Source organism: Canis aureus, chromosome 18 (genome assembly GCF_053574225.1).
Source record: "Canis aureus isolate CA01 chromosome 18, VMU_Caureus_v.1.0, whole genome shotgun sequence".
In the NCBI taxonomy this organism is placed as follows: domain Eukaryota; kingdom Metazoa; phylum Chordata; class Mammalia; order Carnivora; family Canidae; genus Canis; species Canis aureus.
This window is the reverse complement of record NC_135628.1, coordinates 51084557-51156645: the sequence shown is the minus strand read 5'-3', so window position 1 is coordinate 51156645 and position 72089 is coordinate 51084557. Positions and strand designations below refer to the sequence as shown.

The 72089-nt window shown below is 34.2% G+C and overlaps 1 long non-coding RNA gene across 1 annotated transcript; it reads left to right on the top strand.

The window, feature by feature from the left end:
- Positions 1–23927: 23927 nt before the first annotated feature.
- Positions 23928–71868, top strand: LOC144288368 (uncharacterized). The gene is made up of 8 exons (XR_013356310.1): positions 23928–24099; positions 24627–24827; positions 25273–25381; positions 29123–29193; positions 50518–50741; positions 52027–52060; positions 70320–70404; positions 71396–71868. It is a non-coding gene; the product is annotated as an uncharacterized LOC144288368 (long non-coding RNA).
- Positions 71869–72089: the final 221 nt, after the last annotated feature.

Here is a 72089-nt window from a genome sequence, read left to right as displayed (position 1 = left end):
TTTTTTTTTTTTTTTTGTGCTCTATGTCTCTCATGAGTAAGTAGGTAAAATCTTAAAAAAAAAAAAAAACCTTAAAAAAATATTAAACTGACTTAAACTAGGGAGATCATAAAGCTCAAATGCATGGTTATAAATGCATGTTTTCCCTTTTCCAAAAATGGTATCAGTTTTTGAGAATTTTATCATGTGGTATCCTTTCTAATCCTTTTAAAATCCTCAGAGCATGGAGTAATATTTCTTTATAATCCTATTTTTGATATTAATGAAAAAAACTGAGAAAAATTAATTTTGTATATTTAGATAATGGCATATGATATTTATGTTTAAATAAAATTAACATAAAGGATAAAAGTCTTTGCTAGTCATTCCCAGTTGCCCAGTGTATCAACAAAAAAGTACAAGGTTAGGTGGCTGCTGTGCTTTTTTTTCTTTTTTGAATTTTGGGAAGTATAGATAATTGTGTGTGTGTGTGTGTGTGTGTGATAATTTACACTTCAAAATATCACCATAAGTTGTAAATATCAATTATATGTTGTGTTACTGTGATAGGCATTCTATAGGCATTGGTTTATTAACTATTATTGATACTAAAATTTATTCTTTTATCATTTAATCATTATTTATCTTTTATTACAATCTTAGTACTTACAGTGTACTGAGGATAATGTCCTTTAATTTTAAACACATGTATAATTATTAAATGCAAATTTCATAAATCCTCTAATTTTTACTGCTATTATTTATGCTAAAGGTAGAGAGCAATATGAAAACATGCATTTTGAGAGACTCCTACTCAGTGAAAATAAATGGGAAGAACATCAGCATCATACATTTGAAATGAAAAAAGGCTTTATGTTGAATCAAAACATATCCTTTAAAGGAGGATGAAACTAATAAGCTTTGTAGAACACTAAGTCATCATCAACAAGCACGAAGGAGAAAAATTAATTATATGCTGGGATCTAGAGTCAGACAACAGAAGTTCAAATTCCGACTCCACTATTTACTCGTTCTGTAATTTTAGCAAGTTTCTAGATCCTTCTTGTGGGTGCCTGGGTGGTTCAGTCAGTCAGCTAAGCGTCTGACCCTCGGTTTCAGCTCTGGTTGAGATCTCAGCTAGGGATGTCTTGGGATCAAGTCCCACATCAGGACCCACGTTCAGAACGGAGTCTTTCTTTCCCTCTCCCACTGCCCCTCCTACCACTCACACAGGCGCTCTCTTTCTCAAACAAACACATAAATAAAATCTTAAAAATAAATAAATAATAAATAAATCTTTCTGGAATTGAGATTCCTCATGTATAAAATGAGAACCTTCCTTTTAAGGTCATGATGAATATTAAGTGAATTCATATCGGTAAATCTCTTAGAAGAGTGCTGGTGAATAGTAAAACTCTTCTTTTTAGCTATTATCACTTTCCTTTGAGAGTCTATTTTAATATCTTTCTTTCCTTCCTGCGTCCCTTCTTTCTCTCTCTTCATTTTTTATGTGTAATGACATTTTGTGGTTTTGATTTTTTAGGCTATTTACAAGTTATGTATATTCTTTAATATATTCTCTTGCCAATAAATAATTTTTACATGACTTTTAGTAAGTGAATTGTATTTGAATTATAGATTAGCTTAATTAATTCAACCCATCCTCCTCCTCTTTCCATATTAGCTTTACCCCCTTTTTAAGATTATTTTAAACAGTACTGCAATAAGTATCCCTACATGCACATCATCAATAATTTCTTTAGCATAATTTTGATATGGAATTACCATGTCAAAATGTATGCATGTATTGTAAGGTTCACCATATGAAATAACAAATTGTCTTCCTGAAATGTTATTGATTCGCACACTTGCTGATGGTGTATGAGTGTCCTATTTCTAGTAATATATTGTGACACTAGTGAGGAACTAAATATACAAGCAGACCATGGTCAGACAGTATAGAAAAATAGAATTCTGATCCACAATCTGCAGCAACCATGATGGGAAGCCAACCTACTATCAACAAGTCAGACATGTAGAAAGTCAGACCACTACGTCTAAGAACCTTGTTTAGGAAGCCAAATAACAAGCCCTGTAATAATCAGCCCCCAATAATAATTGAATAATAACTGATGGCTTCTGTAATTTGTGTTTCTGCTTTCAACTTAGGACTAGAGAAAGCCAAATATGTATCTCTATGAAAGGATATGGGAAGACCTACTTCTAGTTAGTTTGCCTCCAACTTCTCCATGCCGATAGCCTCCAGACAGGGCATACATGAAGCCTTCTCTTTTCCACCATAAAGTTTTCCCACCTCCTCTCCCAAATCAAAGTGATGGTGGCTGACTCTCTTGCTACCCAAATCTGAATAGATAGACTGCTTATTTTCATTTGGGTGGTCTTTGTTTATTTCTGCATGGGTATAATAACTTTTATTTTTACCCTCTAGACAAAACAGTGGTATTTCTTTGATTAAACTGATGTTTTGTTACTTGAGTGAATGGGTATCTTCATATTGCAGCTGTTTCTACTGGAGCCTTTACTGTTTCTTTATTGATTTTTACTTCATTTGCATTAAATTATTATCATATTATGATTTTAACCTATATTTTGTAACTTTTTTCACTAATGCAAAAGAGAGCTGCTACATTTTGCTTGTTTATTTTTAACATATAGTTTATTTTTATTAATATTTTTGGTATTCTTAGGAAAAATTCTATCACCTGCAAATAATTATGTTAATCATCTCCTTAAAGATACAATAAATTCTTATTTTTATGCTTTTTATTGTCTATTCTTCAAAAAAATGTTTTCAAGAGTTGTGCTGGCAGCATTCTTATCTTGTCCCTCACTTAACAGAAATAGCTTCAAAAAAATCAATGATTTTATTATCTACAGTTACTTTGGGATAAATACTGATGAAGTACCCTTTTTCCTAATTTATTAAGAGGTATTATCAGATATTATAAGTTTATCAACTATTTTCATATCTTTGGGTATAACTATCCTTTGATCTGTTGAAGTAGTAAAATACAAAAATGGATTCCTTAATTTAAAATCATTTGATTCTTAAACCATAGTTGGTCATTATTTGATTAATGTGCTAAATTAAAAGTTTAGAACCTTGGAAATTTTACTGTCTTTCTTTTGCTTTAAAATTAAAAAAAAATAATATATAAGTCCAAACTCTACTCTTAAGTATCCCCCACTTTTAATAATTCTTTTCCAAATCTAGCATCTACTTGTCTCCACTGAGACAGGACTTCACAGAATTTCAAGGAAGAGTGGCAAAACTTGGGTAAAGTTTCATAGAAGTTGTAAGAGATGTATTGACCATTCAATGAAATGATGGATTTTCACAGAGAAAGAGGAGGAGATGGCAGAAATCCAAAAGGGTAATTTAGGGATAGGAAATAGGAAAGGATATAAGCGGAGACAGAACTATGTTTTACATGCTCCATAGGCAATGATTAGACCTTTACAAGAGGTCTAATCTAAGAGAAAAATGATGAGAGATTTAACTGGAGGAATAGATTGATATGCTGAATAGGATGTTAAATATTAAGGACTCTTTTATTCAGTAAGTGGCTCTTGGGCCCAGGATTGATATACAAAACGGTATTTGAGGAATAGAATTTGTGTGATGTGTCTGGGCTCAATTATAGGAATGTTATCTAGGAGCAGAGATATCAGTAAGAGAGACACTGCAATCCTCTAAAGTGTTTTTTGCACCCTTGCTCTGTGTGAAAAATTTGGTTAAAAAATTATCTCCCCAATAATACAGTTGTTAATAATGGCAGTATGTGCAATTTGGCCAGTGATTTCCTAATTTTACCCTTGAGTTCTTTCAAAACTCTTGGGTAGATGTCAATTGGCCTGTTAATTTATCTACATAAACAGATGTTCCTAACAGAAACCTTTATTTTTTTTGTTGGAATGTATATTACCACAGAAATAATTCAACAACTTATTTGCTATAGAGGACATATTTGTTGCCTGTGTATTGTATTTAATGACATATTTCACATGATGATACTATCAGCCAGAATTTATACTTTATGGTCAAATTTTACAACTGAGATTTTTTGATAAAGCTTTTTTCATGCTAAATATCTAAATACAGAAGAATCAAACATGATTTCAGTTAACATCCTGTGAATGCTTCTATTGTATGGTTTTTGTTAGCCAGTGTGAAGCTATTCCTCAGAGAAGAATCTTATCTTATCAGGGACATAGTTTTTCTTTGTGACTTTCCTCCTATCAGAGATAGTTTCTTAGTTTGAGGATAAAATTTATCAAATTAAAATTTTCTATACACAGCCTGTGATAACAGCTATAGGCAAAATAGATCAGAAACTCTCTCTATACTTAACAGTAAACAATCAAAACAGATGAGAGCACTTATGATATACTCAAGGAAAGCATGTGTGAGCCAAGCATTTCATATCAAGTCAAGTAGTGCTTACCACATGAAAGCTACAACCAAAGAGTTTTGAACATGTAAGACATCATGAATATTGTTAGCAAGAGCTCTTTTAGGAAACTAGATGATAAACTTCAAATAAGAAGTCACTGAGGGAAATCTCAGCAAAAGGCCCAAATATATTTTAACAGCAAATCTAAGATAAAACAAAGGTACACACAAGGGCAAATGAATATAATATAGATGGTATATATCCAGCAAGTATAGATATGTATAAATAATATCAGTGAGGGTTGGGCATGGAGTCAGGGCAAGATGGTGGTCAGGAAAATAATCTCACGGATTGCCTCATATGTGACAGCTCACAAATCTAGTTGAGTGGGGACAGAGGAAAAGGACAGGTTAAATAACTAACAATGTGTGTCATTGGCAAGAAATAGATATATCTGAAAGGAAAGGACTCAAATATTATAATAGAGCAACAACTGAAACAAAAATATAAAATTTCTTGTCTATAGGAATATTTATGCAAAACAAAAACAAACAGAAAACACAACATCAAATAACATCAGTGACGAGAAAATTGCCAGTAATATTAATAAATGTATGTATTACATTTTCCTATTAAAATGAAAATGATTTTCAAGGTTGACTACAAAGCAAAAGCAAATCTTTGTGGCTGGCATATATATCTAAGTCAAAGTGATTCCCAAAGATTGAAAACAGAGAGATGGCAGCAACCAACTACTAAAACAACAAAGGCAATCTAAGATTTGGAATTTTACATGAAGTATTTAAATGGGAAGAACAGCATAGATAATCTCACTTATGATGTTTCAGCTCTTGGAACAGGCCAAAAATGTGACAGATTCAGGGTGGCATTACACTTTGCAAGTGTCATGGAGTTTAATAAATTTCCAGATTGATGCTATAACAGGTGATTCTTCAGCTTATTAAGAACTGAAGGTCTTGGGACGCCTGGGTGGCTCAGCCGTTTAGTGCCTGCCTTTGGCCCAGGGAGTGATCCTGGGGTGCCAGTAGCTAATCCAGCATTGGGCTCCCTGTGTGGAGCCTGCTTCTCCCTCTCCCTGTGTCTCTCCTCTTTCTCAGTCTGTGCCTCTCATGAATAAATGAATAAATAAGTAAAATCTTAAAAAAAAGGAACTGAAGATCTTAAAGAATGCTGTCCAAAATATACGTATATTGAAGAAAATTTAGAAAATAAAGAGTTTTAGAAAGAAGACTACAGAAACTTTGGTAGGCACTTCAATTAATGATAAACACTATTAATTTTTAGAGTAATATTATTTGTGATAGTTTCCTTTTTTAGGTTATATATGAAACATATACATATATGTAACATATATATATATCCCATATAATTTTTAAAAATTGAATGTTAAAAAAATTAGATGTTAAATATACAGTTTTATATTTTGCTTTCCAGTATGATAAAATGGACTTTTCCCATTAATCCCTAAAATTCATAATGCATAGATGTACCATATTGCCTTATTCTGAAGTGCATATTTAAGTTATAATTTTTTACTTTTATAAATATCGCTGAAATAAAGAGGAGCCTATATAAATCTGCATCTTTGATTACATCTTCAGAAATAATTACTAGAAGTAGGATATGCATATCAAGGTGCATAAAGATTTTAAGGCCATTTTTTTTAATGGAATGATTTTACGATTCTCACTGTCCTATACAGTGTATGTTTACATATCTTATCTACCTTTTTTTCATTCAAGTTTTATGAAGAGATAAGCTCATCCATTTTGACATATAAACATATATTTTACTTGTATTAATTACATTTTTCTTTGCTAGCAAGAGTGAATATTTTTCATAGTATTAGAGTTGATTCTCATTATTTATGGTAGTTAATTATAAAGTTGTTGTTCACACTGAAATGTATATATTTGATTCTCTAACACTGATCTCAAAATGGCCAATAGCACTACAACTCATACCTCAATGAAGCTTATTTAACACACATATTTTTTCTGTATAAGGTACATAAAGTCTTCAAACATTTAGAAACACCAGGCAGGTTTCAGTACTTGGGGGCCATTTTATGCTTGGGGGCCATTTTATGCTTGGGAGGACATTTTAAACAGCAAAGTCGCCAACAAAAAGCACAAAAATATATATAAAAAAAATGTGGCACTGAATAGACCACAAAATGGATACTCATCTATAGTATTAAAGCTGCAATAAGGAGGCAGAGCATTATCTTGTTTGACTTCAGCTGGGAATGTGTGTATTCAGTGACTAAAAATTTCCCTGCTCTTCACATGTCCGTGAATGACTTTGAAAGTGCCACAAATATCGACTTTTAGGGTTACAAATAAATTTTAGCAAGTAGATGAATTCAGAAATATGAATTTGACAAGCAATGAAGATTAACTGTTTTTCATAATATTTTTCTTCTTTTCCAATTTCATTATTTATGGCTCTAACCATGTCACATTGGGAATATTGACGTTATTCATTTATATATTTCTGGATTCTCTAGGGACTAATCTATTTCCTTGCCTTTTCCAGCTTTAGAGGGTGCCCACATTTTTTGTTTCCTGGCTTCTTTCCTTCATCTTCAAAGCTGACAACTGTGAGTCAAGGCCTTGTCATTTTGATATGATCCTTCTATCATTGATTCTCTTTATCTCCATAGCCAGGATATGTTCTCTACTTCTAAGAACTCATGCGATTAGATTGAGTCCTCTTGGATAATTCAGGATAATTTTTCCCCTCTCGAATTTCATGTTTCTTATTACATCTGCAAAGTGTCTTTTGCAAAGTAACATGTTTACATAGACATCATAGACATCTTTGGGAATAGGGAATGGGGATACTTTTCAGTCTACTACATTCTGTTAATCTTTTTTGCATTCCATGAACTATCACTGAGGCTTTCATTTTATTCTGCTGATCTGTTATGTCTACTCCTGCTATAATCTCATGCTGAATTTTGCTGATTAATATTATATTTTCATCTCTGGTATCCCTAATATTTCCTCATAACTTTTGTTTTTAATAATGTTCTTGGTATTTATTTATTTATTTATTTTAGAAAATACTTTGGAACTAATCAAGTTCAAGAAACAGTCTTTAGAATTGTCTAGATCCAATAGTCCAAGGGGAACTAGCAACACTTCCACACACATATGTCCATTCAATTTTTATAAATATGTGGATATAAAATTTTTAAATTTCCATCAAATATATTCCAGATATTTCCTGCTGAGCTCATTCCTACTTATTTGTAGTTATATATGGAACTATTTTTCCATTATCTTGGATACATAGGAGAATGTTGATTTTTAAATGTGTGCTCTTTCTCTATTATTTTGAATTATCTCATTAATTCTAATAGATCCCAGTGATTCTATTGAAATTTCTAAATTACCAAACATTTGTTCATAATGCTAATTATTTAGGTAGATGTGCCATATATAAGTAATAATCATTTAGTTTTTTCTAACTCCAGTTACATAGTGTGTGGTTTTATATATTTATATCCTAAAACTGTTTGCATCCAGCTTAACAAATCTAAATGAATAAGTATGATGCAACCACTTTTCAACCAAAAACAGTAGGTTGTATTATGAGTACTTTCATATTTTTAGCACCCTAAAATACATTATGAAAAACAAATAGCAGAAGACTTAATAAATGATAGACTTGATATCAGGTATAATCAATGATAAATGAAAATGTCTATTTGGTGATTTTCCTCTATCAATGCCCTCTAGCCAAAGATTGCCTGTTGAAAAAGTTGTGCTTATTAATCACTGTATTGATAGAGAACACATTCGATGGGGAATCATTAAAAGTTTTAGTAAAGAGAGTGCAGAAACAGGATTATTATAAAATTGGAGCCTGTGTTAGTGATTTAGGGGAGGGATTAAATGAATTGGATGATGTCAGGAAGCAGGAATTATTCTATGACTGATTATCTTAATAAATCTGTTCTAGAAGGAGAAAAAAATAGGGAAAGGCTATGTACTGATAAAGAAAAGCATTCACTTATATTTGCCAAGATAGAATGTGTTATTTTATGTGGTAGCATTGATCATGTTTTTTTTTTTTTTTTTTTTTTCTTCTTTCTATGTTTACTTGTGATTTCTGAGGGGTCTTGTTTTTGTCTTAACCCACCATGGTCATGCTTGTGGAGTAGCTTTGTCTGATGTTGATGTTTCATAAAGTTGTTTATGTTTATCAGAAGACCATCATGGCTGTGAGTGCCACATTAGCTTCCAGATGTTAGAGGCTCCAGTTACATAGTGTGTAACTTTTCTCTCTCATGACTATATATGGACTAAGATACAACTGCATTGCTATCCCAAAGGTTTGATGTTAATTATATCTGAGTCAATTTCACTGTCATTTGTTTGTGTATGAGTTTATCCATGTTAATTTCTATTGTTCTGTACTGTATCTAAGTATGGTAAATATAGCCCTGAGTTTTTTTCAATAATCACAGATTTAGAATGTCACACATTTGGAAATTTCTTTCTCTTATACTCTCCTAGGCACAATCATTTGTAAATTCACCCTTAAAGTTCTTCTTTTTTCTTTTTTTTTTAAAGATTTTATTTATTTATTTATGAGAGACACAGAGAGAGGCAGAGACATAGGCAGAGGGAGAAGCAGGCTCCCTATGAGCCCGATGTGGGACTTGATTCTGGGACTCCAGAATCACACTCTGAGCCAAAGGCAGACGCTCAACCACTGAGCCACATAGGCATCCCTGCACTTGAAGTTCTAACATTCTGGATTCGAAAAGATATTCTGAATTTTGTACCAGTGTATATGTATATGCAAATGTATATATTACCAAATAAACAAGATAATTTAGATTGCTGGTAGATAAGATTCTTGACATATGTAAGTAGTTATTTTGCAATTCAATTACATGTGAACTTCTATAAAATGGAACATGCACACATATTTTTTAACTTATCTGGCAGATTTAACATGGCTAATGTGATATATTTTTTGAATTAAGAGTACTCTGAGATACAAAAAAGCCAGTTTCCTCTTCTTTCAATTTTTACAAGTTTTTTTCCATGATGAGTTATTTAATGTTTTAATAATTCCCTCTTAATTGCAACAGAGACAAGTCACAAGAATTTTCCTATATAATTAAAATAACCACTTGGTTTTCTGAGTTCTTTAAATAAATTTATTTATTTATTTATTTTTAAAGAGAGAGAGAGAGAGAGAGAAAGAGAGAGGGGCAGAGGCACAGGCAGAGGGAGAAGCAGGCTCCATGCAGGGAGCCTGATGTGGGACTGGATCCCAGGTCTCTAGGATCAGGCCCCGGGATGAAGGTGGCACTAAACCGCTGAGCCACCTGGGCTCCCTATATAAATTTATTTTAAATGGAAAACTGATCCAGCTAAAATACAATATTTACAAAATTATTAGATTAAATAAGTCTAGCATTTTTTCTATCAAGTGGGATTAAGCAATCACTTAAAAATTTCCTAAGGCCAGAAAAAAAATAGCTACATGTTTTTAGATTTTGACATTCAGAAATATTAAAGATAGGATGACATATGTGTTCTAAGAGAGTTGGTGTTTGCATTGAAAGAAAAATAGAAAAATAGAAAATAAAAATTTTTGCTATTGCTCTGGTGAAGCATTAAGGTCACATATAAGACATTGAATCTAGATATATTTTTAAATTTAATGATCAACTCAGCGGTGGATTTATTTCAAATAATACACTTAAAATTCCACATCCAAAAATTACTTGCAAAGATTATCTATCCACTGGTAATTCATTGTAATTGTATTGTATTTTTTTCTTTTTCCTATTTTTTTTGGGGGGGTGGGGATAGGATGGGAGAGACAGAGGGAGAAGGAAAGAGAGAATCTCAAGTAGGTTCTACACCCAGCACAGACTCTGACATGGGGCTCGAACTCATAACCCTGAAATCATGACCTGAGCTGATATCAAGAGTCATCACTTAAGCAACTGAGCCACCCAGGGGCACCCATAGGGGTTGACTGAGTAAATTTACTGAGCAAATTTAACCTCATAACAATTCTTTGTGTCTCTGCTTTTGTTTGGTAGGTGCATATTTCTTGACAAAGTGAAGAGATTTTAATAATAGAATTAGTAGTATTTTATACTAAGAAAATGTATTTAAAAAATCAGTATCAAATATATAAGATACTTAGAAAAAAACAAATTCAACCACATTTACTGCCTTATGTGGTTGAACTTTTTCAAGGGTTTTGAGTGACGTTTTTCAAAATTAGAAAGAATATGATTGGGTTTCACTTTTCAGAATGCAAGTTGAGCAAAATTCTTGCGACAGTTCTCTACTCTTTTCTGTATGTGTTTATTTACCACTGGTCATTTGCTACAGATTTGGCAAATTAGGCTAGACTTACTTTCTTTGGTATTCTTTCCTGTTAGTTTTCTCTTTCTAACTGACTTCTCTTCTCATCACATGATGATGCACATTTATTTTGGAGTCATGATACATGTGCTTAACTCCCATACTTCAGATATAAAGAAAAAGCAAATCTGTATAGTTTAGGGTTACTTATTATTATTTGGATACGACTAAACTGATCCTAAGCACACAAAATTCTTTTTACTTTTTTTTAAAATAAATATATAGCTAAAGTTTGAACACATGTCTATATGTTATTTCTTCACTTAATTGGTCAAAATCAGAAACTGGTGCATTCCTTAAAGGTTTTTCCTTAATGTTACCTAGGAAATGCATCATATAAAGAATTATAAACAATCTATTAAATAAAACCTTAGCAGAAATTTATGTTGCTAATTAGAATTGGACTGGCTCCATCCCAATCACTTCAAGTTTGTAAACTTGCTCAAGGGAAATGTTATCTTTAGAACAAGGGTGCAAAATATGGAATATTTTTATCTTCTTTGAGTTTTTTTTTAAATATTTTTTTAAATTTTATTTATTTATGATAGTCACAGAGAGAGACAGAGAGAGAGAGGCAGAGACATAGGCAGAGGGAGAAGCAGGCTCCATGCAGGGAGCCTGACATGGGATTCTATCCCGGGTCTCCAGGATCACACCCTGGGCCAAAGGCAGGCTCTAAACTGCTGCGCCACCCAGGGATCCCTTCTTTGAGTTTTCAATGTGTTCTTGTTCAGAACATATGGGCCTCTTATGCATAATGGGATAACTAGAAAACTGAGGTCTCCCAGAGTGTGTATGACAACAAGTTCTATTAGCAGCTAGATCTTTTTTTCTTCCTTTTAAACAAAGGACAACTCAGTGTGCTAATCTGTGATTTAGAGGGGGAGCCACGGGTAGCAGTATAAACAGACAGAGTTAAGAGATCTTTTGAAAATAACCATTGAAATTTTAGTTCTAACTAGCTCCATGCAGGTTTACCGTCTCTTCAGTTTTGAGATCAACAATGCATGCACAATCATTAACACTAACAAGAATGCACTTCGTTACCTTGCCTTCTCAGAATCTCTACTCTATCCTGCCAGAAATCTCCCATCTCTCAGCTGTGGGGATTTTGGCAGATATAAATGTATGCAATCTAAATTCTCTCAGAAAAAGTGTTTTTTAGAGGAGAAAAGGCAAGGGCAAGAGAGAGTGAGATACAGCTTTCTCATAAAATCCAGAAATAATAATTTTAGAATTAAACCTATATTCCATTAAATTTATTTTAAGAGAATAACTAAGTTGCTCATGACATTCTTTTTTTAAAGATTTTATTTATTTATTCATGAGAGGCACACAGAGAGGTAGAGATTTGGGAGAGGGAGAAGAAGCAGGCTCCCCATGAGGAGCCCCATCCAGGACTTGATCCAGTATTACGCCCTGAGCCACCCAGGAGTCCTGTGCTCAGACATTATTGAAACTGGAGAGAAGATATTAAGTTCTGTTGCCTTTGGTTATAGACAAGAGTGGGCATTTTATGGTAACAGCTGGGATTTGGCAGAGAAAATTAAATATGATTTTATGATCAGCATGCATATTTTCAGAGAAAAAATAAAGATTTAATGTTTCAATATTAAAATGTTCTCAAATATCTTGAAATTTATTCTTTGGCTACTTTTTCAAGCATCTTAAAGGATGCTTAATATGCAATATTAGACTAAATGATTATTCAACTATAATTATCTCTTGACTTATTTGTATATTTATATATTTACAGAGTTCATTTGCATTAGTTCATTATTCTTCAGATAATTTCCTTTCTCTTTACATAGTATGAGGTATTTGACTGGAAGTTTTCAGTCTCAGGTTTTTCTCTCTGTCATGATTGTCTAGCAACTGTTCTAGCACCATAACATTATCTTTATTATTATTATTAGCAGTAACAGTAATATTAAAAAATAGAGTACTCTGTTTTACAAAGAAGTTTACAGTTGCCCTGTGACAAATGTGGAACCCAATATTTGTAAGTTTTTTTTTTTTTTAATTATTATTTACTTATTTTTAAGATATTTATTTATTTATTTGGGAGAGAGAGCAAGTGAAAGAGAGAGCAAGTGAGAGAGACAGAGAGGGAGAGAGCATGCTAGAGGGATAGAGGGAAAGAATCTTCAAGCCAACTCTGCACTGAGCACAGAGCCCAAAGTGTGGGGCTCTCTCATGACCCATGAGATCCTGGCCTGAACTGAAACCCAGAGTCAAACACTCAACCAACTGAGCCTCCCAGGCATCCCTGTTAATATTTATTTATTTATTTATTTATTTATTTATTTATTTATTTATTTATTTTTAAGGATTTAATTATTTATTCATGAGAGACATAGAGAGAAGCAGAGACATAGGCAGAGGGAGAGACAGCCTCTCTGCAGGGAGCTTGATGTGGGACTGGATCCTGGGACTCACTATTTTCATAGTTTTGCCATGTGCTCTCCTGTTGATTGCTTTTCTTCCAGATAACAGGAAGCAATTTTCAGCCTTACACTTACATCACACTTGAGTATGGGATACCAATATACACAGCCAAGGGCTAGTGATTATTGTGCAGGTGATTTTATTATACAGGGGTCCCATATTCTTCAGTCTCCCTGCAGACCATACACAATTCCCCAGATCCATTATTTTCACATACTTTACAATTTCATTTATATTTTATATTTGATAATTTTTCCTACATTGTTAAAATCTAGAAAATGCCTTAATTTAAAAACAGACACAGATTATTTATTCAAGAAGTTTGTTAAAAGAAATCACACTTTGAATCCTTGCTGCTCACACCAGTGAGGAAATAACATAAGCCATAGAATTTACAGTTAAAATTGGCTCAAAATTCCAATGACTATAACTGTGAGGAGATTAATTAATTCTACTCAGTAAGCATCAGTAAAATGTTGATAATGATACCAGTTTTGTTAGGTTGCTAATAAAATTAAAAAATGGGTCCACTGGGGCATCTGGGTGGATCAGGTGTTGGGCATCGCCTTTGGCCCGGGTTGTGGTCCCAGGGTCCTGGGGTTGAGCCCCATGTCAGGCTTTTTGCTTGGTGGGGAATCTGCTTCTCCCCTCTGTCTCTGCCTCTCCCCTGCTTGTGTACTTTGTCTCTCTCTCTCTGTCAAATAAATAAGTGAAATATTTAAAGAAAAAAATGTATTCATTTAAATGTTTAAGGAGTGAACTGATTTTGGTGTTTTTTTTTTGTTTGTTTGTTTAAATAAATTAAATTTTAAGAATAAAATGGTTCTAGGTATTGCAACTTATTTTGGAAAATCTTGTTCCCCTATGTCCACAAGGAAAATTCCTCTCCAATCCTATGAGGAACTATATGGAGTAAAATTTCCTAGTCTCCCTCTACATCTTCATTAAAGAAAAAGAAAGAAAGAAAAAAAATTAATACATTTCATTTTATTTTTATAATGTTTTTCTTTACTTAAGACAGCTACGTGACAATTACACCCCTATATTACATCAGTTTTCTTCTAAAACTACAGTATTTGTGTTGTCAGCATCCGTTATACTCTGTCCCTGCTACACAGCAGCCCATGTAAGGTATTGATCAGTCATGTGCTCCTGGGATTCCAACCCCAGCCCTCTTGACACAGTAGACTGGTTCAGGAAGAAATAAATGGAGTTGTTCTAATTAAAGTCCTAGACTTTTTATCAATTAGAGGAAGATTGTCTACTTCTGGATGTTGTTAAAATGAACCATGCACAGGATAAAGCAAAAACATGGAGGAAAACCTATGCAAGAAGAGAAATAATTTTTAATATATTCTTGATCAATATTTTAAATCAGTGTATAACATTGAATTGAGGCAACAGACTTCAAGTTATTTAATCATATTTATATTATGCAATGTTATTTATTAATTTTTAGGTTTAAAAAATATTCTGAAACAAATACTTTGCCTCTACTTTTTTTTGTTGTTTCTTTGAGACTATTTCATAAAAGTAGAATTATTGGACCAAACAATATAAAGGTGTTTAGAATCTTGTAACATATTACACAATGCTTCCATAGTACTTTCAAAAACTATTGTGACCACTTATTCTCCTCCTCTTTATTGATGTGTAAGAAAGCTTATTATTCTGCATTTTGTCCATGATTAGGAGTTTTTGTTAAAATTTGTTTTCCAAAATTGATAGGCAAGATGTTCCCAAATCGAATATTGGTTTATGATTCTTTTAGTGTTGATTATTTGAAATTATTTTCAATATGCTTAATAATTGTAGTATTCTTCCTTTCTTATGAAGGGTCTTTTCTAGATTTTAAAACAGGCTTTTAATATAATGAAAAAATTAAGAAAAAAAGAAAGAGTGTTTATATCATATAATTACAACTATGTAAAAAACAGTAAATCATAGGAAAAATATATTAGAAGCCAACAGAATTGAGTTCTGTTAAATTAAACTTCCTTAAACTATCTCCCATTCATATAAGCTTTTCAATTACATGAAGTTAGAAGAAACTTTAAAAATAAATATTAACAGGGACCCCTGGGTGGCTCAGCGTTTGAGCTCTGCCTTCAGCTCAGAGCGTGATCCCAGGGTCTGGGGATCGAGTCCCACATCGAGTTTCCCGCAGGGATCCTGCTTCTCCCTCTCTGTGTCTCTGCTTCTCTCTCTGTGTCTCTCATGAATAAATAAAAATCTTTAAAAAATTTAATGAAGCTAAACCAAATATGAGACATATGATTATGCATGTATATATTTCAATATACTGCACAGATGTGAAGTATCTAGATTTATATATTCTCCATTAAAATGTCATTATGTTCAATATACAAATATGAGCTTGTTAAAAATAACATTTTCTTATAGAGTATATCACCAACTCCAGCTCTATAGCCATGTTAGGGCTATGATCCTGGGTCTGGTGGGCTTTGTTCCAACTCTGCTGTGGGGAATGTTTGTGACTTTGGCAAGCTGATCTATTTCATGATGACTCTTTCTTGTAGGTAAACTGATACAGCTGTCCTGGATTATGTCTAAAATTTTCTCTGGTTCTGAATGACTATCATTCAATAATTCTGCCCAAACAAACAGTTCTTCCAGTAGGATGTGTGCATTTTATTCTGGAGTGTGCTCATAAATACACGATAATTGATTTAACAAGTATTGAATTTCTACTCAGCTAGGGCACTAGGGATGCAGTGGTCAATGAGAAATATGGATTCTACTTCTTTATTAATGTACTTTTTGAAATGTAAGAAGGTAATAAATTTATTTTTTTCTACAGTCTCTATCTTTAACCCCAGAAGAAAAACTCCTGCTTTCTACCCTGGCATGTATGTGTATATGCATCTTTCTCTTCCAGGGATTTTGTTCTTGTCACTTTTATGCTTACACATTTAAAGGAAAGTTTAGTATGACCCAGGCTTCTCTTTTTAAAAAGGCCTAGTGTTACATAAATCAAAATTACAGTTTCTCTTCCAGTAATGATGGTTATCCTACACACCCTTTCCCCATAGCCCTGTGTCTGATTCTTCATTCTCCTAGTCACACAACCCTGTTCACTGCTTGCTGCCAATACATGGGGTGATGGTCAGAAATTACTGCTTAAAGGAGTTATTTCAGCTTACTATCCCGGAGAAAGGGAGCAAGCATGAGAAATCATTTAAGTTCATAAATTGAAAGCCCACAGGCCCCATCCAGAATATAGATACATTTTCTCTGATCCCACCACACTTCAAAACATTTTTATTAATTGCCAATATTTATAAAGCCAGAAGATTGTAAGTAATAAAATAGATTTCTAGCTTCTTCCATAAATTACAAGATCTAGTACCCCTGAGCCAGCATATTAGTTTGGTCTAATAGCTAGAGCTGGGTACAGCTGTCCCCTCTAAGACCCCATCATTAAGTTCCCTGCCACTCACTAATGGATTATACTCTGCTTGCTTTGCTTAAAAGATCGGTCTCATTGGCATTTGAGATTTGAATGCTAGCCTACGGGCATGAGAAACTGCAAGTTCCTTAATATGTATTTCAGTTAAGGTTCTTATTTATAAACATCGGAACCAGGTCTAACAAATTTAGCAAAGGCAATTTGATAAAGGATAGTAGATAGCTCACATAAACCATCAGACGAGAAAAAAAAAAAGAGAGAGAATCTAGCTGGGAAGCTCTGCAGCCCAGAACAACAGCCAAAATCACAGCCACAGATGCTGTTCTGCTGCGCTCCACAGGATCCACAGCAGATACGGGGTCACTAGGTCTGCAATGGTATCGCTGGGCTTCTGGCACTGCTGGGGAGAGCTTTTCCTTTTTCTACACCACACCACCTCCCTCTCCAGTAGTATCAAATCCACTCAATGTCACCATCCTCCTGTCACTTTCTTCCAAATGATTCTTTAGAGGAAACTAAGTCACATATCTACATTGTAACTCTAAGCAAGTCCAAGGAGACAAATTTGAGCTTCTACTTAGTTGAAGTGGGAAAGTGTTCATAAGGTTAGTGGTGATTTTTAAAGTGGCTTGCTGTAAGGCATATAGTGAGCTGTCCTGGTAAAGATGAAATCTGAGGTCATGTCTCCTATGCCTCCATCCATTATTTTATCCATGCCCCTAGCTCTATATTTACAGAAAGCTGCAATCCTAAGGAAAGGATCTGAAAGGCTATAACTTTCAGGAACCGTAGGAAGCTTTTTACTTTTAATTTTAAAAATTTCTAGTTAAAAATCATTATTTCTCAAAACATGCATTCAATGCTTGGTGCATATAAACTTGGATACAACAGGAAGACATCTGACACTGATGAAAAATATGTCCCTGATGTGCTACTATTAGGTCCTGGAGAACACATAAAATTAAGAAAGAATGCTGTCAACTTCTGGCTCTGTAGCATAGATACCTTATTCTAGGATTTATACTTCAGGAAATCCCCAAATCTGTCCCATGAGCACTACCTGGCATCATTTAATCTCACACTGAGATCTGAGTCTTTCCATCAAAAACTGGATTATTCTGATAAGTAATAGTTACAATGCACTTTAACTTTCTGTACATATGATGGCCCAGTAAATGAGACAGGATAGAAAATTCTTGAAAGCATAAATACATGTGTGCATTCTGAATGAGTGAATGCTTTTAATAACATGCTTTCAGGTCATCAGAATAGTTACAGAAAGCTGAGCTGAGACAGTTTCCACATCCTCAATCATATTATAGTCTTTTTTCACATGGTAATAAGATCAATAAAATGTCCTCCTTTTGCCAAAATAAGTAGAGGTATCAATGATCTGAAATGTAATTTAATTTCTTTTGTGTGTCAGGCCAATAGAAAAGGACGGATACAGATAGGAAAAGAGCAGTCATAATCAAAAAATCATAAATAACTACATTCAGAGGTCTAGCCTAAGTAGCTTGTTCAGACTTTTGTTTGTCTTCATCCAATTACATGGCTTACCAAAATAGCAGTTAAATGAATGAATAAATGACCCATTCACAAGCCAGAAGAAAGGTAGCTTATTATTTGATTACTATTTGATCACCGATCACTGCTCAGTGAAAACCAGGAAACAGGAGGAGACAGAGCAGTGATGCCGAGCAGTGGTCTAGAATCAAATGGAGACAGGAGAAAGCACCCAGGGGGGCAAACCAAGTGTCAGAGACTAGCCTCTCCCTTCGTCTAATTTCAGTACAAAATGTGTTGAAGGAAAGAAACAACAAAATGAAGAGTTTCTCTACTGTGGGTATTGGGACAACCAGACCCTGTAAGGAGTGAGTTTTCTTTTTCATTTAATACAAAGAAAATTTGTAAAGATGAGGATACTTTAAGATATTATCATTCTTCTAATTATTAGAATTATATTATTTTGAAATAAGGACATTAGTATAAAGCCAAGCACCTCCTTCTCTCTTTTTTCTTTCTCTTATTCCTTCTTGGTTTCTCTATACCTCTGGCTCTCCGTCTGTTCTGCACACAGGTGGGCTCTGTCTCTGTTTCTGTCTCTCCCTCGCTCTCTTTCTCTCTCTGTCTCTCTGTCTCTCTCTCTCTCTCTCTCTCACATGCACACATGCACGCACACATCCTCTCAGGCATGCACCTCGATACAGTTAGCACTGCTTACTGATAGTAGTTAACCCTGGGACTTAAAGGAAAAAAAGAGCATATCTAAATACTTAAAAATGCCAGAGTACTTTATAATACCTACAATTACTCATTGTAAAACTGATTATAATTATCTTGTAAGATTACCTCTTGCAAAAAACAAACAAAAAAACAAGATCCCTCAGTTCACCATCTATTAAGAAATCTTTTTTCTTACCCTGACAAGCTCGCATTGAATGACCAGAGTGGCCCTTTCTTGTGTGTTCCATTATTTGGTGGACAAGTCTGTGTTGATCTTACAGTATCATAGAAGCACTAGGCTAAGAAAGCCCACACCAGGCCACTTGAATATGGATAAGGAAACAATTCCTTTTATGTATTGGGAATAATGTGATAATATTTCCACACCAAGTGATGAAAAAGAAATGAATGCCTATTCTTGCCTGGTTTAAAACTTGGTGTTATAATCTCTAACTAAACTTTATGTACCTGGTTAATTAATGTTCTGGATTAATCCCTGACTTGTGATTCCTATCGTGACACCCAGTTTGGTGTTACATTGTCCCTTGGCTTCTGTCCATTCACTGATTAGCCAAACTTCAGGAAATTGTTGTAATAATCCTTCTGAGCCTGGGTTTGGGAGAGGGCACAGGGGAATTGCTGACACCAGCAGACAGTGCATAGTCTCAGCGTGGAGGGAATGAAGCAGTCCTGGAATCAAAGTAGAGTGCACACAGGCACATGCAGGTTGGTGAACTGATGCCCCTTGCTCAAGCTGTACCTTTATCTCCACATACCTCTGGCTAGGTATTAAAAAAATATATATTTTATTTATTTATTTGACAGAGAGAGAGAGAGAGAGAGAGAGAGAAAACACAAGCAGAGGGAAGGGCTAAAGGAGAAGGAGAAACAGGCTCCCCACTGAGGATCCCAGGACCCTGGGACCATTACCCCAGCGTAAGGCAGATTCCTTACCTGACTGAGCCACCCAGGCACCTCTCCACAGTATTTCATATTATTTACTGGGTCACCCTTAAGAGGAGTCTTCTGACTTGATACAATGCTTAGTTAGGTCCTCTCTGTACCTCTCTGATTTCTCTATCTCTATTCTCCCAAAATACTGTACTTACCTCCATTTAGGCCATTTTCCCATTCTGTGGGCATTTTGTTGCTTGTTTATTTATTTATTGTTGTTGTCATTGGGTTGATTCTAGTTACTAACTCTCTTTAAATTCCTAAATCAGTACTTTCATTCCTAACATCCCTCCCAAGTCATAGTCACACACTGCAGATTGCCTATTAGATCTCAAATACTGTTTAGATTTTAGTTGTAAAGTAACTCCTTCTGTGGTTTCTACATTTTATCATTATCAGTTTTCTTGAAAACTCACATGATTCATTGACAACTCCTTCACCCTTTGCATAAACCCCTCAATCTAGTGAATTCCAAGTCTTCTTTTATTTCTAATTTTTAATATGTATGCTAGATTGACCTGTGCTCTGCATTAACCCTTGACTTGTGATTACTATTGTGACACCCAGATTGGTGTTACATTGTCCCTTGTCTTTTTTTTTTTTAATTTTTATTTATGATAGTCACAGAGAGAGAGAGAGAGAGAGAGAGAAAGAGAGAGAGAGAGGCAGAGACACAGGCAGAGGGAGAAGCAGGCTCCATGCACCGGGAGCCCGACGTGGGCTGCGATCCCGGATCTCCAAGATCGCGCCCTGGGCCAAAGGCAGGCGCCAAACCGCTGCGCCACCCAGGGATCCCATTGTCCCTCGTCTTATGTCTATTCACTGATTAGCCAAACTTCCAGGAAATTTAATAAGCCTTCTGAAATTAACATTCTGATTATATACCCAATCCCCTTTTATAGATCTTTGGCAATTCTCTGTTTTATAACAAATGTCATCAAGACACATTCAAAGCTCTTGAAAAATCTGATGCTATATCATCCCATCTTTTAAGGCCACATTTCATGTGTCCTATACCAAAATTACATTCCTTGGTTTTCACTGAACATGCTTAATGCTTGATTTGTATTGTGTCCTCTGGTTGACATGACTTTCATCTTTGTATGTTAAAATAACACATGTTGTTCAAAGATATGTGAAAATGCAATGCAGCATCCAGGAATATCTCTTTAATTATGCTTATCTCTTTTACTTGTTTTGTATCCTTGTATCTCTCTCTTTATCAATGTATTTGTGCCATTTCACCAACTAGATTCTAATAAGTATTTTTTTAAGTGAATGACTATGTTATCATGTCCAATCCTTTTCCTAGTAACTTTCAGTAAGTATTTAATGAGTAGATTAATGAAATATAACATCAAAATCACATAACATAACAAACTACCACATTAAAAATGGGGTTGCAACAGATTATCCCTTCAAAACTCCTCAAGTGTACTAAGATTCAATAAAATCAAGAGGCTTAAAGATATCTTAGATAGCCTGATATAAATAATGAAGTATATATCCTTTATCTCTCTTAATAATAATTTCATTATAAAATAAAATTCTAATAATTTTTTGAAATAATGTGAATCTTACATCAGTTGGTAATATCACAGAGGTGTCCACAACTATACTGGATTGGCAAAAGTTCTACCTTTTATTAGTGCATTCCTCCCCCCCCCCACTCTACTTGATCCCTGATACTGTTAGAATCTCATTAGTATTTTCAAATTAAGTCACAAAATGAACCAATCTTAATTTTATCTTGTCATTTTCAGTATTATTAATTGCATACACTATATCCATTTACTTTACTGTCGGCCTTGTTTGTATTGGCAACATATACCTCTGAGCTTCATTGAAAATGTTTCATTGATGGCTCAGTGGTTTAGTGCTTGCCTTTGGCCTAGGGCATCATCATGGGGTCCCGGGATCGAGTCCCACGTCGGGCTCCCTGCATGGAGCCTGCTTCTACCTCTGCCTGTGTCTCTGCCTCTCTCTCTTTGTGTCTCTCATGAATAAATAAATAAAATATTTATTAAAAAAAAGAAAATGTTTCATTGTTCAGGAAATTCTCTAAGATCATGAATCTAGTCATTATCTGATATTCATTAAGGATGCTATGTAGAGATTAGTTGAGGCCAAGGAAATACACTGCAATCTGACAATTTAAGCACCAATGCAGTGACGTTGTTGGATTTATTGATGGTTTCAAATGAAAACTAGCAAATACTACATGGAAGAAAGTGTATGGGCTGTTCACATGATAACATTACTACTTAGTGGCTTGACCTTGAATGCACTGCCAACACCGTGAGGCTCAGTTGTTTTATTTATTTATTATTTTAATGTGAGAAATGAGTAGGCTAATAAAGCTAAACTTACAATACTGTTAAAATGAATAACAGAGATAATATAAGTCAAGTATCCAAAAGCTAGTAAAGGTTCAATCATTATGGCTAAACTTCTTTAATATATGAAATCACATGAATTGATGTTTTCAGTATTCATTTTAAAATATAACACTGTAACAGATATTTATAATTTTTTTAAACAAATATGTTTTGAGTAACTAATTTGTCCATTGTCAGGGATCAATAATACTATTACATATTTGAAGCTGCTGGACTACCATTCATTAATCTATTTCCTGTGCAGTGTACTTGAGATCTGGATACTGCTTAGGAAAAGTTCATTCACTGAAAGTAAGCATGACTATGGAGAGGCACAAGCTCAAAATTATTTCCAATGATTTTATTAAAACAGAGTATAAAAAAAAAACAAAAAAACAACAACAACAAAAAAAAACAGAGTATCATTAAAGTGGAGAAAGCATTCTCTAAAATTTCACAAGGGCAAAAAAGTTTAAGGGTCTATGAGAAATAGCTTTATTTAATATTAAATTTGATTAGAAATATAAGTAAGAGGTGAATCAGAAAAAGAGATCTAGGTAAAGCTTGATAATAATTTGGGAAGTGATAAAAATCTAAATACTTTGTTGCTTTTGCATCTCTTAGAATTAAAATAAACTTATACTAAAATACATATCCTTTCTTTTCCTAATTAAGACTAGTTTCTATAATTTGAAACTGTAGTTTCCATGGTTAGAGTGTTTCTTGACAGTTTCTAGGGAATTTGGCTAAAGAACTAATATTGGAAACTATTCTTTATCCACACAATTATCATCCTGGTCTCTTTAATTTCTGCCTCCATCCTAGACTTGGTGGTTTCTCCTCTTCCTCTTATACTAATGAATGGCACAATTTCATCTCTTGATTCTGGCTTATAATTTCCAATTAAATGATAATGATCCATGTATGTTTTGGATACTGTTAAGTATTATTTAATTTGCACCTTCTCAATTACAAATGTAATCTTTTCTTTGGACTCTAAAGGGAAGAGCACTGTTTGTTTGCACTTATAATTTGTCAAGCATTTCACATACTACTTGATTTTAAATTTCCAATGTTTGTTATTTTTCTAAGAGAACAATAAAAAGATGCATCTGATCAATTTTTCTTCTAAAATCTTTAAATGTTGTGCTTTCCCAAGACTGCTTACCATAAATATTGTTTCTCAAGATGTTCATTTTTGAATGACTAAGAAAGATACAGTTAACTAGGATATTATCAAATAAGGTTGGTTGTGTTAAATTATTTTAAATCAATACTAAGTTAATGTGTTCTAGTAAATCTGACCAATGTGTTCAATTTAGCTAGAAGATGATATAAAGAATCTAAACACAGATATAAGGCTGTATTTGTTTTCTTAAAAATTTTATGTATCCTGAAAAATCCTTTTAGTATATCTAGGAGGATATCCTTGAATATCCTTGAGGCAATAATTCAGGAATAGCTATGAGTGGATGACTTTGAAGTGCACAATTCATAAACAAGGTATCTGCTTTAGAGAGGTGTCCTGTAGCCTCTAAATCCATAAGGGAAAGCTACCAATAGCAAGGTCTTTATAAATAGTTTGAATTGGTTAGATTTGTACTCAGTGTAGAAAGAACTTGGGTCACTAATTCTTACTTTTGACTATTCTTATTATATTCAGAAGTCAATAATTCTATCTTCAGCAGCATCTTTAAGTGAAAAAATATGATTTCTCCACAACATTCATCACCAGCCTTATCCTCTTCTCAATCTCATTTGGCCAGATTATTTCTCTGTTTCAACATTCTGTGAACATTACAGGAATAATTTCATGTCAAATTGGAGGGATTCTCAGTCTTGTAAGTTGATTCTGATTACCATTTCTCTTAAAAATTCAGTGTTTTTCTGTATAATTCAATTCCATTATTAAAAAGTCTGTTTATCTGGCTTTACACTTATTTATCTCTCTCTAGTTTTGACTTAGGATGTTACTTTATTTATAGAGTAATATTACACTCAATAAATAAGTCACACAAGTAGTTTCATAATTTTTGTAAATCATAGTCCTTATCTTTATGCTATATGAATTACCCAACACGTGATTTTTCTGACTTTTTTTCTGTCTTAGTTTGATAAATTACATTTCAAAATATGGCCACATACAGATAAATTTAAAAACAACATTGTTGAACTCTGGGGAAAATGAGAACAGAAAAATGCAATTACTTTTGCTGGAGTTGAACTTTAGTCTTGATATAATCACTCACGATCCAGATAAATATCAGATTGACTACACTATGGCAGCATGACAGCATTGACATGAGTGTCCACAAAGCATACACTTCCTACATGTGTTTCTGAGTCTGGTATGGATATATTGTTTTAGATGTTCAGAATTAAATATGCACAACTGGGAGAGAAGCATGATCACAGCCCATCTAGGAGGAAAGTCATAACCTGGAATCATGAATGAAGAAAATCATTATGGATATCAGAATTTTAAAATTATCAGATACTGAGAAATCTAAAGTTGTTTCTGCACTTCCCTGATCCCAGCACACTCACCTTTTAAAGATCACAAAGACAGGTAAGTGCATTAAATTGTTAACATGCTGTGGAAATCAGATACCAGATAACAATGTCAAGGAGAAGGAAATAAATAATGTGGCAGAATAGAAAACAGGAAGATAAACATGATAAGAAAGGAAGAATTCTATCTCAGTGATCAATTACACTGGATTATTCTTGTGGTTGTTTTGTGTGCATTGTCAACTGTTATATAACTTAAGAGGAGGAAATTCCTAATTCTTAGGCAATTAAAATATGGAAAAAGTTGTTGTGAACTAGCTGCTTGTGAATTTTTTTTTTTTAAGAAATCAAGATGAATTCTCTCTGGCGTCATGTTCTTTCTGATGGAATACAGACTATTCTTCTCCAAGAAAGCAGGCCCATTAAGAATGCAAAAAATTTCAGTTCAACCCATAGGTAGGTTATGCTACTGCCATTTTTCCAATTTTGATTTTGTATTACAGATGTTGACCTTCTCCTGATAACTGAGCCTTGGCAAGATTCAACCTATATAGACAGATAAGCAAGAAAGACATGTGATTGAAACTGAAGGAGTAATCTGTAAGAATACAGGTGAGTTGGAAAAGGCATTCTAAATGGTAGAAATTCAATCTGCCTAATGTAGTAGGTAGATTTTCCATATTATGTATAAAGTATGACTGGATGGGGTAGGGCATGAATTGAGTGCATATTTAGTGCAAAGAAGAGTTGGAATGCTGTGCAAACTCTGTATAATACAAATTGTAATATGCTGTATTGTAACTAAACTGAGATTTCAATGGATGCAGAAGAGACCATCTTCCCATTCATGAAGTTATTAAAGAAATTTATTAAGCATCTTCATGCCAAGTTCTGTTAGACATTATAGAGTTGACATAAAAGAGACATATGCTTATTCTCAGAGAAGACACGTTGTGATAGGTAGAGAGGAATAATCATAGTTACCAATTTAGTATCTAGCTTCTTATGGCAGAAGTCTAATATTTTATAATATGGAGAAACATGGAAAGAATAATTCAGTTTTCCTGGAGAGGTTGTGAAAGATCTTAAAGAGAAGGGAATATCTGAGTTTAAACATATGAGGGCAATAGAAATGTATTTAGGTAGTTTGGAAGACAATTCATTTTCTGAGAGAGTGTTGCAAGTTGAGCTATCTGTAAAATCAGCTCTAAAACAGGGATTAGCTTGCAGAATGTTTATTAAAGGGTAGTATTCAGACCAAGCCTTATGGAAGCAAAGGAAGGGAACAGACTGGAGTAGAAGGTGAAGTCCTAGTGTGTTGGAGGTCCTATTATAGCCTTGGCCTATCCCATAGGGAGCTCTGGAAATAGAGTGGACTTTTAGGTTTGTTCTGAGTAGACTGATACAACTAAACCTTTATACCCCTCATATCAATCAGGCATTTGACGGGCCATCTCAAGAAGGGACAATCCTCATAGGAGAGATCCCATATCAGGGATTGACAGCTACATAGTTTATGCTGACCATGTTCCCGTCAGCTGGGCTAAAAGTCCTACCTTAAAGAAGAATCGGGGTATATTACAATGACCATGACAGAGGTGACATAAATAGAGGCTTGAGCTTGATGGAAAAGGATGGGAATAACCACTTGATAATGGGAAAACTTATTGGATAAAATACATATTATAGAACCGAGGAATAGGGACGCTGAAGGTTCAGTGGAGATTGGTTACCATGCTGGAAATGACATATCCTGTTACCCCTTTGGGGCAGCACTACTGATTTAAGCATTCTAAGTAGCAGACTTTGGGCCAGTTCAGGGTGGTAGAAAAGGAAGACAGAAGAGAGCATAGTTAGGAGAATATGTCTCTAGGTGAGGGGAAATGAACCCTATCATCTCTTGGGAAAGGCAAAGCAAGACACAGTTTCCACACCAAATTGCTAGCAACTACAATGGAGCTGTCCTAGGCAGAATAATGGCCCCATGGGTAAAAGATCCATGTTGTAATTCCCAGAACCTTTGAATATGTTACCCCAGATGGCAAAAGGGACTTTGCAGACATGATTAAAGGTATGGACTTTGAGATACGGAGTTGATGATTCATTATGTGGATGAGCCCAGTATAATTACAATGGTCCTTAAAAGTAGAAAAGGGATATAGGAGAGAAGGTCAGAATGATGTAATCTGAGAAAGACTTGTACTGTCATGGCTAGCTTTGAAGATACAAAGAGCCTGTGAGTCAAAGAAGGTGGGTACCCTCTAGAATCTGGACAGGGCAAAGAAATGGACCCCACCCAGAACATACTGATAGGAATACTACCCTACAGGCACTTTTATATTAGCCTGATGAGGCCCTTGTCATACTCTTTTTTTTTTTTTAAAGATTTATTTATTTATTTATGATAGACATAGAGAGAGAGAGAGAGAGCGAGAGGCAGAGACACAGGAGGAGGGAGAAGCAGGCTCCATGCCAGAAGCCTGACGTGGGACTCGATCCCAGGACTCCAGGATCGCGCCCTGGGCCAAAGGCAGGCGCCAAACCGCTGAGCCACCCAGGGATCCCCCCTTGTCATACTCTTGACCTACAGAATTGTAAGATAGAAAATTCATGGTGTTTTAGGCCATTAACTTTCTTAATTCATTACAGCAACAATAGAAACTTAAAACAGAAGTTGCATGTTAGATGTTAGATTCTAAATTCAGCATACAAAGTGAATTCAATTAGTAAACATTGAGTTTGACAATAGTTCATATGTCCATAAAATATAATGAACATGATCTGGCTTATATGACCCTGTATATTCATTTTTATCTACAAATACATAATATGTTAAATAATGCAACAGCATATACACTGTACATAGTATATACATAAAAAGTACATATCCAAAAAACTTAGGCTCCTTTTTAATATCACACACATAATCAAGCTTACATGAACTAATAGCATATATATGATGTTCTATTCTACTAGATAAAAGGAGATAAGGAAGACAAGAATATTATTGGAAATGAGGTTTAAATAACTCTTTGATAAAATGAATGAGGCAGGATATCGGCTACAAGAAAAAAGTTAAAATATCAGAATAGGAAAAGCATATAACTAATTCTGATTTCATGGGGTACCGATGAAAGGGTTTTACTATTCTTCCCATCTAGGAATAGAATTACTTCTAGCATTTGGGGCAGGACCAAAATTCTGGGAGATGAAATATTTCACAGTATTCAGAGGCATGGAACTAAGTAGATTAATACAGAGCCTGCTGATTCACTAGTAATTTCCTTTATTCAAAATCCCAGGAAACACTTAAGCTGTTTTTGGTCCTTTAGAAAATAATATAACGATAAAACTGTCATGATATAATGATAAAACTAGCATATAATGATAAAACAGTAGTGTTTTTTAACTGAAAACAATACATTTTAATTTGTAATTAATGCTATTAAAAACCTATATTCTTATGAAATGTATCACATAAATTTGAAAAAAGACTTAATTTCAATGTATGAGAATAATTATTATAGTAGTTAAAAATGAATCAATCATATAAGTTTAGTTAACAGACAGCATATTTCTCTTCCTGTTCTGTATCCCAAGAAGCTGTAATAAACCCAGAATCTCTTTTAAGGTGATAGACGCACAGTCAATTAGAGCTTCACCCTTGAACAGCTTCCCATGCGCAGGAAAACTAAGTGTTCTGATTTCCTCCTTTTGGGAAACAGATCCATTTCATCTCATGGACTTTTCAGTGATGTAGAAAGTGCACGATAAAAAAAAGGCCTCATCTGCTAATCCTTGAAAATCCAAAGCCAGGCTAAGGAGATGGGTTCGCAGAGAGAAGGAGGAAAAAGAATGCAACACTAGTATATTTGATTTGTTTTGGGGTTTGATGTCACTATGGAAGAAAGTCACATATCCCTAGAGCTTAGTTTATAATCCTACTTGTAGTATATAAGAACAAAAACTTGGATTTTTGCATCATTATTGAGTAGTAGGTTGGTTTTGTATCATAAAGCACCAGAAGTGGGCATCATAAACATGCGATTTAATAGCTAAGAAGATATAAACAGCAAAACAAAAGTCTCTGGAATAAAGGAAGTGATTATAGGTCATTACTAAAAGTTGTGAATCCATGAGTCTAAGTTGCATTTTAGATTCTAACAGAACACATGGCTGCAGGAAATACCCATTCCATCTCTTGGCTTCCCTGATTCTTCCCCTCATGCCTGCTTCACACATTAAAACTGCAGACAAATTTTTAATCTGTATTAGACCCTCAATAAATATTTACATAGTGAATAAAGCAAGGAGTAAATTAATCAATGGTTTAACAAATATTTTGTGCTTAAGGATGCTGAACTGCTTGCTCCAATGGCCATTCGACTGTAAAAATACTCCACTTTTGGCATTTCTCTCTGGTGGTAAGTCTGTGTCTGGGGTTTGTGTCCAGTACTAATTAAGTGCACTCTCCTTTTAAACACTAATTTCTCAAAAGTGATTCTTTCTTGGCTTATAGAACAGCTCACTTAAATCTTCTAAATTGGTTTGCTGGGGAGATGCCCCTGACCTTCTTCCTCTTTAGATACAGGCTCATGTTCTACATCTCTTAAACTGAGGCTATGTTCACACCAGAGTAATTAACAGAATAATTGCCCTAATGGGATTTAACCTTACTCTCAGACTTAATTGGATGTTTGCTCCAGTGTGAACATACTCTAATAAGCTCCCTAAGAACTTAGCCTTTACCTTATAAAACCAAAGTCTGCTGTGCTTTCCTTTCATTGAAGTTACTTCATTAGAGATGTAATGAATGTTAAAAACAAAATACTCAAAATAGAAATATGTGTCCTGGAAATAAAAGTTTCACTGATGACACCCCACAGGGATATTTACCATTAAAAATTTACAAAGCTTTCCAGAATTTATTTTCTCTCTCTCTCTCCCTTTCTCTCTCTCTCTCTCTCCTCTCCTACTGTCTGTTGCTATATATATGTGTGTGTGTGTATATATATATATATATATATATATATATATATATGATGTGTTTGTGTATATATATGTATTATATATATAATGCATACATACATATGTGTACACACAAACACAGGCCATACACAAAGATACACATACATATATCCATATATTTATTTTTATATGGATATATGTATGCACATACATACACAGATATAGACTCGTGAAAGAGGTCGAAGAATTATTTGTTCCAGTGTGAGATGGTCAAGTACTAGCATAAATATTTATCTAAAACCTAGGTCAGGGCAGCCCTGGTGGCGCAGCGGTTTAGCGTCGCCTGCAGCCCGGGGTGTGATCCTGGAGACCCAGGATCATGTCCCACATCTGGCTTCCTGCATGGAGCCTGCTTCTCCCTCTGCCTGTGTCTCTGCCTCTCTCTCGCTCTCTCTGAATGAATAAATAAATAAATCTTAAAAAAAAAAAAAAAACCTAGGTCAAAGTCAAATATAGTTCACTATAGAGTGAACTTCTATAAACTATAATACAAATAAACAAATAAATATAAATAAAAATAAATAAAACTTCTATAATACAGGGGTAAATCTGATACTTTGCTTAAAATAATTACTTTAAGTTTATTTCTAAAATTTTTAGTTATACACATTTAAAATTTAATATTATACTGCTGGAACAATAAAGTCTTGGCACTCTTCAAGAGTGATCTTGTGGCTCTTACATATTAGTCTTAGCACTCACTAACATTATAAAGCTAAATAAAGACTCAGTTTTACCAGATGTTAGTAGAAGTGAAAGATTTTAGTAGGTGTGGGGATAATCCCATTTTTTCTAAGACTTGGGTTTTTTTTTTCTTTAAATTCTTCATGTTATTATTGCTCTTACCATGATTATGATGCATTCATTCATTATTTTGTAGATTTCTTTCCTTATAATTAAAATCCTCTATTGAATTAAACAACTAGACATTAAATGCATTTATAAGAGTTATATGTTAAGTAATATAACACTTATGGAAGCATGTGACATTTCAACAAAATAGAATTATGATACAGAATACCTATTTTTTGAGATTGTATAACCATTAAATAATTTAAATAGGCTTATTGACTTGAAAGGGATATTGTATTTTCTCTAAAGCTATGTAGTAAAGGTGCTTTCATGACATTCATATTAGCAATCTATTTCTCTATTTAGTTATTTTAGTTATTAATTGTTTATAATTAAATTACTGCAACGTTTTACTTTTTCTATATTAAATGTATAACTAAGTTTAATTATTTAATATATATTTAACATATAAATTACCTAGGAGATTTTTTTCACTTGAAGGTATGTCCACAATACTTATATTTAAAAAGTATCATTTATTGAGTCTCTAAATAGCAGTATATCTCTGTATATGTGTGTGTGCAGATATGACACACATGTATTTTGATATATGTTTAGACATACATTATATAAAAACTTAAAAACAATGTTGTTTTTTATTTAGCATCTAGTAGCCATTTTTCATGTTATTATAAACAGTTATATACATATGGTTGTAAGATCTTTGATGCTTCTCATGGGCATATAAGCTGTTTGCAATTTTTAACTAATACAAACCCTGGTACCATTATCATTCCTGATCGTGGACATTGTTTTTTGCCCACCCAACATCCATTCTCTCCCATCTGCCTTTCTAAAAAAATCATGATTATGTTCAGGAATTCATTCCTTTTCTACAAGACCCTTCTGTTTCAGGTAAATGTGACAATATTCATGGCTTGAGGTCCATATAATTGGTTTAAATCCTGCCCACTTCCTTAGTAAGTGGCTAAGGAATAGAACTGACTGGGTACACCAAGATGTGAAAAGATATTTTCTGAGAAAGTTTAACATCAGTATTTTCCTTTAGAAACTCACAGAGAAAGAAACTCCTTCGTAGTTATTTTGGGTTTATATTCACTATTCCTGTACCCATTTTTTCAATGCTAGGAAAAGTTTTAATTAGATTATTTACTCTGGCTGTAACCTCCAAAGTCAACATTACAATTGTTATCAGTTGTCGACCTCACCATTTTTCTATGTTTAATATCGTGATATTAGGAGTACATCATAAAATTTATGAAGAGTGGTAATTTAATTGACAGTATTTTTTCACTCTTGAAACAGGCATAAAATAATTTTTAAAGCTCGCCAATGATTCCAAAATGCAGCCATATTTGAGGATGTTTAGAGTGCCTCTGCCCATTGTCAAGTCTTTTCTTACTCAAATTTACACATTCAAATCTTTACTATCAAAACCAATCTCATAGAAGAAACTAGCCTCCAAATTAGCTAAAACTCTTTTTAAAAAATATTTTATTTATTTATTCATGAAAGACACACAGAGAGAGGCAGAGACATAGGCAGAGGGGGAAGCAGGCTCCCCACCAGGATCCCGAGATCATGACATGAGCAGAAGGCAGATGCTCAACCACTGAGCCACCCAGGCATCCTAGCTAAAAACTTTTATAACCAAGACTGTAGTTAAACCCACAAAATACATTTTCATCTTTTCCTTGTTATTTACATAAATTCTTATCATACTTTAATTCATTATACATGTATTGGGCACAATCTTCGCTATTGCCTGAAATGATAAAAAGATATATGTTTAAAATTGTAACAAAAACTCACTGAATTGTAGATATTAATGGAATTTTTACTTGTAATATTTTCCCAAATTAAAAAGAAAAAATAATCAAAAACACCTGCTTCTCTGGTGCCTTGTGTTCCCTTCCAGCCATCATCCTAATTGGTCCTTCCTGCCTGAATGTTACTTTTGATCAGTCCTGACCTGTCCTATCCTCCTTAGTTCAGCTCTTTTTCTGAGTTTGGAAGGGCAGTTGGCCCTATCCTATGAGCCTCAGGAAAACTTCAAATAATTGGTCGTATGTATTTAAGTTTCTGTCTCTAGGTGATAAAATGGGGGGCAGAGGCTTTTTCTCTGAGTTGACCTGTCTTCGCCAGAGCCCTAGATAACTGAGAATGACAGCAGCCGTGTCACTGCTCTAATGGTGTGGATTCAAGCATAGCACTAACAAGATGCACAGACAACAGGGAAACATCATAGCAGGGGAATGGAGAGGTTTACAAATGCTGTGCCAGTTGTGTTCAGATCTCGTCATTTCAAAGTGGGGACCCCACAGTGCAAATGTGTCCCCAGAAGGGTACAGAGTTAGAATGTCTGGAAACTCAGGGAATGCTAGTGGTTGGTGATGGTGGTGAAGCTGGCAATCCTTAACAGTTCACTGCCTGAGTGACAGGACTCAGAAATGAATGACAAAGCAAATTTGGCACATTAAAATTAAATATATATATATAGCAAAATAATACTTGTACAACTAAAGAGCCAAAAGTGGAGTTTGTTGCAGCAATGTGACTTCACGAGACATTCCTATGCTAAGAGGTGCTTACATGGGGCACATTTGACCCTGCAATGCAGTTAATAATTTCAAATTGCAACTTGTAGTTTCTGTCAGTTTTTGCTCTTCCCATCCTCTTCATCATTTATATTTAATTATGAAGAATGTTCTAAAAATTATCGAGAAAATCAACCTACATTTAATTTAAAATTCTATCCCGCTACTTCTCTCCACTGCATGCAATCACAGGAAGTCACTGATAGAATCACCCACTGATTGCCACAGACTTACCATTGTCTTTTTCTTTCTCAGAACACAGCCACCTCAGCAACCTGCTCTTCCTTCCTGTCCCAGTTGGAGGTTTAAAGAGAACTTGTTTTTTTCCTATAAGTTAGATTTTATTTTATTTTTTTAAAGATTTTATTTATTTATTCATGAGAGACACACAGAGAGAGGCAGAGATACAGGCAGAGGGAGAAGCAGGCTCCACAGAGGGAGCCTGATGTGGGACTCGATCCCAGGACTCCAGGATCACGCCCTGGGCTGAAGGGAGACACTCAACCGCTGAACCACCCAGGCATCCCTATAAGTTAGATTTTAATTTGGTCATTATAATAGCACTAGTGTGATTCAGAAATATGCGCTTCTCAGTCCTCCTCATAGACATTAGTGCCACTGCTCTTTTATTTATGAATGAACAAAAGGGTGAGTAAGTAAGTGAATGAGTGAATGAGTGCTGGCAGTGAAATTTCCCACTGAGACTTCTCATATTCCTTAGAATTCTCATTTAAATCAGGTCAGGAGTATGAGGGGATCATCTATATATTCACCATCACTTCCCTTTCTACTACTTTAAAAACAGGAAGTTTTGGGCTACTATCAGAGTTTAGCACAATGTTTTTCCTTACTCCTCATGAAGTGGTAACATAAAGTAATAAATAATAACAGTGACAGCAGCCAAGTGCCTGGTGGAGCTTTAAATACCCCTTCAGCTCCATCAGTTTTCTCCCTCATTCTGACATGGAGAAAGACATTTTCTCAATCTCACGTAAATTACTCTACAAGCACTGAACTGATTTCATCTACCTGCCAATAAATCACTACCCTTGAGTCATCTTATTTTGAAACCGGGCCCTCGTACTGAATATAAGGAGTATACAGCAGTGTACTTTTACTGCAGTAGTTTTTACTAAGCATTTAATTTATTTCAGAGAGAAATGTTCCACTTCATTGTCACCCTGAGTATATGAGATACTCACTATTATTATTTCCTCACTTTACAGATTAGGAAATTATAGTTTAAAAATATTGAGACACTGGATCAAAACCACACAGTTAGCAAAGGAGTCAGAATTTGAACTCAACAGTTTACTCTTAAGCAGCACATACTACTGACATTGGCCATAGACTGCTCATAAGTGGTTCTAATATTTTCTCAGTTGTACTTTTCTGAGGTAGGTAGAAATAAAATGGGGCTTCCACTGAATTTAGGCATATGAAATACTCACTTATCATCAGTTAGCTAATAGTCATTGTGAAATATGAATATCTTATGACAAACAGTTTCTTTTCTGAAATGTGCTTAAAAAACTCTTGCTTGATCAACTCTGTCCCTAGAACCCAGTGCATGTGAATATTTTATAACAGTTTATTGTTAACCTGCTGAACTTAGATTAAGATTATTTGGGATTGGGATAGCAATATATTCATTTTTGTAGTCATCTTCTAATTCATAAAATATTTGTTGAAAGCTATAGACACTGCGTGGATGGTGGGCAATGAGTATGATATATTTGGGGGAAGAAAAATCAGTCTGAACTACCAAAGAGAGAGAAAAAGTATCTTATTTTTCTAGATATTTTACAACTGATTAAATATAATTGGTACCTAGGAGAGAGGAGAGAAGATATTCCCAGTGAGATTTATTCTAAATGGATATTAATCCAAATTTACCATATTTCTCAGGAATCACCTGACTACTTGCAGTTTGTTACAGTTTTTAGAGCATCTGGAGCTAGAAGGGCAAGTGTCCCCCTGAGAACCATTTACTCTGAAAGTTTAAAGATCATCGTGAATTTACAGATAATTAGTGGTTCTTTTCTTGGCCAAATACATTCTCTCAGGCCGCATTTAAAGAACCAGTGAATCTTCCATAGTATTAAAAGATTCACTGGTTTGATAAAACATCTGTTTGCTATATCATACCCAGTTTAGTGAGTTCTGAAAATTACTAAGCTAACAAATTTCAAATTTTGATATGCTGATTCATGATCTGAATTCTTTCAGTTTGGACAATGAAAAACTATACCACTCCTGGACTTTGAATCAGATAGCTGCTTAAAGGCAGATGTGGGGTTGTGATAACCGGATTCTATTTGTCTTAAAAAGCAGGTTGCACCACTAAGATCTATAAGCTCTGTTGTCACCTGTAAGCAGCTTTTAAGAATATAGGTTCATTTAATGCCTCTATTCACTACTTGCCCAATGATACTCATTTCTTTAAGATCATAGAAACAAGTCATCTTTGGTTTAAAACAGTAGAATAAAATGTGTAGACTCAAATTGTCACATTTGCAAAAGTTCATAAAAATATTTAAAAATTCTCATTCTGCCTAAAGTTGGATGTCATTGTAAATCAACTCTCTTTATTCTTTAATGCTAATTGTCTTGGAGAGCATAAGGTTTCAATTCTACTTAGATCCAATAACCTCGGTACTGCTTGGTGATTCCTGGCATCCTGTATCTGAGGCTTTTTTATTGTCTTCATAATTGACCTATAATTTTCACATTTAGGAACACAGTGATGTCAGAGATGTTGAAGTTACTGGGCACACAGAATGCCTGAGGGGCATGCTCTAGTCTGTATGATTTAAAGAACTAGGTATGCTGTCCCTTTTACTTCTCCAGGTCCTCTTTTTGCTCAGTAGCTCTAGCCATGATTGATTTTTTACTCTTTTAGAAGTCAGAAATATGCCTCTGCCTAATTATATCAAGAAATGAAGGAGCATCCCCCGTGGCTCAGCGTTTTAGCGCCACCTTCGGTCCAGGGCCTGATCCTGAAGACCCGGGATCGAGTCCCCACGTCCGGCTCCCTGCATGGAGCCTGCTTCTCCCTCTGCCTGTGTCTCTGCCTCTCTCTTTCTCTCTGTGTCTCTCATGAATAAATAACTAAAATCTTAAACAAACAAAAAAAAAAAAGAAAGAAAGAAAGAAAGAAAGAAAGAAAGAAAGAAAGAAAGAGAAAGAAAGAAAGAAAGAAAGAAAGAAAGAAAGAAAGAAAGAAAGAAAGAAAAAGAAAGAAAGAAACGAAAACAAAAGAGAAAGATAATTTTAAATATAAGTAAGCATTTTTAAAGTCATTCTTCCCTAGATGTGAGAATGTCCCCTGAGTTCCTCTGGTTTTCATATGTACTGCGGGTTCTATTTCTTTTCATTTTTTTCTTTTTAAATTGAAAGTTGCAAAAGCTTGAAATTAGGATCAGGGGAAATCCTATATGCCTTTCCCTTACAAGCAGCTTCACTTCCAGAGGGTTAAGGTTAGGAGTTTAAAGCTTGGTCTACCCCAAGTGCTCTCGATCCTGCATGCACCTTAGTCACCTGGAGGAGGATTCAAACAACTCCTGATGCTTGTACCCTGCCTTCCTTACCCAGAGATTCTGATTAGCCTTGGGCGGGGCCCACGCATTGGCAATTTTAGGAGCTCCAGAGAGGATTCTAATATGCAGGCTGGTAAGAGTCTCTCTGTTTATTCTAAATAAACAATTCTGGTTTCATGGAGATTTGGATGAAGAGTGGAGATTCAGAGAAATTCAGTTTTTTTTCAGTATGGACACTGAAAGACTATACCACTCATGGACTTTGAGTCAAACCTCTGCTTAAAGATGGTTTCAGGAATTGAGAAAAACACAGGAGTTGTAATAAATATGGAGGCACAAACCTGGTCCTGAGCAATTACCATTGAACCACAGCTGGTCCAGAACAACCAAGAAGCAAACCAACCAACCCACTGCCAAACCAAAAATGAACATTGACAAAGGACACCTGTATGAGGTAGCACCCATTAAAGCAGCTCTCCCTGTACTTTTTGTCTGAAATAAACTCATTTTAAGATAGTTTTTGATTTGCAAAAAAATTGCAAAGATAGTACAGATAGACTCACTATACACCACACTCAAATCCCTCCATTATTATCATCCTACATTAGTAAGTCACATTCATTTTAATTAATGAACCAATATTGGCACATTATTATGGAGGTCCATATTTTTTATCTCCTTTTTAGGGTGCCTGGGTGGCTAAGTTTCTAGGCATCTGCCTTTGGCTCACGTTGTGATCCGAGGGTCCTGGGATCAAGCTCCGCATTGGAGTCTGCCTCTCTCTCTCTCTCTCTCTCATTAATAAATAAAATCTTTAAGAAAAAAAAATTCCTCCTTTTTTACCTAATATTCTTTTTATATTCCAGGATCCCATCCAGGATATCATATTACACTCGGTTTGTCATGTATCCCAAGGCTCATCTTGTCTGTGACAGTTTCTCAGAATTCCCTTTTTTTTTTTTTTTTGATGACTTAGACAGTTTTTGAGTACTGGTCCGGCATATTGTAGAACGCTCCTTAATTGGGATTTGTCCAATTTTTTTTCATTAGACTGAGGTTATTATTATTATATTTTTTTTGGAGGAAGACCACAGAGGTAAAGTGTCATTTTCATCACATCATAACAAGGCTACATACTATCAATATGACTCATCACTGTTGCTGTTAACCTTGATCACCTGGCTGAAGAGTGATCTCCATCTCATTTTTCTTCTCTGTAAGGTTTTTCTTTCCCCCCTTTCCCTACTGTTCTCTTGGTAGAAATCTCTACGTGTAGCCCACACTTCAGGAGTAGGGGGTTATGTTCCTTCTTTTTGAGGGCAGAGTATCTATATAAATTATTTGGAATTCTCAGTAGAGGTTTGCCTCGCCTGCCACTCAATTTATTTACTCAATAATTTACTAATTTTTAAGATTTTATTTATTTGTCAGAGAGAGAGAGAGAGAGAGAGAGCACACAAGCAGGGGGAGCAGCAGGCAGAGGGAGAAGCAGGCTCCCTGCTGAGCAAAAAGCTTGATGTGGGACTAGATCCCAGGACCCTGGGATCATGACCTGAGCTGAAGGCAGATGCTTACCTGACTGAGCCACCCAGGCATCCCAAATCATTTATTTATATAAGCATGAACTCATGGATATTTATTTTATGTTTTGGGTTATAATCCAATATTGCTTTATTCATTTTGTTGTTCAAACTGTTCCAGCTTTGACCACTTAGAGCTTTTTTAGTTGATTCCTGTGTCCCTTTGACACATACCTTCACTATAGAATTATTATTATTATTATTATTATTATTATCATTATCATTTTTCTTTAGGAATTCCTTATTTTCTGGTGCTAGAAGAGCTCCATGTTCATACTATTTCCTGCTCCATTCCCAGAATCAATCTTTCTACAAGTCCTGATTCTTTTTATTGGAGAATAATGTTAGTGACCAAGATCTGGATGATAGATATGTTCATTGCTACTAAAGTAGTTTACTTCTAGACCCTCTGAGCTAGCACAGCAGCAACTACATGTGTGCATTCTGGTATATATGTATATATGTATATATACATATATATACACACACACAAATATATATATATATTTTTCTCTATGTAACCATCTATACCTATACTAAGATAAATATGAATTCATACTGTTTCCAACCCTAACCCCATTACTACATAGGTCACTCTAGACTATTTCTTTTGGTTATCTGTAACCCCCAACTCCAACACTCAAAACCCGGTTCCTATACTTTGCCATCCATATATCTGATTGTTCAATTCCTGTAAATGAATATGTAATAGCATTAGAATGGTGAACCCTTACACCCACATAGGAAACAACTTTCCCAAATAGCTTATATTGTGGATGTCAAATTCTTTTTACCTTTAGTTCTTTTATCTTCAGTCAGTTTCTAGTCCAAACATTTTCCAAAATTTGTTAGGTCAACACATTCCCCATACCCTTATCCTCACCCATGAGGTTATGGCATAGAAATGCAATTCGGCTAGATTCTTTCATCAATAGTGTGCATTCAATGGACTTTTAAAATTATCACTATGTATGAGAGATATCCGTATTGTTGGGAAGAAGAAGTGGAATAAATAGCATGTGTCTCGGGAACTTATTAGTGCTTCATACATGAAATGAAAACTAAGAAAAATCAGTTTTAAAAGAGTAAAAGAAGAAAGGCAAATAATAAGAAAATTAAGAGATTGAATAGAGAGGTAATGATAAACAGCCCTCAGGTATCAGAAATAACTTTTGCCCCTGAGTAAGTCTTAGCTTCAATGACTTTTATTCCAGTCATAAAAAATGAACTGGAGGCTAGATACAATAATACTGTAAAGAATTGAAGTTGGGCACTCTAAAAGGTTTATACACATTCAGAAGTTGGTAAATAGAATTAAAATAATCCCAAACAAAATAAAATATAGAGCACTATATCTACCCTTACCTAAGCCATCTTGTAACAGTGTAATTCTTTATGATTCAGGGAATATGTGTATCTATCTAACATCTATCATCTATCTATCTATCTATCTATCTATCTATCTATCTATCATCTATCTATCTATCTTCATCATCATCCATCTATCTTAAATAGAGAAACATTTATTGGGAAAGAACTAGTGAATATTTGTTTAATAAAATCAACAACATTTGAATGTTGTTACTAACTATAAATTAGTTGAAGGCTGAAAAGGTTCATGGGATTTCTTTAAAACAAGTTCATTAAATGTATAATTGTACCTTTTCTAAAATCTTTATTGATAAGGTTTTACTGCCCTTCATAATCTGTTAAAAAGTTATTTCAATTTAGCAAAAATTTATTGAGAGTTACTTTTCAGCTCTGTATTTGAAATGAGCCATCTTGCCTCTGATTACTGCGCATCAGGGGGCTCTGGAGGCTGGTGCTGTTTCGGGGCAGTCCTGAGCCATGCAGGAGCTCTGAAGGAGTTCGGTTGGTTTTCTTTGTTACAACATTATTACACACAGTGGTGTTGCTCCAGCTCCCCTTACAGTTTGCATTTCATACATAAATTCCATGCTACTGTCAGTTTCCAGGAATTACCAAAGCCAAAGGAGTAGAATCTTAAGTACTGCCTTATTTTTAAAAGAAATATAAACAGTGAAATTCACAAACATTACAGGTATGGCTTTACGAATTCTGACCAATGCTTGCACTCCTCTAACTACACCCCAATTAAGATTTGGAATATTACTTGACCCCTCGATAGTTGCCTGAGTTCCTTTCTGAACCCTATCTTAGAGAACCATTTTCCTGATGTCTATCATCATCAGTTAGTTTTGCTTCTCATTGAAATTCATAAATACAATAATATATTACATGGTTTTTATGCAGTTTCTTTTGCTCGGCATGATGTCTGTGAGAGTCATCTCAGTGGCCATACTTATTAGCAGTTTGTTCTTTTAAATACTTATGAATTGTATTCCATTTCAAGTATACATTATTCTCCTTTTGATGAATACTCAGTTTTTATTTTTCAGTTTTGGACTCTGAATAAAGCTACAAAGGATATTCTTGGACAAGAGATTTTTTGGGCATATTTTTTCATTTATCATGAGTAAATAACTAGGAGTGGAAGTGCTGCATTACAAAGTATGTTTAACTTGACAGGGACTTGCCCAAGAGTTTTTCAGCACTTTACACTCCCATTAAAGGACTTTACACTCCCGTCACTAACCAGAACTTTGGTTATTCCACATTCATGCTGACATTTGGTACTGTCTATCTTTTTAAATTTTTAGATATCCTTGTGGCAGTATAAAGGTATCTCACTGTTATTTTAATTTGCATTTTACCTGATGACTAATGTTGAACACTTTTTCATGGTGCATATTTGTCATTCATGTGACATATCTATTCATGTATTTTGCCTATTTTTAAACCGGATCATTTCTTTTATCTTATATCACATTATTATTACATTATATTACATCACTTCTTTAATATACGGGAAAAGCCCTTATTTTAGGAGTACAAGTCCATTGTCAGATACATCTACAGCAAAATCTTCTCTCAATATGGCTTTCCTATTCATTTTCTCAACAGTGACTTTTGATGAGAAATTTTTAATTCTAAAAAGTCTAATTTATCAATGATTTCTTCTATGGTTAGTTCTTTATGTATCTTATGTAAAGAAAAAAGTTTGCCTGTCACAAAATCTCAAAGGTATTCTCCTGTGTTTTCTGGTAGGAGTGTTATAGATTTAGTTTTAGCTTTTAGCTTTGCATCTACAATTCTCTGAAATTAAAATTTATGTATGATGTGAGAAAAAAAAATTCATTTTACCCCCATATGAATATCTGGTTGTTTCAACACCATTTTTTGAATTGTATCCAGGACTATTGTTTTCCCTATTAATCAGTTTACTATATTACACATGGGTCTATTTCAAAATTCAAATTCTTTCATTGTTCTATTTCTTGTCGGCCAAGATCATACTGTCTCAATTATTGCAGCTGTACAGTACATCTTGAAAACAGGTAGTACAAGTTCTCTAACACTGTTCTTTTTTTCAATTATTATTTGGCTATTCTATGTCTTTTACATTCCCATTTGAATTTTAACACCAGCTTGTCAATTTCTACCAAAGATCAAGTTGGTTTGTTTTGGATTGCACTGAATCTATAGACTAGTTTGAAAAAAAAAAATTTAAACCTTAACAATATTGAGTCTTCTAAAACATTTGCATGGCATTTTTCACATTTTGCTCTTCATTAAATTTCAGCAGTGTTTTCAAGTGTTCAGTGTAGAAGTCTTAAAAATCTTGTGTTAAATTTATCCCTAATTATATTATGTTCTTGATGCTATTATAAAAGGTGTTTTATATCAATCAGCTTTATTTGTGTATATTTTACATATAACAAAGTACATTTTAGGTGTGTCTCCGTGAGTTTTGACAGATTTTCACTGCCTATAACTGCAACTACAAGGAAGATATAAAGCATTTTCATCACCCCAAAATGTTTACTGTGTCCTCTTTTAGGCAACATTCCAATTCCTAGACCTGAACAACTACTAAATCTGACTTCTGACATTTCAAATTTCTCTTCTCTAGTTTCACATAAATGAAAGAATAGAGTAATACCCTTTGGTATCTGGCTTACTTTGTTCAGCATAATGTTTTTGATATTATTCCATGTTGTTAGGCATATTGGCAGTTTGTTATTTTTATTTCTGAGTAGTAGCCCATTATATAAATCTCATGTAATTATCCATTCACTTGTTGCTGTTCATCATGGTTGTCTCTAGCTTTGGGCTATAATAGATATATGTATTATGGACAGTCCCATACAAGATTGTGTGTTCATAGGTTTTAATTTCTTTTGGTTAAAAATCAAGTCATAGAATGACTGGGTCACATGGTAAGCATATGTTTAACATATAAGGAACTATCAAACTTCCAAAATAGTTATATCATTTTACATTTTTAATAGAAATGCATGAAATTTCTTCTTGCTCCTTACCTTCATCAACTCTTGGTATTGTTAATTCTTTTTTATCTAAATCCTTCCAAAGAGTTTGTCCTCTTTCATTGAGTTTTTAATATGCAATTACCTAATTACTAATTATGTTGAATATAAACTGATCTGCTTATATCCTATTCTATACATTCTTTTTTTTATTTTTATTTTTTTTATTTTTTATTTTTATTTTATTTTATTTTTTATTATTCTATACATTCTTTTGTTAAGTGTCTATTCAAATACAAGGCCCATTTTTTGGATAGTTTGTTGCTTTCTATTGAAATGGAATAGTTCTTTATATATTCTGGATATAAATCTATTGTCAGATATATGAATTAGAAATTTTTATGAACACTGTATTGCAAATATTACATCAAAAGTATTCTGTTGTGAACATACATATTATAAATGTTAGTTAGACTCAGGTATTTGCAAATATTGTTTGATTCCAACAACTGCCCACTCCGAATAAATGAACCTTAGCTAATGTCTTCTAAATAATGGTAAACAAATTACCAGAAGAAGGCAAACTGGTATTGGTAAAGCTTGGTGGTGGTGCCTTCCTGTCTTCCATCTAAAATCTTTCTTCTAAGAGGACTATGTAATGTGATAGAGGTGCTAATTATTGCTACAAAGGCAATACATTTTACTATACATAACTAGCAAATTAACATGTACATCCTAAATTTATACAATGTTATATATCAAATGTCAATAAAGAATTTAAAAATTAAATTAAAAAATAAAATAAACTCTTTCTCTATAATTTCATATCTTTCTTTCTTATAGCTGTGCTATGCTGCCTATTACTGTACTAACAGGAATTTTATGGCATATATATCTCTAAATGATTAAATTAGATAACTATGCATCTATGAAAGATTAGAGAATCACCTATACCAAGACTTATGATTTAAGCTGACTATATGGACAATGCTAGCTAAGCTAAGTTTCCCATTATACCAAATGTTGGTATAAACACAAGAATAAATATACTTACTATCATATTTTAATTTCAAAATAATTATTGGATCAAAGATTGTATTTGATCAAATATTATGTTTGATGAAGATTATGAGATGGTATTTCTGATACATGTTTATAAAAAGCCTTCCACATATTTATATTTGAGTGGAATATTAAAATTTTGAACAAAAAATCTGAAAAGAATAGACTCCTTCACTCTGTCCTAAGAGACTTTACCCCAGCTTAACACCAAATAATCAAATTTCTTTCAGGTATGGTCATCAAAACATATGAATCTATACATTTATACTCCAGACTACTTAACAGTTCTCCACTGTGTTTATTAAGATACAAAAGTAAACCTTTTAGGGCACCTGGGTGGCTCAGTCAGTTAAGTGGCCAACTAGATTTTGGCTCAGCTCATGATCTCCTGGGATTGAGCCCCGCATCGGGCTCTGTGCTCAGGGACGTGTCTGCTGTAGGATTCTCTCTGTCCCTCTCACTCTTTTCCTTACCCCCTACATGCTTTCTCTCTTTCTCTCAAATTAATAACTCTTTAAAACAAACAAACAAACAAACAAGAAACCAAAACCAGACCAAAAATAAACTTTTCTAATGCCTTACTGAATATTCAGATACCTCTTGACTTCTCAGGTTGTAAACTTACCAAAACAAAAGTTAATTGGACTGAACTCAACTAATGCTTTATAAATTAAACTTTCTTATAATTAAAACAATATTTTACAACTTGGTCACAAAATACATTTTGGTCTTAGATAAACATCAACTTTTTTACACTCTATGAGTTTTATTTCTTAGTTCATTTCCTTGGGTTTATCTATAATATTGCAATAATTCACCACTATCTAGTTGGAGGCTTATTGATCTTTTCAAACAAACCAGAAACTCTCCATTGGAAAGGGTTGACAGGGTTGAAAGGGTTGAAAAAATGTCTTTTATCCCCATACCATCTATAGTCAAAAGTAATGTTTAACAACTTATTATCTACTGGTAAATGATTTCAGTATATATCAATATTATTTTATGTATACTTTACAGATATCTCTTACACAGTTGTTATTAAGCTTATTCCTAGTCACTTTATATTGTTATTGCTAACAAGAATGGTTTATTTCCATTATATTTTCTAAAATTTTATTGCTAATATATAAATGGATTGCTGGTTTTTGTATTCTTCATACAATTAGCCTATTTATTTAGCTTTATTTTTGTGTTATTTTATTTAGATGTCTTCAGATTACTATCTTATAAATAGTAGTTGGATTTAATTTTTTGACACAACCTGTGAAGCTTCATGTTTTAATACCAGTTCTTCTCCCACTAGCAGATACTATTTGTGGTTTTCACTCCTTCCTTTCTTCCTCCCTACTCTCCTTTCTTTTATTACAACATTTGCAATGACGTTTTATTTTAATGTGTTAATATTTGGGCCATTCTAGTAAATCTAATAAAACATGAGTGAATCCTGAATCTCTTTTCACTGAATTTAGAACAATTTGTTCTCTCTTTTAGATTGGGGGCTGAAAAATTTGTGTCCTTTATATCCTCTTGCAGCTTGATGGAATGGTAGCATAGGAGGCAGGTCCAGAGGTGGAAAGAGCTTAAAAAGTTGGAGTGTAATTGATTATAAAAAGCCCAACCCCTGATCTCTCTTCTAAGGTACTTGTCAAACACCTCATATACCAGGATTTACTCCATCTAGTTCAGAGAGGCATAGTAATACTGGGGCCTTTAGGCTGTGGTATATTTCCATAATCCAATATGTAGTCACTGGACTTCACTTTTTTAAGACAAATTTACTTTCAACATTATATCAGTTTCTCCCTAGCAAACATTTCTCCTTCTTCTTCTCCTTCTTCTTCAAAAAAAAAAAAAAAAATACATGACTTTGCTTCTTTTCAAATTTCATAGTCATGGTACCCTGAAAAATGGCCCCTTGAAGATATGAGGTCCTAACCCCTGGAATGTGTAAATGCTACATTATTTGGAAAAAGGATCTTTGCAAATGTGATTAAATTAAGGTTTTTATGATAGGGAGACTACCTTAGTGATCAGTTTGCACCCTAAATGTCATCACAGGTGCCCTTTATAGGAGAAAAATGAAAGAAAGAGTTCACATAGAAAAATGAAAGAGTTCACATAGATATAAGAGTAGAAGATGATGTGAAGACATGTGGAGATGGAGCAGAGATGAAGTGATGTGGCCATTAGCCAAGGAATGCTAACAGACACTAGAAGATGGGAAAAGCAAGGAATGGATCCTCTCAGAGCCTCCAGAGGGCTCATAGCTCTGCTGACATCTTGACTTCAGCCTAGTGATACCTGATTCAGACTTCTGGCCTCCAGAACTGTGAAATAATGGAATTCATGTAGTTTTAAGCCACTGAGTTCAGGGTATTTTGTCCCAGCACCCACAGGCAACTAATATACAGTATTGGAATTCTAAGAATTTGTTCACATTATCACTATTACTTTGGGGAATTGGGGTAATTTAAGGAGTTGTGGTAAACTGCCAATTTCTGCTACGTTCCAGAACCCAACTTCCTTTTTTCTTATTTCACTGATTTTTAAGATCTATTGCTTGAATTATGTTCCTTTTCTTGTTTGATTTATATTACTTTTAATAGATGCATTTTATTTTTTCTCACTTGTCATAAGATTCTAAGACTAAGTGTTTAAAATGCTATTTCAATATGAAATCTTAACACATCTGGATTTATTATTATAATTTTCATATCATGTCAAGTTTTGAGTACAACTTTCACAGAAATTTTACCCACTGATCAAATAATTATTGATAGACATTTCAACAAGTAAAAAAAAAAATCTGGCATTTTCAAGGAGCAAGTGGAATTCCAGGGGGAAAAAGGGGGAACTTGAAATGCATATATTATAGTCCTGGCAGATTCTGTAGTAAATGCATCCTATTTCAACTTGGTCTTAGAACACATGTCTGCAGTTTTCACTTTTGTAATCTCAGTTAGCATCAACTGCTGACCGGGTTCTAAATTTGGGTGTTTAAATCTAGATATTTAAAGTTTGAAAAAGCAATTTTAGAAAGTCACAGCTGACATATAATAATAACAATAATATTTTAGAAACAATCTGTCTTTGAAACGTCATCTCATAGGGTCATACAATCATTCAACTCTTATCAAGGTTGGAGGATGCAGTGAGTAAAGTAACCTCAGCAAGGTCATATCTACGAGAAATTTCTTGCAAAGATTTACAAAGCTGAAAGTTTAAAATTTTTGTATGTCAGATGGGACTAATGTGCTTAGCAAGAGAATAATTAATAAGTTAATAAGTACCTTATTTCTCCTTGGAAAAAATTCATGAAATTATTGCCACAGTTCACCTATGTAAGAGAGAAAGATATTTCTTATTGACTTTCCACATGGGTCAAGCTATGTTGAAAGTCCAAGAGATATATAGTAAGTACTTTCATTATATGAGATGAGCAATATCTAAGTATGTCTTTTAGTTTAATAAAATGTATAAATGGTGTGTACTCATAGCCAAGAGATACTATGCTACCAAATGACAATTTACTACACTATCTGACTCTTGGGACTAGTTGATGGATTATCACTATAAAGTACATTTTCCCCCTTTATCTTCAAAATCTCTTCGATCAATCATAAATACTTCATTATCCTCATACTTTTTTCCTTAAAATATATTTTTGAATTATCCTGTTAAACAGATGTTTTAACTCCTTTTAGGGAATAAAATTAAGATAGCTCTGATGAATCTAGAAAATTAGTATGATCAATATAACCAGGGAAGGACCAGATTCCATGGACCTTTTCTCTAATATCATTTGAGAATCATTCTATTCACATAATATAATCATAATAGCATCAAACATTAAGGTACCAGTATCTTATGAACCTAATACTTTTTAAAATCCAGCCAGTTACAGAAGAAATGTACACTCTGTCTTTGTGTGCACTCAAGACTAAGAAAAGAGAACCACAGCTTCTTATGGGTTTGATCAGGATTCTGGATAGAAGAAAAGATTTGAGCTTTTATTAAATCATACATAAATTGTTAAAAGTAGGTATAGCCTTAAGTCTATAGGTTTACTTCTAGTTTAACTATATTAAGTAAAAATCAGATTTCAAACGTGCTTTGTTGACTGAAACTGTTCTTCTATGTAGCTAGCTAGCTTCTTTACATAGAAATGGAAAGCTCTCAACTGACTTTATTTATGTTTTGCTTTTCTGAAAGTGTTTCCTATTGATAGTGCTATATGCTGATATACTGATACTGTATTAAGTATTACTTCCAATCTCTATCTTCAAATAACTGGTTGTTGAAAAACAAAAATTTTCTTTTGGAAAAGTTGCCTTCTTTCCATCTCTCATTTTAGTTAAAAAATGCTTTTGATAAAAGTGGATTTACAGCAATGTTTAATGTAGATAAAATGATGTAAGATGCCAGTCACTGGAAATAGATGAAAAGGGCTAGGCAGGGAACACATATGGGCTGAAATCCTACATGGAGCCAGAACTGATGCATACCATGACAACTTTATATGCTAAGAGTAGAACCCTAATAAACCTGAAGCTTTACTCCTAGCCAGTGCTGAAAGAGAAAGGTGACCAGCTAAATAAATCACATTATCCAAAATGGAAAGCAAATTAATTACTTGGAAAAGGCACAAATATTCATGATTCTAAGTCATAAAGAAATTTCTCCCAAGGATTTTTATAATTATAATACACTGTTTAGCTTCAGTGGCTTTTGCAGGATTCCAGCACCAAGATTCACTCTAACCCTTAATGTAATCCCCCATGTCCTCATACCAAAGTATGATCAGTGTAGCAATTCCATGCAGGGAGAATGTGGATGTGGATGTGTGTGGTACGTGCACTTATATGTGTGTATTTGGCTAGGGTATACTTGGAATGAGGTATAGCAAGTGGGGCTAACTAAACAATGCTGACTTTAGTCAGCTGAAGTACAGCACCTGACCTGGTGTTTTGCCAATCCACTGGTGACAGTAAAGATCTAGCAGAAGGACATATTCAGCATCCTTCAGAAAATTCTCCCCCAATATAACTAACTACTTTCAGCTAAGGTTTAATTGATATTTGGTGGTTCAAAATGATGTTCTCTGGTAAAGTTTAAATTCTGACAGCAGAATTTAAATTCAATTCTCAGAGTATTTTAAATAATATTGAGAATTAAGTCTGCCACCTTCCCTTCTGTGTCACTGCCACATGATTTGTTCAGCTTCAGTATTCTCCTTTAATTAATCTACATTGCAGAAGCACATCTCCAGCCTAGTGAGCAATACTTACCAAAGCACTGCTAATTCATATGTTATGTTGAGTTAAGGTTTCTCTGAATGATCATTTAGGTTGGAGTTGCGATATGTGAATTTTATATGAAGATAATTAATAAAAAATCAATTTAATGAATAGCATATGAGATCTTCATTATTTAGTCAGACATAGAACTCAATCAAATATTTCTCATTTTACCATGATATTTCTAATTTATGAAACTTGAGGCTTTCACAAGGGAGGAGTCTTCTTTTGTTTGATTAAATCATTTTGTTGAATTAATCATTAAGAAATTAATATTAATAAATCACAGGTTTTTCTTTGTTCCAATAACTAAGCTGCAAGATTAATCCCTGATAGGTACATAGCATCTAACAGGAGGTTAAACTTGTTGACTTCTAAGTTCCCAATTCACACGGAAAAGCTATTATCTATGATTTTTCCATGCACTTATCATAGGACTCAGGAAATCTCAGTGAATAGCTCTATTAATTGCATGGAGGCAAAAGCCTTTGCCCTACTCCCTGATTTGAGTTGCCTTTCTTGGTTAAGGAAATCATTATGCTCTCCCTGACATGTACAGTGTTTGCCTAACATCTCATGCTTGTAACTTTGACAGTTCTATTCTTAGCTCCTCTTCCTTCTTCCTCCCCCTCTCTCCATTTTCCCTCTCCTCTTCTTGACATCTCTTCTTCTTTGTCTTCTCCTTCTCCTTATTCTTGAAATGCATGAACACAGCCTTTGGTACCATGTTGGGCACTACTTTATGTGTAATGAATTCCTACTACCTGTCCCTTATCCTACACCTCTGGCTCTATAGTGAGCCTCCGGTTGTGAACCCACATTCTTCTTAAAATTTTTTAAAGACTTGAAGCAGACTCCCTGTTGAGTAGGGACCCCAAATCCAGGCTTGATCCCAGGACCTTGAGACCATGACCCCAGCCTAAGGTAGACACTTAACTGGCTGAGCCACCCAGGTGCCCCGTGAACCCACATTCTTTTCACCTTAATTCCTTAACACCATCTGGCTGAAACAGGGATGATATATGGAGATTTGACTTTAGCCAATGACATATAGCTCAAAGGTAGGGAAAAAAATCCATAATAAATAAGGCCCCTAAGGTGACCAGTTTCAGAAAATGGAAGGGTAAGTTATCAATCTACTTGCCTACCTTTTATAAACTCTGAGTCCAGTCTTTTTCGATGGCTTGCTGATTAGACCACAAAATTATCTGGGAGGCCCACTCAGGCTAATAGAGCCTTTGAGACCAAAGCCTATTTATATGCTTGTTCTCTATTTTCTCTATATTTTATATTGGTTCTGCCTCCTGCCACGGATATCAGGGATGGGGGGAGGGGCATTTGCACAAGAAGATCCCTCTAATGGGTTTGAAACTTATTATTCATGGAATTACTGAAAAATGTCCTTCTTTGTCATCATGTCATCGTTTCTCTTTTTGTTAATGTGTCTTATACTGTCCTCTTTAATCTCTGTAATCTTTCATAGCCACTCAAAGCATTTCTTCAAGATTCTGCTGCAGGCCACAAAAGATCTCACGCAGTTTCTTAAAAAGCTCAGAAGAAGCAGTATGTGTCTTATCCTCAGGTCAAACTCTCCAGCACAGAAGATTGAGAGCGGAGCTATTCCTATCTCAGGGACTCAGAGGCCAAGGAGAGTATTATTTTGATTTTCCGAAGTGAAGACACAACTGGACGTCCTATATATTCCAAGTACTTAGAATTTTTTTCTGTACATTGCAAATATATGATTTATTTATTCTCTAAATTCTCATTGCATTTAACAACTATATCAGATCACTTTCTACCTTGCTGAAGATTACTTCTTAATAGAATCTGTCCTAAAAGCAGATGTAATTTGAGTATGATTTTAAGAGATCACAGGCAGGACTCCTTGTTCTTGAATTTCTATCATATTCTTTCATTCCATCAGTGTTGTTGTTTTATTCTGGTGGTTCCAGGAGCTTTTTAATCTTTCTGAGGCGTTTTTATTAATGCCAACACACACAGGAGTCTTACCTTCTGTTATCACATTATCAAAGTCAACTGAAAGCAGTTTTAGAATAAAATATGAATAACCCAATTTCTATTGATTAAAAAAGAGAAGGTTGTAAAGCATACAAAAAAATAAATAAATAAATAAAACGGGCTCCAGAGGGCCAAGAATGATTTTTAATAACTACACTTTTTTTTGTGAAACCATTTCTGCTTCTATATAGTTTTTTCTACTGCTCATGTTTTCTTTCTTTTCTTTTACCTGTGCAAATTATAAATTTCTTGAAGAACTGCCGTGATTTTCTTAATTTAGTTTGGGCAGGAATTAGCAAATTTTACTGTATTCTTTTTTCCTGACTTGTATTATAAGAAAGAAGGAAGTATGTAGAACAATGGGATCAATCACTACAAGTTCCATTTAATCAAGTCAACTTACATATTTACATTCCTAGAATCTTAGAAGTTGATATTTAGAGAAATCACCCTTTAGCAATACAGAGATCTCATTTGCCAATGAAAATTTTAAATATTTGGAGGGGTGTCTTATTTTACTAAGAAATATAAACATTCTACTTAACTAAAGTTTTACTATTTGTGGGGGTGTGTGTTTCTCTGTTAGGCACACAGTGCAGGTATAACAAGAGCTTATTGACTAAGGACCTAAGTTTTATACACTTGGAACAGATAGTTATATTTTTTTGCCAGTTGCAAGGTAAAATGCAAAATGAAACATACAGTGGTCACCTCTTAACTGCAGAGGATATGTTTCGAGGATGCCCAGTGGATGCCTGAAGCACCAGATAGTACCAAACAGAATATATACTATGTTATTTACCTATACATAATACCTATGGTAAAGTTTAGTTTATACATAAGGCACAAACAACAAATAATAATAATAAAATAAAATAATTATAACTATACTGTAATGAAAGTTATGTAACTGTGGTCTTTCTCTCAAAATATCTTCCTGTCCTGGTTCTCCTTTCTCTGATGATGTGAGGTGATAAAATGCCTACCTGATGAGATCTAGTGAGGTGAGTGACATGGGCACCATGTGGTAGCATTAGTCTACTAATGACCTTCTGATGATATATCAGAGGAGAATCATCTGCTTCTGGACCACAGCTGACTCCTGGAAACTGCAACTGTGGAGAGGGAACCATGGATGAGGAGGGACTTCTGTACTCTCCAACATCTGCAGATTGTGGCAAGTAAAAGGGAAAATCCTATCACTGTTTTTTAAGTAGGGAAAATCTTGATGTCTTTTCCTGGTACATGCCTTGCCCAAAATGCTAAAAGAAATAGTGTACTAAAAAATATTTTCAAAAATTATCCCAAATTTTCTTCATAAGACTTTTTTTCTGTGCATTTGCTACTTTTTCATTGTTTTATATTCTGAACATGCTCACTAAATTTAGTCAATCCATTCTGGTAAATGGCCATTCACAGAAGATGCTACTTTCTATAAATGTTATCATCTGATTCAATTTTGTCACCTTATCCAACTTTTCAAAAACTGTTTTATTTCCTGTCAGATCTTTAGTCATCTTAGATCTTGAGTAAAGTAGGATGTCAAAATATCAAATCATCCCTTCTATCCTTTTTTAGTTCTGTTCTCTGGTGTTTTCTGGTAAATGAAGGGATTGGCTTTAGCGAGGTGAGGCTTGCTTGCTTTGAAAATGAGAATTCTTGTGCAGTTAATATACTCATTTTTCATTGAAATAGCAACAGTTGAAACACTGGACACCACACTGGAAAATAAGATGACAGAAGTATTGTGTTATATGGAAATCAATTCATTTCGAAAGATGCAACCCATTTTCCAAAGCCATGGTCTCACCACAATAATTTGCAAGTTTTACCTAATTACTAGTGCCATGGTTTATACTTCTGCACGATTTCTGAACTCTAGGTATATGAAAATAATGATGGCTAAGGGTCCCCATTAGATGCAGTATGGCAGCCAAAAGAAAAGGGCAGGAATCATAGAACCCTCCATATCCCTGATCTGTTTCCTTATTCCTATTTGTGTCAGATGAAGTCAGACTTCAGGCAACATCAAAATTGTACAACAGAAGTTGTATGCATCAAGCACTTAACAGATTCTGAAAAAACACTTGGACATAGTTTAGCTTTTACAGAGTTTATCCTCTAAATTCTGAATCTAATAGAAGGTATTATAAATAAATACACACACACATATATATCTCAAATACATCTCTATATAATAAAACTTAATGAAACACCAAAAAATCAACTAATCACTAACTATGACATTGTGATTTATACCGGGTCACTTAAATGACTAAAATATGTATTTCTCACATATATTTGCTTTTCATCCACAGTTCTTGGCTCACAGTTCCCCAAAGCCTTGGAATCTCCTGAGTGATGAGAACAGTGGGAACATCTTTTCTTATAATATTTGGTCTCTTGGCCCTCAGTTCTCAGAAATGCTTCAGTATCCTAAGAGTGAAATGGGTGACTTCTCATTCATAATAAGCCCCTTTCCACCACAGTTGGGTTCACGTTAATGAGGTGACTTTTGGAAAGTGCCTAAGAATGGGGGCTTGTTGCCAGGGAAACCAATCCCCAAAAGAGGGGTGGACATTCAGTCCCATCCTCTGATTTCCGGGGCTGGGAGAGGGGCTAGAGGTTGAATCAGTCACCAAGGACCAAAGAATTAATCAATCATGTGTATGTAATGAAGGCTCCATAAAAACCCAAAAGGTGGAAGTATGGAGAACATCCAGGTTTCTTGTGCTATCATGCTAAGCCCCAAACTCCAGGAGGACAAAGAGTCCTTTGTTCAAGACCTCACTCTGTTGAGACTATTGATCTGGCTGTTGATTCATATCTTTTATATCCTTTACAATGAATCAACAATCTAGTGAGGGAACAGGTTTCCTGAGTTCTGTGAGCTGTTCTAGCAAATTAATTGAACCCAAAGAGGGGGCCTTGGGAACCTCTGATTTATAGACAGTCAGAAGCACAGCTAATTACCTGGACTTATGATTGGAGTCTGAAATGAAGGGTGGTCTTGTGGGACTGAGCCCTTCAATTGTGGAATCTGATACTGTCTCCAAGTAGATAGCATCAGAATTTGAGTTGATTGTAGGAGACTCAGCTGGTGTCCCATGCATTCCTTGGTGGTGTGGGGAGAAAACCCCTATTCCACATGTTGGAATTAGGTGCAGAGCCCCAAATACTATATTTATTGACTACTAAATGGCAATAAAGAAATTTCAAATTAAAATTTTCAAATTAAAATTTATATTATATTATTGTTTAACCAATATGATTGTTATTTTCCATTTCCTTTTTCCCTGTGCATTACTTTCCAGTAAAAGCAATTTTAATTGGTTCAATTTCCATTTTTTAATAAGCAAAATACTGAAGTAATTAAAAATTAATTTGGTTTGATTTATTTGTCATTTACTCTGAGAATATTTGTCATTTACTGTATAATCCCTGTGTTCTAATGGAATTTAGTGCACCAACTTTCAGAATACAGTAACTTATCGAATGCCCTCCTCATGTGCTCAAATAATATACTCCAGTGATTCATGAGATTGTCATTACTTCTGTTGACATTTTATGTAAATGGATCAAAAAAATATTCCAAACCAAATCTTCATCTTTTTTAACCTGGGCTAGCTATAAGACATTAACTTAAATAAATAACTTATGCTTATCTTATATGGCTCAGTCGGAATACACCAAAAGAGGAATAAAAACATGCATTTAATCCCCATGAAAACTGATTTGCTTGGTTCTTTTCCCTGGTCTTTGACTTTTCCCAAACTAAGCATTTAAAGTAGGGTTTTTTTGTTTTGTTTTGTTTTGTTTTGTTTTGTTTTGCATAATGATTGGCTAACATGAAAGAGTTGGTAACATAGTGTGATTCCACCTGAGTACGAAGGACACTTGGAATACACTCTATCGCCATGTCAATACTTAGGCAACAAAAAGCACCATACATTTCAATAGAAGTTAGCTGAATGCTTAGATATTGTTCTGGTATCCATTTAGTTTTATTCAACATCAAGCAATTTTCTCATATGGAATGTAGCATCAAGAAAGAACCCAGAAGGGACAATAGTAATGATACGCACAATCAGATTTGTCCTTTAAAGTATGTTTTATGATCAAAAAAATATTCCTTGTCAGCAAAGTACTTTCTGTGAAATTTATGAATAGATTTTGATTATAAGTTTAAAATACTAGATTATTTATTATATGGACCTTTATTCATAATCATTTCCCTTAGATAACCATTTGGTGAAATGGATAAAACTGGATTTCAACCAATGAAGGACGCATTCCTGGAAAGCGAATTCCCCTGGAAAGCCACAAACTACCAAAACTGGAACAGGAAGAAATAGAAAACCTGAACAGGCCAATAACCAGGGAGGAAATTGAAGCAGTCATCAAACCTCCCAAGACACAAAAGTCCAGGGCCAGATGGCTTCCCAGGGGAATTCTATCAAACGTTTAAAGAAGGAATCATACCTATTCTACTAAAGCTGTTTGGAAAGATAGAAAGAGATGGAATACTTCCAAACTCGTTCTATGAGGCCAGCATCACCTTAATTCCAAAACCAGACAAAGACACCACCAAAAAGGAGAATTACAGACCAATATCCCTGATGAACATGGATGCAAAAATTCTCAACAAGATACTAGCCAATAGGATCCAACAATACATTAAGAAAATTATTCACCATGACCAAGTAGGATTTATCCCCGGGACACAAGGCTGGTTCAACACTTGTAAAACAATCAATGTGATTCATCATATCAGCAAGAGAAAAAACGAGAACCATATGATCCTCACATTAGATGCAGAGAAAGCATTTGACAAAATACAGCATCCATTCCTGATCAAAACTCTTCAGAGTGTAGGGATAGAGGGAACATTCCTCAACATCTTAAAAGTCATCTACGAAAAGCCCACAGCAAATATCATTCTCAATGGGGAAGCACTGGGAGCCTTTCCCCTAAGATCAGGAACAAGACAGGGATGTCCACTCTCACCACTGCTATTCAACATAGCCCTGGAAGTCCTAGCCTCAGCAATCAGACAACAAAAAGACATTAAAGGCATTCAAATTGGCAAAGAAGAAGTCAAACTCTCCCTCTTCGCCGATGACATGATACTCTACATAGAAAACTCAAAAGCCTCCACCCCAAGATTGCTAGAACTCCTACAGCAATTTGGTAGTGTGGCAGGATACAAAATAAATGCCCAGAAATCAGTGGCATTTCTATACACTAACAATGAGACTGAAGAAAGAGAAATTAAGGAGTCAATCCCATTTACAATTGCACCCAAAAGCATAAGATACCTAGGAATAAACCTAACCAAAGAGGTAAAGGATCTATACCCTAAAAACTATAGAACACTTCTGAAAGAAATTGAGGAAGACACAAAAAGATGGAAAAATATTCCATGCTCATGGATTGGCAGAATTAATATTGTGAAAATGTCAATGTTACCCAGGGCAATATACACGTTTAATGCAATCCCTATCAAAATACCATGGACTTTCTTCAGAGAGTTAGAACAAATTATTTTAAGATTTGTGTGGAATCAGAAAAGACCCCGAATAGCCAGGGGAATTTTAAAAAAGAAAACCATATCTGGGGGCATCACAATGCCAGATTTCAGGTTGTACTACAAAGCTGTGGTCATCAGGATAGTGTGGTACTGGCACAAAAACAGACACATAGATCAGTGGAACAGAATAGAGAACCCAGAAGTGGACCCTCAACTTTATGGTCAACTAATATTCGATAAAGGAGGAAAGACTATCCACTGGAAGAAAGACAGTCTCTTCGATAAATGGTGCTGGGAAAATTGGACATCCACATGCAGAAGAATGAAACTAGACCACTCTCTCTTTTTTTTTTTTTTTAACTCTTTTTTTTTTTAAATTTTTATTTATTTATGATAGGCACACAGTGAGAGAGAGAGAGAGGCAGAGACACAGGCAGAGGGAGAAGCAGGCTCCATGCACCGGGAGCCCAACGTGGGACTCGATCCCAGGTCTCCAGGACCGCGCCCTGGGCCAAAGGCAGGCGCTAAACCGCTGCGCCACCCAGGGATCCCCTAGACCACTCTCTTTCACCATACACAAAGATAAACTCAAAGTGGATGAAAGATCTAAATGTGAGACAGATTCCATCAAAATCCTAGAGGAGGGATCCCTGGGTGGCGCAGCGGTTTGGTGCCTGCCTTTGGCCCAGGGCATGATCCTGGAGACCCGGGATCGAATCCCACATCAGGCTCCCGGTGCATGGAGCCTGCTTCTCCCTCGGCCTGTGTCTCTGCCTCTCTCTCTCTCTCTCTTTCTCTGTGACTATCATAAATAAATAAAAATTGAAAAAAAAAATTAAAAAAAAAAATCCTAGAGGAGAACACAGACAACACCCTTTTTGAACTCAGTCATAGTAACTTCTTGCAAGATACATCCCCGAAGGCAAAAGAATTAAAAGCAAAAATGAACTATTGGGACTTCATCAAGATAAGAAGCTTTTGCAACGGGACTTAAAGTTTTCTGCTACATTTTTCGTCTTTTTACTTGAGTGAATATCTTAAAACATTTTGTATTTACTTACCCCATATCACAGTGTGTATTAATATTCTCATTATAACTGTACTCATCCTCCGTGTTCTTTCTTCATGTATTTTCTGTATCTTTTTTTTTTTTAAGATTTTATTTATTTATGCATGAGAGACACACAGAGAGAGAGAGAGAGAGAGGCAGAGACACAGGCAGAGGGAGAAGCAGGCTCCATGCAGGGAGCCTGACATGGGACTCGATCGTGGGACTCCAGGATTACGCCCTGGGCCGAAGGCAGGTGCTAAATCCCTGAGCCACCCAGGGTTCCCCCTGTTTTCTGTATCTAATCACATACATACATGTTTCAGGGTCTATCCCTTAACACTTATACTCAATTTCAGTTGATTGAAATTTTGACTTAATTTTAATATTTAACTTCTATATCTGCCTTTTACTTTTTTTTTCTTAAGTAGCTCCACACCTAATGTAGAGCCCAAAGCAGAGCTTAAACTCTTGTCCTGAGATCAAGACCTGAGCTCAGATCTAGAGTCAGACATTTAACCCACTGTGTCACCCAGGTGCCCCTATCTGTGCCCTTTATCTTTAGTTCTCATTATTGTTATCTGCTATTTAGTTCCTTCTCTGTTACCTTTACATTTAAATCTTTCCAGGGATGCCAAAGATGTGTCCTTTCTACCCACCTATGCACACTTAATAAGTCAAATTAATACCTTTTGGTTTGTTTCTTCAATGCTTTTTACGTGACAGCCTCAATTTTCTATTTGCAATTACAATCCTCTGCAATCCTGTGCTCTAGTCTGGGTGGAATTCAGTGAGCTACCGGATGTGTAAGACCCATCTTTGGGAGGACAAAGATACATTATCAGATGGGCAGAGAAAGGCAGTGAATGGAGTACAGTGAGAGGGATCAGTTTTGAGGGATCTGGTCCTCACAGGACCAGAATATTAGGACTTTTCAGTATATAAGAAATACTCTGACTCAGTATTTATCTTATCCTAATCTTATCTTTTCCTGCAAACTCATTTGTTCCCCCTGCCCTATTGATTTTTAACATTGGCATCTTTAATATCACTACCCAGATTGTGGGTTTTGTTTGTGTTTTAAACTTATTTTGCCATTGGATGTTAGTCCCACCGTCAACCCTGCCCTATATTCCAGCACTGGGTAATATCAGACTAGCTGTTACTGACCTACTCCATCTCATTTGTCTGTACTGAGAGCTGGCTCCAATCCTATTCTCCACACAACCAAAGTAGACATATGCCTCATTACTGAAAGTCTTCACTAGCTGAGATTGCACTGATGATCAGTTCCATTCATTATGTGATCGAGCTTCACTTTGACACTTTCATCTACTCTGTTTTTGTTGACACTTTCTACTCCTTTGGTTTCTATGATAATATACTATTTTAATTTTCTTAATTCTTCCTTAGCTTCTATTTTCGTATTGTTTGTCTCTTCATCTTCCCCTTCTTTCCTCTTAAACACTGGTGTTTCACAGCTTTCTAAACTCTGCTCCATTTGCTCTCACCCACTAAACATTTTTTTAAGGATGAGTTAATCCAATCTCATCGATATAGATATTGCCTGCGGGTTTATGTCATCTAACATCGAGTGTATCCACATTATCTACATCAAACTTTTCCTTCCAAATGACTGAAATTGCTGTTGTCGTAGTTGCTAACAACTATTATGCTGCCAAATGCAGCAGCTTATTTTCTGTTCTCACATTTCTGGGGTCACAGCAGTGTTTTCACTTAGTGGCCTTATCCTTTGTTTCTGACATGCTTTCCTCTTGCTTTTCTTTTGGCTTCCATCCATTTTAAAAATTGAGATATTATTGATTTATAATAGTATATTAGTTTCAGAGTTAAAACATGATAATCTGATTATCTATATATACTTTGAAATGATCACCACAGTAGGTCTAGTTAACATCTGCCACCACACACAGTTACAATCTTCCTTTTCTTTGGCTGAGAGCTTTTCAGGTTTGCCCTCAGCAACGCTCAAATATGCAAAAAAATATTGTTAACTATAGTCACCCAGCTGGACATACTTTTTAACTGAAGGCTACCACCACTTAGCTTTCTTTTCTATTGTTCTTCCTGGGCCTTACCAGTAAATTGTGTATGATTTGGGAGTTTTTTTCTGAGCCCTCCTTTCTTGTCTATATCAATTGTCTTCTTAGTGAGCTCATCCAGTTTCATGGTCTAGATCCCATATTCCGATGATATGCACAGATAGATATGTAATGATATGCTACATATCATGCCATGATAATACACTATCAATATGTATATATACATATGTATGTATTAAGATATTAAATGTGGAGCTAAAAAAAGAGATCAGAACTGAAAATTACCTATCGGTCTAGATAGAGATCTGAGAGATATAAGATGATCTTTCCAGTTATTTGGAATGGACATGATGGACATGTCCTTAATGGATGGACATGTCCTTAATGGACATGATGGAATCTAATTCATATTTTATGCCAACCTCTAATCTTAACCCCCTCATATTTTCCCATCTCAGTTAATGGACCCACTACCATCTGCATGGAAATTCAAGCCAAAAAACCCATATTCGAGTCTGCCTGTTCCTTGTGCTCTCATATTCATCATCAAGTCCTATTAGCTCTAGCCTCAAATACATATCTCAAATATTTCCACTTCTTTCTATAACAGTGTCATTACTTTAATAAAAGCCACCACCATTTCTTGTTTGGTGTAGTGGACAGTACTTCTTATTGATCAATATCCATTTCCCTCACCTGGTCTGGTCATATGGTTACTTTAAAAAATGAAATGTGAGCAGTGGTGAGCCTTGCCACTTACCAGCAGAAACTTTAAAAGAACACTATACTTTACTTCATCTTTTTTTCCTCTGAAATAGTGACAGTGTTCCAGAGAATGCACACATCATCAGCTTGGATCCCAGCCTGAGCATGGTGACAACATATAGCAGAGGACTTAGCAACCCACAATAGAAATGATATTTGGTGAAAAGCAAGCCTTTGTTGCTGTGAGTCACTGTGATGTTGGTGGTGTTTGTTACCACAGGATCGGCTGGTTCTGACCATACAGCAAACTGAAGGCAATATGTCTTCAATGTATATCTCTCCTCTCACACTTCTCACACCATCCATTCCCCTCACTATACTTAGTGTCACCTTTTCCAAGAACACTAAGCTGTCACTCCTCCCCCAGTAACTGTCTGTTGCACCTAGAGTAATATCCAAAGTCCTTTAATGGCCTCCACAGCCCTGAAAAGCCTGGGCCCTGCCATCCTCTTAGACTTCCTCTCATCCCACTCTCGGCTGACTGTCCACTTCTTATGCTGGCCTTCTTTTTCCCTCTGAATATGTTAAAGTTGTTACTGAATGAGAGCCTCCATCTTTCCCGTTCTCAATACTTCCCTTACTTCTCCTGTGGCTGTCAGTTTCTCATTCCTCAAGTACTACTCATCTCCCTAACACCCGTGCTCTCCTTTATGTGACCACCTTCTCTAACGCAGTGTCCCTCTGCCCTACTCCTTCTGGCATGAAGAAGTTAAAATTTCCGTAGGATTCTGAATGTAACATGAAATGCAGATGGTAAAGTGACAATGTATATAGTTTCTCATATTTTTCTCTATTAAGTTTTTAGGGGGCAGGGAACTTTTCATCTTTGTGTCCCTAATATCCAGTGCTATACAACACACAACATATAGTAGGTAATAAATAAATGATTGAACTGAGTTAAGTATCTCTACATATCCTTCCACCTTTGTCTATTTTTGAGTAGATTAAAGATTAGGAAAGACCAAAATAGTAAAGCTTCACAACAGTTTTTATCTTTTTGTAAATAAATGTCCAAACAAGACTGCCCTCCTCCCTATCTATACACACCAAGTGTCTCAGAGTATTGACCCTTTCATATCATATATTTTAAGTGCAGGGTTCAACCTACCTGATCATTGGTGGTGTGTTCTCTACAGAAAAAAAAATATTATTTTTAGATTTTATTTTTGCCAAAGTAAAATATGCAGCTGAAAAAATGTTTTAAAAAAACAGAAAAACATAATTTAAAGCAATGCATTCACACATCATCTCTTCCCATCCTCAGGCCCATTCCCAGGGCCTTTTAAAACCACTTCTACTTTTATATAATTTGCTTACATGCATAATTAACATGAAAGAAGTGTGAGGATACTAAATCATCATCTTTCATGGAGGAGGTGGTAATTCACATCTTGCTATCAAAACAATATAAAAATTAATTATTATAGAGGTATTACTTGTATTGAACTTTTCACTAGCTAGGTTTATAAATGTTCTGAGAGGAAAACAATGTAATGAATAAATAAATGACACAAAATAATAGAAAAAAACAAACACAAAAAATACTATAATTCAACTCTGAAAACTTGAGATAAAAATAACTTTGACAATCAAAGTTGAATTTTAGTAACAAGAGAAGTACAAAAAGATGATGTTCACTTACCTATGCATTTGCCTTAAAGAAGCTTCTTTCTGTCTGAATACCTAACATTTTAACCTTACAGACATTATCTCATTTAATAACCACAATGAAATTACTAAGAAGATATCAATTGATGAGATGTGCAATTATGCAAATGAGAACACAGACTTGGGCCATTCAGTGGTGAAAACAAAAAAAACAACAGAAAATGGCTGAACCAGTCTAAATCTAAGTGTGATGACTTCAAGTCCAATACCCTTACTTTGTATTATTAGCTTTGATTCCTAGCTCTGGGAAATTAAAATCGGATTGCATATTATCCCCTTTTTTATTTTTATTGTTTTACTGCCTAATCCAGAAGTATGGAATTTTGGTTGGTATTCCAATGTGATGTGATTCATTCTATAAGGAAACTAAAATTTTATTGATTTGTTTTCTCTCCTTGCTGACTACGCAGACATTTTTCTCAATCTTAATCAATTCTCAATTACAAAAAAAAAAAAAAAAAAGGGAAACAGAGTCAGAAAAAAAATAGTTTATATAGAATGCTTCAGATATCCAAGGGATTGTAGAAAAGAACAAAAAGGTATACATGCAGTGTCCTCCCCTAATCCGAGCTCTTAAGCCTAGTGTGTCCTTTAGTCTTTTTGTTCTTCTAGTCACCCAGTATGTATATGCTGTAGATAAAAGCATTTTCCTACTTTAGTTGAGACACTATTTCAAACTTGAGGCTTTATGCAGTTCTAGAATATTAAATGGAAGTTAAAAAAACAGTTAATAATAAGAGCTGGAAATCTTACAAATTTATTCAAGGAACATGAATGGTGGGTGAAATTTTATGGACTATTATAAATATTAAAGACTGAAGGCAATTGCCAAACTCTGTGCTTTGTATATAAAAATCACATTTCTTTTAAAACAAGAAAACTGGTATATTTCAAATTGAGCTTTCCTCGAATTATTTTTACAAAACAAAATAATCCATCAGATATGATAATGAGATATAGCAAAACATTATTTATTTAAAATCAAATGATATACCTACTGAATTTATATATATATAAATATATATACATATGCATTTGTATAGCTCTATTTAATTTTCAAATACACTTAGAAGCTCACAAATTTCAGGTATGTTTGCTATAACCAAGAACCTTAAGAAAAATAAAATATAATACTATAAACTTATATCCTTGCCAGGATCCCCTACACCAAGCTATCTTTCTTTCTTTCTCCTCCTATCTATCCTTGAAATTTACTTTGACTCATACTGTGAAGTAACTTCTGGCTGGTCCAGAACCCACAGCACTCTGCTCAGACATTTGCAGTCAGCGGTCTCTTATATTCTCACTTGTAACATATCTTGAGTAGTTATACAATGTTTCATAAATTCATCATGTTAAGCTCTATCCTCTCAACTGAAACATCAACTTCTTGAGATCACTATTTGTAACCCCTCAGAACTCATCAAAATTCCCTTCAAAGAAGTGATAAGTTTCTTTCAAAAAAGATAGAGTACTTTCATGATACTTTCCCATATCATAAAATAATGTTTTCTTTACCGGATTTGTTTCATTAAAAACAAACAAACAAAACAGATACTGGATTTGAAATCAAGTTCTTGGTTGTTTAAAACAATGTATGTGAAAGATACACTCTTAATTTTTTTCAAAAATATTTGAGAATTTGTTTTACCTTAGGTTATTTATGCAATTGTTTTAAAGAAGTGTATTTTCCTTTTATATGGTGACAATTTTCCTTAGCAGTCCACATTTTTACATAAAAAGAAAAAAAGTGAATTTTTTAAGCATCTTAGAAGAATGCTGGACTTTTCAACATCTATTTTCAAACTTACTTATTATCTGTGTTCTCTCCCTATTTGCCATAACAATGTTTTCCTTTACCAAGACCCTAGTTGCTTTGAAAGTGATTAACTAATATTACACATTTACATAAATGAAATAATGTGACTGAAACCCTTCAAATGGTATTTGGTACATAGTAAAAACTCATAAAAGATAATCATTATCAAATCTGACCCATAACTTGACTGCCTAATTTCTTTTCCCAAATACTAAACTATAGAATACTCCTGAGTAATTAACTATTACTTCCTTAAGAATGTTAGAAAAAGTAAAAAAAAAATATTATTAATAATAATACTGCTTCACTTATTTTTCCCCTTATCCATTCCCAGGGTATTTAAACTAGATAAACTAGATAATTTAAGTTTGTAAAGCAAACATTTTTCTTTTGGGTGTATAAGAAACAAAGAGATCTATTTCTAAAACACCCTATATTTTACTCTTGTAATCAAATCTAAATCTCTTTGTGTAATGTTAGTAGCATTAAGCACAGAACATATTTCCATTTTATCTCAGTGAATTCAGTAAGTGGATGAGAGCCATTGTCTAAACAGTGCTGAGAATGCTAATGCTTTATAAATCAATGGTGCATTTATTTGCCCCTCAAAGTGAAAGATCAATTAATTGCAGCAGTAATATCATATTCTAAATTGTGTTCCAATTGAGCAATCCTGAAAGAATTAATTTCCAGTCATCCTTCTTAAATTGTCAAGTAGACTAGGATGAGCTATATATCAGAGATATACCCACATGTTCTTTTTGAAAGGTATTTGGAAAGATTTCTTTCTCTCCTGAAAGAATAAAGATATCTGTTATCTAGAGCTTGCCTTTCCACAATTCCTCTTCTTATTAGCAATGTCTAAAGAGACAATTTAAAAACAATCTCTGTTTTGGTTTACAACATTATTAATTGTGAGACTGAGGTGACAACCAGCTAGCATGTCAAAGAGTTCTGAGATAACTGAGGGAAGTTTAGAGTGCTCACTTAGTATGTTGGGTTCACTATACACAGATAAGAAATAAAATTCTAGGAAACATAGCACTTATTTTTGCTTAGCTCTAATTGATCAAATTGCTGTTTTGCTTGTGAATGTGTCTGGGGTTCTTGAAGTTGTTTAAGTTCATCAGTGGTTCTGATGAAAAAAATACTTTCCAAGGAATCAGAAATAGTAAATTCAGTATCGAGTTGGCAACCAACTGGCTTAATTGAGTCCTCTATTTGCTACTTTTAAAGGAATTTTGACTTTAACTTCCAGTTAGAATGTAGAAAAGTGCAAAAAAAAATTCATCACATGATAATAAAAAACTCAGGAAAGAGAAAATTATATTTTCATATTATTTTGGGCTAGCAAACAACACTCTCCTTTATTCATCAAAGAGTGTGCATTAATCTAATGACTTGTTTGCTAAAAATTTGACTATTAAGTAACACTTAGCAGTCCCCCTTTATGGTTATGTGGAGTTTTCCACATTGTAAAATACAAATTAATATATATTTTATGAGAGCCAAGGATGCAGAACAGCCAGCTGGTCCCAGATTTAAGAGGGTTACAATCTCCTGCAAGGAAAGACAAGATGTGATCACTTAACAGAGGAGACATAGTTGGGCACTGATAAAAAGTCAGCTATAATAGTTAACTTTTCATTCCACTCTTTCAATTAGTAACCATTAAAATAAAGCGACATTTTATTCCATTATATAAAATTTTCTTGTCACTAGCTAAATTAAAGAATATTACTTAAAAGCTATCATTTAAGAAAGAATGTTGGGTAGGAAACTAACTCCAAAGGATATATACAAGTGTTATTTTTTTTTGGGGGGGGGAGTGAAGAATTGTGTAGTTTTGTCAAACAAAAAAAAATCGTTTTAGATAAAACAAAATGAAACTGATTGCTTAGATCATTATGATGTTTACTCTGAATATTCCAAATATTCCACACAAAGGTGTGTAAGAATTATACACACCTTTCACAAAATTATTTAATAAAGAAACTGATTATATCTATACAATTTTTTGCTGTTATTTGAAAGAAACACAACTCAGAGTAGATATATTAGGTAAAGATATATTAACTCATTTAGCTGGGCAGTTCTGGGGGCTTTGGGTGGTCATGATTGAGGAATGCTAATGATATCATAAGAAATTGTTCTCTTTTCCATCTTATTCTCTGTTTTTTCAAGCCTTCAAATTGGTGGCAAAGATGACTATTAAGATACTGTATTATAACTGGCTAAGTCTGAGTCATGTATGTTCCCTTGTGGATGAAAGCATCAATTCCAATCAAACCATATTGAATATGTCATGTATTTAAAAAGAGGGTTCTGATATCAAACAAATCACAGGGGTTTCTGTTATAAAATAAACTGAGAGAGGATTGTATAGTATTTGTGAAAGGGTGATATATGCATTTCATGAAGGATGAACAATTTTTCCATTGATATGATGTAGAAATTTTTAATTAATTTTAGTTTTTTAAGATATTATTTCTTTATTTGACAGAGTGAGAGAACACAAGCAGGGGGTGTGGGAGAGGGAGAGGAGAAGCAGGCTCCCCACTAAGCAGGGAGCCTGATGTCGATGTGGAGGGGCTCACCCAAGACCCTAGCTAGGATCATGACCTGAGCTGAAAGCAGATGCTTAACTGACTGAGCCACGCAACCGCCCCCTAGAAAATTTTAATTTAATAAGGAAAGCCTCTTCATAGGCAATTAAAAATTACTTATTAGAAGTTAGAGCATTTCATGTTAGATTATGTCTTTGTACAGCAAACTGGTCTAACTGGTCTATTTCTTTTTTTAAATTTATTTATTCATGAGAGACAGAGAGAGAGAGAGAGAGAGAGAGAGAGAGAGAGAGAGAGGCAGAGACACAGGCAGAGGGAAAAGCAGGCTCCATGCAGGGAGCCAGAGGTGGGACTCGATTCTCAGTCTCCAGGATCAGGCCCTGGGCTGAAGGCGGCGCTAAACAGCTGAGCCACCGGGGCTGCTCTGGTTACTTCTTTTACTGTTTCCCAGAGTTATATTGACAGAGCCAGAGTGTTGAGTTCTGTGGTGGATGAGTGACCATGCATAATCTAAGGGATCAGTTATCATTCTTGTTCAGACCTTCAAAAATAAATTTCTTTACTCATTCTCAAAGAGAAAGCTCTCTTTTATCTATCAATCTGGTCTTTTGAGAAGATAAAAGTGATTATTTTATCAAGCTAATTTCCAAACCAATTTATTCATATTGATAAATTGATTATCCTAAAGGCATATTAATAATTATCCTACTAAGGCTGTTGTTACCTGAATGATTTAATAAAGTTTATTGAAATATAACTTATGTATTATAAAATGCATCCATGCTCTATAATTTTATAAGTTTTGTTAGGTTTCTTTATGTGTATTTCACCAGCACAATTACATTTTAAAGAATAACATTTGAGTTAGTTCAAAATGGCAAATGAGCATAAACATTTACTTGGCATCTCTTCAAAATCTCCATTAAATTAAACTAGTAGTAAAAGGCAAATTATAAAAATGGAAAGTAATAAGAAGGGGTGGCCACACAGATGAGAAGAGCCTCTTGAGAGATACAAATAGAGAGGGCTACAGTTATGCCATCGGATGGTTTCGGTGTTATGAAGAAGAATGTACCTTTTAGAATACAGCAGCTCTCTCTTTCCAGAATCTACTACCAGAACCCTGAAGGGATTTTTCTGTATCTTCAGTTTGGGAGCTTGGTAGAATTCCTAGCAGGAAAACCCAGGAACTTGTGGAAATTCCCCTTAAACTACAGACTTCCAGGAGTTTCTCGCTCTCATGGTAGTCTATATTGATCCAGTACTTCATCAATAGAACCATTCGAACATTCCTAGAGGTGTATGGCTCTAGGGGTGTTTGCTCCCCAGGAACAGATCAAGGCTGTATCTCTCTATGCACCTGTTTCTTCAGATTCTGGAATGGTAGTTTGCCTTATGACCTCAGTGCACTGCTAACTCCAAGAAAAGATCTGATTTTCAGATCTGTTCAGATTTTGATTACTGTAAAGACCAGGTTTATGACTTCCAATCTCTTTACATGTCAGAGCTGACCTGAAGTGACTTTCTTAATGTTAAACATTTAAACACTTGTCTAGTCACACTTATTTATTCCTACTTCATCTTTGCATTCATTTTGATCTCTGATTTGTTATTTTTTCATTTCATTTATTTAGAATAATTTTGTTTAATATAGCACAACCAATGTGAGCAATTTAATATATTTCTTGCCATTAGCTTTTTTCTTACATTTCCATCCTCAATCTTTTATATATAGAGTAGCTTATTAAACCTGTTGCATTATTTCTGCTCATCCTTTTTAAAACATAGCTTCTGTTGTATGATTTACAATGATTTTTACTAATATTAGTATTTCTATTCCAAGCTTTTGTTCTTTATAATTAAATGATACAGTAATAACATTTTTCTTTCCTCTTCTATGTTTTCATTTTTAAATAACATGCAATTAATGCTTATGAAATATGTTGACAATAAATACAATGCATTATAATGAAATTTTGCCTGACTTCACAGAATAAAATCTTGAACAGTGGCAAATTTTTATTCATGTATTCCTATATTCCTGTCCATATCTAACTCCTAAATCCAAATTTTATTTATTCATGTATGCCAAATTATAGGCTACTTGTAGAAAAATACTTGAATTTTATGGTTTACTTTTACAGTCCTTGGTTGGTTATCTTTCACATAGTAGATAGTTGATAAATATTTTTCTCAACTAAATTCGGATTTGAAAAAAAATTTACAAATTCCCAGAACCATCTTGTTCTTGAATTGATTTACACTAAAATAAATTTTCCTATGTTGTGAACTGATTTGTGTTGTTCAAGTATTTCATACAGATATTAATTCAAGCTATAGGTCTGTATTGCCTTTAGTATGTATAATTGGTGTCTGTTCTATTTACTTTTATGGGCAGAGATTACCTGTTTATTATAGCAGGTAAGGCTAACCATTTTTTATGTACTTTCCTTTTTATCATTCAGAGAACAATCCTATAGACAATCTAAGAAAGCCATCAGGAATTACCATTTGAATGCATTCCCTTTCCAGTTTACCATTATTATTATTATTATTATTATTATTTTGAAGCGTCTAAATATTATCAACTAAAGAAACTCTTTCATTTATAGGACAAGAATTATATGCATAAACACCTTTCTTGTTCTGACTACCATCAGTGTAATCAGACAGATGTTATCTTAGAATTAATGTTTCATTTTATCAATGTTTAGCACATTCAGAAGTACACATTTAAAAATATGCCTTACTGGTTGTCTTCATTTCTATCTTTGCAAAATTATTGCTGTTCTAGAACAGAGAACATTGAGACTTGACTATGAAAGTGAATGCTAAAATAATTGAAGTCTTATAGTTATCAACTTCTGAGAGTTGATGAAATGTAATATTGTTACTGAAGTCATCTGACCAATTATCATTAGAATCTGTAGAAGAATAACATGGATCTATTGATTTCAAAACCATGTAATTAAAAAAAAGAAAACACCACATAGATAAATCATTTTATGGTAATTAAAAAGGTGCCTTTATAATTGAATGCTTATAGGATCCTCTCAAACAATGGAGTAAGAATAGAGTAATGGAAAAATGGGGAAAAAAAGAAAATTCTTAGAATTTTGATTATAGATGAGGAGTGCATAAACTATGTTTTCAGTTTATGTATATTATGGTCCAGCTTTCAATTGATATTAAGAAATTATTGCATCTAATTCTACAATTAGTATTGTCTTAGTAAATATAATTTATTCATTATTGTCATTATCTCCAAATTACAGATTTCTACTTGATTTTGCACACTATGTAATGCTTAGTTAGACATAATCAGAAATTTGTTAAATGGAAGTTTATTGGAAGTGAAGGTCTGAATAAAAATTTGGTCTTCAGTGACATAATAATTACAATTTAAAAAAATTTTTCTTTTATTGTCTAACCAGGGCCTTAGAGCTGGCTTTTTTTATTCTTTCATATGAATTATTTAGATAATGAATATTCTTCTAATTTGGTTTTTAAAGCCCAAGAAATAACTAAGACTATATAGCTAGTTTAAAATGTGTTTGTTTTTGGTGACTAAAAAAAATTGATGATTAGAAACAAAGGCTAACTTTACTTCTCTATACCTTAGGTTACCAGTGAAGGAAAATAGTATGGTTTTCTGCTCTCATAGTTCATCTTCAGTGGTAGACACTATACTGCTACACCATTACCTTAAATTAGATTTTGTTCAGAACTCAATAATATTTTTATATATATATATATATAATTTTTTATGTAATTGCTTGGATAATTTCTTTCTCTAATACAAGGTTGCAAGATCTATGATGAAGTCTACTTTTTTGGCTCAAGCTCATATATGATTGTCCAGTGCTTACCTACCACAGGACCTAGAAGGTGAGGCACATTCAGAAATATTAAAATGCCTAATAAATAAATCATTTAAATTAAATTCAATGCTGGAATAAAATCAGTGAATTTAATGAACAAAATTAAAAAATAAAAACTTTTGGGTTTAGATGATGGTTACAGAATTTAGCCAGTTCATTTGTATCATAGAAAAGGTGGAATCATCATCTGATTCACTCATATTAGGGCTGTAATATTTCTTGCTACTTCTTTTCCTAACCTCTCAGTGTGGGTTACAGTTTACCTCTAAATTAGCTTATTATTTTCTTATGCTTTTTAAAAGTATAACTTGAAAGAATTGAAGACTAAGACTCAAGATATCCTTAGATTATGAACTGGGGATATCATCCCATGCGACCAAGTGGACCTTGCAAATGTTTGTGTGTGGACTAATGAGAAAATTTTCTCAAAACATTAGCATTGATTTAGGTTAATGCTAAAGTTGTCAGGAGATCTTTTCCATAAACAAATATGAATTTGTTAAATAGCAAGGTAAACACTAATTTGGTATAACCTCATACCCACACACAGTAGGGTTCATGCATATAAAATTCGATTATAGACAAAGCAAATATTATATTGTGGGGGTACATATCTAAGTATTGGACAATAAGTTCAAAATTAGAGTTATTATTTATTTCTGGGAGGATCAACAGTATCCTGGAGTGATTCTTGGAATCTTCAAAATATGATGTTCTATCCTAAGTTTGCTGTTGGGTTAACTGGGTGTTTGTGTCTTTGTTAATGTTTATAATTAGTATATATTATGTTTTCTTTTATATTCATGAACTTATTCATTAAAACAAAAAAATAGACATTATAATTTCTGTGTGGTTTTGGCAAAACTTCTATGGTTACTGCACAATTTTTAGGAGTAAAAGTATTTGGTTTTGTAATTACTTCAGTTATTTTGAAATACTGGATTTAGTATGTTAATATAACATGAAAATAAAATCACTAATAGGCATGTTTGCCCTAGGGAGAAATATCCATTTTCATCAACAGAAAAGAAAACTAAGTGATAGTAAGAGACAGCAATAAATCCATAGAGGATGACAGTCTCCAGAAACAAGAGAATGTGAAAAATTAATTCTACCTTCTTGAATGAGCAAAGAAATTTGGTTTAAAAAAACATGTATGTATAACCGAGAAAGATAAAAAGAAGGTACAACAATCTTTGTACAGTGTCTAAAAATATAATGCAAATTGAAATTCAGTGTGTTCTTTTAGTGATTTTTAACATGGCATTTTATATTTGAATATTAGATATATTAAAATTATATAAAGTTATACGTGTATTTTTTATGAAGTCACATAAGCAATATTATATGACTTTTGTTGCAATGTGCCAGCAATTCCTCTTGCTCTGTGTGGTGGAAACTCCTTATCATAAATATTGTCATAAATTATTATCTGAGTTCTTTTGGTTGTTGTTTTGGTCTTATGCATTACTCATGGTATATTATTAAAAAAATCTTGAGGTTCAAAATTCCCTATAAGTTAATTCATTATGTATAATTATGAATATATATGATTTATAAAATATAAAGATGAGTTATTTATGAATTATGTGGATATTCTGTATGATTAATATGTAATATTAAATTAATATTCATACCCCATATAATTAATAACAAGAAGCTTCCATATAGATACAATGAAACAAGCAAACC